Below are 72,089 nucleotides of genomic sequence, written 5' to 3'. Positions count from 1 at the left end.
TCTGTTTTTGTAGTTCAGATGAGACTTTTGTTTGCTTGACCCAGAACTCGTACATTTCAAACAAGAATTTAGTAGACTGCCCATCTATTTTTATTGTAAGTACCCCATGATCTATTATCCAACACCATGGGTCTCTGTGAGTCAGAGTATTTTTACTGCTGCTTTGAGTCTGCTGTCCATTATGGTATCCATGTCCATCTTGTCTTTTGTGACTAAGTGCAGCCATGTGGCTTCTGTCAACTCAGGATCCAATCATCTCCATTGTGCTTAAGGACTCCAGCTCAGTGATAGAATTTTTCACAGTACTATCTGACCTAAAGAGAAGGACAGCTACAGAGCTCTTCAGGAATTATGGAGCTAGTCTCACACATTTATTTCTCACTGTCCTGATAAATGGTGTGTTGTCTGAATATTCCTAGGGTGTTTGAGCAGGGCTTCCATAATAAATACACACCAACATTCCAATCTCTTTATGCCTTTAGATCCACTCATCTACATGATAGCAGGGAAATTTCGACAAACTCTTTAATTCCTTTCAAACCTCTTGAGATACAACACTGAATCCATAATCTCTGCTTAGTGTGCCCATATAAAAAATTTTGCCAGACACACTTTAAACTCCTTCTAACATTATCCCATACCCTTACTATCCATTTCCACACACATTCCCCTGATTTCTGTCTATATAACTTGTAAAACACATGCAATTCTTTTAGAGTATAGCATACATCCTCCTGGTTCAAAATTTGTGCCTCACCTTTCAGGACCTGTTGGGAGTTTAGTTTACTTATAGGCTTGGAAAAAATAGGAGTAGATGAGGTGGGACATAAAATAATTAGAAGTGTCTTTCAAGCCAATTGCCCCAGGGTATTCCTTTGCAGTTTATTCTGGTGAAACAGGATTAATCTCTCCAGACAGAGCAGAGAGGACTGTTTCTTAAGGGAAGGTAGTGACAGGGTTAGCAGACAATAAAGGGTGACCTCTTCACATGGAAACTGGATGGCAGACTCCTCATTACTGACTGTTGGTCTGAAGCTCTTTCTTCAGTTCAGACTAGAGGTGGGGCAACTGTATCTCTGAGAAGACCATCACAAATATATCTAGCAAAGACTCAGCAGAATCTAGGGTTTCATTTTCTCCATGGCTGTCATTTTCAACACACTGACTCCATCACAAACTTCAGGATCTCATTCCTTTCACTTTAACAAAAGACACTTTGTATGTTTGAGAATTTACTTTACATTGCAAATGTGCTACTTGCACAATGAGACTGCATCTGCTCTTCAAATATCAGAAGTCTGTGGCCACAGGAAATGAGATTTTCTTTCAGGGTACACATAGACACTTTTTATATCTTTGTTATGAAACTTGAGCTGCAAATTTGAAGCCTTCAGCTCATCCCTTCCTTTTATAAAGGTATCCAGCATAGCTAGGAAAAGCAGCCAATATTATTTATCATTTAACTTAAAAAATGTGTTAAGTTGTCAAAAATGCTGTTATGCAGAGACTTGTCTTACATAAGTATGCAACTGGTAGAATCAAATTTTGTGTATCTCTATTTATAACTCATGCCATAGACTGTTAGTGCCATCTTGATTATTGGAAGTAGAGTCATTAGTGCCCTTGTGTCTAATTGGAGCAGAAAAGTAATCTCATACACTTATTTTTAAGATTCTATTTCTCAAGAATCACTCCTGAAACCAAGGTTGTAGTAGTCAGTGTTCTGTAGGGAAACAACCAACAAGAGATATCCTTAAATATGAGGTTTTTTTTTAAAAAAGTTTCTCATGTAACTATGGGAATACATGAGTCCAAATTCTGTAGGGCAGGCCACAAGCTGGCAACTCCTATGATGGTCTTTGATTAATTCCCCATTAAAGGCTGACTGCATGAAGTGGAGAGAAAAATTCTCTTCTGTATTCTCCCTTAAAGCCATCAGCTGATTAGATGAAATGTCACTCATTGCAGAAGACTTTACACTTAGCTGACTGCAGATATAATCAGCCATAGATGCAATTAACCTGTTGATGATTTAAGTCTACAAAATGTCCTCAAAGAAGAAGTCAAGCCAGTGCTTGTTTGACCAGACAACTGGACACCATTATCTGGCTAAGTTGATGTATGAATCTAACCATCAAAACATATTAATGAGTCATTCAGTTATCCTCTGTTTTTAATGTCTAACATCATCCCATTGTTATCAGAGAAGATTCATTGTATTAAAGAAATTTTGTTATGTGTATTAAGACTTGTTTTGTGACCTAATATATCTGCTATTTTGGATTATGGCCCAGGTGCACTAGAGAAAAATGTGTATTCTGCTTTTGATGGGCAAAGTGGTCTAAATATATCTGTTAACACTCACTGTTTATAATATCATATTAATATCTCCTTCTTAATCTTCTCTGCAGATATTCTATCTGTTTTTGAGTGGAGCCCAATGAACTCTATGACTGTTATCATAGAGCCATATATTTCTCACTTAAAAACTGTCCATATATGTTTCATTATTGTGGGGCACTCTGCATAAAGATTTATAATACCTATGTCCTCTTGTGGAATTGGCCCCTTCATTAATATATAGTATATTACTTTGTCCAATTTAACAATACTGAACTTGAAGTCTAATTTGTCTGAAATTGCTTTATTTACCTCAGTGTTCTCTTGGTTACTATTTGCATGTTACATTTTTCCATTCTTTCACCTTTAACTTACTTGTGTCTTTGAAATTAATGTGAGTGTCTTGTAAACAACATATACTTGGCTCAGTTTTCTTAAGTATTCTACTAATCTCTGAATTTTGACTGGAGAGTTTAGTCCATTAACATTTATGATAGCTACTGATAATGCAGGACTTTCTTCCATTAGTTTTACTATTGACATGTTGTAAGTCTTATAACATATTGACAGTCAATTTTTCCATTAATGCCTACTCTCATATTTATTTGATTTTTTCAGTGTGCAATTTTGAGTCCCTTTCATTTCCTTCTGTATGTTTTTTTTTGTATATTTTGTTTTTGGTTACAATGGGGCTGAAATACAACATGCCAAATCTATAATAATCTGCCATGATTTAATACCAACTTAACAATAAAATACACAAACCTTGTTCTTATGCCGCACTATCCCCTATCATTTTCTTGTACTTGTTTCAAATAATTTATTTACATACTATATACCCTAAACCATAGATTTATAAAATAATACTAGGGCTTGTGATTACATGCAACATTACTTTTTCCATAAATCTAAATTCCTTTGTGCTGCTTTGATCCATTGTCTGGTGCCTTTTCCTTTTAGTCTGAAGAATTTTTTATAGCTGTTCTAATTTGCTAGCGGCTGGGATGAAATAAACCAGAAACAGGATGGCTTTAAAAAGGGAAATTTAATAAGTTTCTAGTTTACAGTTCTAAGGCTGAGGAAATGTCCCAATTAAAACAAGTCTATACACATGTCCAAACAAAGGCATCCATCCAGGGAAAGATACCTTGGTTCAAGAAGGTTGATGGAGTTCAGGGTTTCTCTCTCAAGTGAGAAGGCACACGGCAAACACAGTCGGGGATTCTCTCTCAACTGGAAGGACATATGGTGTCATCTTCTAGCTTTCTCTCCTGGCTTCTGGCTTCATGAAGATACCCAGGAAGTGTTTTCATTCTTCATCTCCAAAGGTTCATGGACTCTCTGCTTCATGGTGCTGCAGCGTTATCTGCTGTTTCTGAATCTCCTTCGTTCTCCAAAATGTTTCCTTTTTATAGGGCTCCAGAAACTTATTGAGACCCACCCAAATGGGTGGAGACATGTCATCACCTAATTCAGTTTAGCAACCATCCTTGATTAAATCACATATCCAGGGAGATGATCTGATTACAGTTTCAAACACACAGTATTGAATAGGGATTAGTCTGCTTTTATGAAATGGGATTTAGATTAAAACATGGCTTTCCTAGGGAACATGCATCCTTTCAAATAGCACAATAGCATTGCTTCAATGGGATATCTGGGGTTAGTGATTTCCCTCAGCTTTATTATTTGGTAATGTATTATTTCCCTCATTTTTAGTACAGACTTGCTAGACTTAAAATTTTCAGTTGAACTTGTTTTATTTCAGGACTTACATATTTCTTCACACTCCCTTCCAACCTCTATGGTTTCTAATGTAATATCAGCACTTAATTGCACAGGAACTGCAGTTTAAACAATGATTTACTTTTCTCTGCAGCATTTAGGGCTCTGTCCTTGTCTTTGCAGTCTACAGTTTGGAAATGTTTTTCCTGTGCATATTTCTATTTAAGTTTGTCTTTCATTGTGTTCATTGTGCTTTATGAATGAGTATTCATGTCTTTCCTTAAATCTGTGGAATTTTCTGCAATTATTTCTTTGAAGACTTTTCCTATCCCCTTTTTTCTTTCTTCTTCTAGGACACCCACTAGGCTTATACCGATATTCTTGAAGGTGTCTCATGTGACTCTTAGATTCATTTAAGTTTTTGTAGCCTTTCTTTTCTTTTCCCCCATCAGCCTGAGCCATTTCAAATGTCTTATATTAGAGTTCACTAATAATTTCTTTTGTGTATAAAACATCTATTATTCTTTGATGATTTCTGACTCTTCAATTTGTTCCTATGGATGAGTTTTAAATTGTTCTATCTTTTGTCTTGTAAACTTTATTGCACACTGTACAATTTAATTTTTATGTTTAATGATGGGATTTAATCCCTGGCTTTCTGGTGATTATATTTACATCACACTGCTTACATGAAGGATATATCCTTGAGTGTTGAGCTAACAAACACAAACAAACCAATACAAAAAACAGTTTTCATGCTTATTGAAAATTGGATCTTTATTGACTGAATCTTCATAATTTAGCTCTTCTATCAAGAATATCAACTTGATAGTGTTAGGACCTTTTTCTTTCTTTTTAGCCTGTATCTTATACTGGGCTTGAGTCCTGGATTGAGATATTACCCTTTTTGGTAATTGAAAAGCCTCTGTGAATTGACTTCCCCTCCTTCCTACAGTGTGCTCTATTGTATGGCATAAAGCCAGATTTCTCATCTTCCAGGCTGATTTGAATTGAATATATCTTACAATGCATTATTTCCTGCAAGCTGTTTCTGCCTACAAGGAACATCCTGTGGGAGTAGGACAGAGATGAGTATCCTGGGTCAGGTTTTCAAGCTCTGCTGCATAGATTGTAACTGACATCCATGCACCCCAGAAAGCACATAAGGGCTACTTTGTTCCCTCAGAAAAAGAGCCAGTGACCCAAAATGAGATCACAGAGAAGGACTGGGGAAGAGGAGAAATATTGTTACCAGATTTAAGTTGCATTTTCTCAATTCCACAATCATCCAGTTTCTGTAATCAGTTAACTATTTCATGGAGCTTTGAGAAAGGTGGCTTTCCCTGTTTTTTGGCTTGTATTCAAAATTATGTGTGTAGACACAACTCAGTAGGATCTTCCACTGTTATCTTGGTTGCCTGGAAGCAATCTTAATAATATTCAATGCAATAACTTATTTTAAGGATGAAAAATTTATACTTTGGAAAAATCACTAGAAATATGAGGTATATTTAAAAAAATCCAGTAAGATAATAAAATGTAATATTATATATTTGATTACCAATAAAGAAGCCAGGAGAAAAGATTCAGAATTTCAAAAATATATGGCATAAGTTGAAATATCACATCTATGATTATTTTCAGTAGAAGTGGATTAAACACCCAGAGCAAAAAGCACAGTAATTGACCCTGCTAAAATTATTATGTAACTATATGATGCTATAAGAAATAGGTGACTAGTAAAAGGATGCATAAATATTAACATATAAACATGATAGTGCAAAGTACTAGTACCAGAAAAAATAGAGGTCTATATTCCAGAGACACAAAGAACAGAATAAAATAACAATAAAGCCAGTGCTTCAGAAAATTACAAAAATCTTTACTGAGCTTCAAAAAACAAAACCAAATTTGACAAAATTCAATGAAATAGAGGGTTTTTTTGTTTTTCTTTTGTTTTCTTTTTCACATGGGCAGGCACCAGGAATTGAACCCCAGTCTCAAGCATGGCAGGCAAGAACTCTGCCTGCTGTGTCACCATGGACCATCCATGAATAATATTTTTAAGAATTAGTAACATTGAGTAATTTTAAGGGATAAAATTCTAATATTCTTTAAACATATGACAGGTTTTTTATTCTACTGTGTTTCTTTTAATAAAATAAAAAGCAAGTAAAATAAATGAAACAAATGGCACAAATATTGTTATGGCTGAATAAAATGCAACCACTGTCTAGGTGAAGTAGGTGAGGCTGCCAAAACTGACTGGAGAAATTCTGCTATGTTTTCCTGGTAATGCTCCAAACACATTCATTCAACAGCTGGTGCACACTCCTACACAGAAGTTAAAAATGTAAAATCAGACAACAAAAAACACATGAAATTCTGGGTTTTCTGAAGTTCTAATATAACATTCATAAAGTTGTATTCTAAATATTTAATAAAAGCCAATTTGTTACTATAAGTATAGTGTGATAAAAACTATGTGAATGCATAAGTATACCTATAAATAAGTATTATGACAAGGAAAATGAGTGAAAGAAAATATACCTGAATATTAACTTCTATGAATAGGTTTCAGTTTTTTCTTTTAACTTGCTGTGTTCTAATTTTTGTGTAGTGATCAATGTTTATTCCTATGATAGCACCACACGTGTAAATATAAAATGTTTCATTGTGAAAAATTTTATGTTCCATCTATTGTGGTTAACAGTCTGAATGTTTACTACAGAAAAAGTATTTCTCCAGAAATATCTTATTTCTTATAATTACTCTAGAAATATCAGTCATAAATTAGATTATCAGAAAGGAATATCAAAAAAATGCTATTCAACCTTGTATAACTTGAAGGGGATGGCAACACTGTTAAAAAACTAACAATGGATAAAAGTCCCTGAACTTTTATCCTTGGAATCATGCCAGACAAATTTCCTTGGAAATTAGTCCCACAGATGAGAAAATGTTTCATTATCACCAACCCTCAATATAAGAGCTGCTATGGGATATTGATGATGAATAGCCAGAGATAATCAACTCTGCTTATGTTCACAGTAGCTCTCTGTAATACATATAACACATAATTTACAGGAGAATTTTCTACTGGAATGGACGTGAAAAAACTTTTAGGTTGATTTCTCTTATCTCTTAACAAAATAAAAATGCATGAACAAAAATTAAATGAAAGTTATCTCCAAGCAAAAAAATATTATATAGCCAAAATTTCAGGCTATTTAACTGTTTCACTTATTTTATTTGTGAGAAAAACTCAAGGCTGACAAATTCCTAGATAGATAATACCACAATAATTTTCCAATATATTTTTCTGTTGATAAGGATTATTCCCAAAGTTACAGAGTTTTGGTTTTTCTAAAAAAATTGGAATTTATTTGAAGAATTTGAAAATATATTTATATATCATGTATGCCTTACCTAAATTTTGCTAGGATTTGTGGAAATAGAAATATAGAATTCATGGGGTCAGAGTCATCAAGCAATGGCCATATATTAAAATATAAATTTGGAAGAAGTTTGACTTTTAATAATAACTTAAACATATCTTCCCAAAATTAATAATTATGCATGGTATCAGTAAAATAGCATTAGATTTTAATTTCTGATCTGTCATTTGTATTTAAAAAATTAGCTACAAAATAATTTTAAGTGATGAATTAAAACTCTCTAAGATTGTTCATAATAAGTCTGACACCTTTTCTGTTTTTTTGGAATTAAATATAAATAGCAATATAGCATTTTGAGCATGATCTCTGGACTCAATTTTCATAGAATCACTGGTTGTAAATCTGGATAAGTTATTTAACTTTCTGTGACTTGTTTCTAATCTTAAAAATGTGTACAATAGTAATAACTATGCTGAAATCTTTTTATGTGAAAAACATCCTAATAAACAAAATATTTATAACAGTGTTAATTTTAATTATGTATGCAATATATGTTCATATTATATAATTTCAAAATGTTCATTTATAATAAGTTATATTTCAAGTCAAACTAAGAATTTTTTCAACCATATCTTGCAAATACTGTTAATTATGTATTTATAGGATTAATAAATGAATTTTTTTAAATGCCAGATCACTCCTACAAACTAAAATAGTTTTGAAGACACTCATGTCAAGTAACGTTTACTTTTCCAACATATTGCAAAGGTTGAACACTAAGGAAAACAGGAATAATACAAAGGTCCCTGGCTTTATCCTTTCGGGGTGACAGTCTCTGAAGAAGTCCAGTTCCTGATATACCTGCTTACTGTGATGTGAAATGCATGAATGATACTGATAACTCATCCGAATTTTTAGCTTTGTACCTCCATGTAATTTTTCCTCAGTCACCTATCATTCATAGACCTCAGCTACTCAAATGTTATCACTCCTAAAACCTTACAGAACTTAATAACTTCCAACAAATATATTTCATTCACTGGCTGCTTCACCCAGATGTCTGTTTTTGTCATTTTATGTTTCACTGAAGTTTCCCTTCTCTCTTCAGTGGCCTACAAATGTTATGTAGCTATCTGCAACCCTCTTCATCACCTGATTTTTCTGTCCAAGAGAGTCTGTGGTATGCTAAGACCAGCTCAGCATAAGGGGACAAAGAAGGCACCATGAATCTGAAAAATAAAGACAATCACACAGAAGAGTCTTAAGATGAGAACAGGGGACTTATGTCTCAAAGGACAAGAGCCTCAACCCTGAGTTCCTCATGGTATTTATTGAGAAGCTTCAAAACAGAAAGTAACTTTCAAGTTTGTTAGTAAGTTGTTTTTCACCCAAACTGCCATATCAACATTAATCTCAGGCATGCCATACAAAATTCAGAATGTTTCCTTCTGCAAACAATCATGTGCTCACCAGGAGAATGTTCCACCCAACAGGACCTGGTGTTCTGAGGTCTGCATCCTTACCTGCATTATGGAAACATTCTGACCTTTGGCCATTTTCACACAGTGGTACCCTCATCACTGGGCCATTCATGATGGGTTTTACTGAATAAATAATCAGTGCTGTGTACATGAACAGTTTGCATTTTTTGCAAATCCAATGTAATCTATCACTTTTTCTGTGACATAACCCCAGTTTTATCCCTTTCCTGCTCTGACACTTGTGACATTGAAATCATGAGTTTCATTTTTCACTAGTTTAAATATAGTGGTGTCTCCTATCACAAACTCTGTGTCCTTTGGGTCCAGTCTGACTATTATCTTGAAAATTAATTTGATTTCACAAAGGTACAAAGCCTCCTTCCTCTACCTGTGCCTCCTACCTCCTGGGAGTCACCATCTATTAAGGTACTGCAATTTTTACTTATTTAAAACCAAAGAAGTCTTACTCCTTGGGAAAGTATCAAATTTCTCTTGTGTTTTATACACTCATTTATAGTCTTAGGAACAAATGAGTGAAAAATGCTCTCATTAGAGTCATGCAGAAGAGAGAATGCACTAGGCAATTGGAATGCCAGTGATGCTATTACCCTCATCTTTTCTTTCATATTCAGGAATTGCCTTGGTCTCTTTCCAAATAAAGTTGCACCACTTAATTAGTTTGCATTTCTTTTTAGCCACCATCTACCCAACCACACATAATCTGGAACATTTTCAAGAACATGTTTCTTAGAAACCTACATAGCTATGGAATGCTATGAACTATGTTTAAAATGTATGGTTTCTATATATGTGTTTTATAGAGGAGGTAATGTGAACATAAATGTGGTGTTATTTTTCAAATTGTAAAATAGATCCCCCCGAACATGTTCAAAATTTGGAGAATTTTATTATAGAGACTACTTTTAGATTTCAATGCATTTATTTAGTATAGCAGAAATATAACACTGTTATGTGATGATTTGGAATGGGCAATCCAGGATTTGGGTTCTATATGTACCATCTTTTTCAGATTTTTAACCTTTAGTAAGTCATTGAAGATTTAAATCTAGTTTCCTCAATTATTGAAACATAGAGGTTCTAAAACCACAGTTATTGAAAAGATTAAATCAGAAGAAAAATGGAAAGTATTTAATACACTACTAATACATTTTGGCCATGATCATCAGAATATAAACATTATTGCCAAATTTTATATATATGATTGCTTTTGGTTCAAAAGTGTTCACTTGTATTTTATAAACACTTTTGGTTAAACTTATTCATAAACAGCTATAAAAGGAAAACAGAACTTCAATATCTGGTCTTAGAAGAAAATATATTATGATGGAATTAAGTTATAGAAATAAGTGTGTGTGGATATTGAAGAGAATTTGGAAAATATTTTGAATTACTGAAGGAAACAGAAATATCCTAATAATTTGTTATAGTTTTGTTCATATATGAACAATCTTATGTACATGCAAGTATATTTTACATATGTATTCAACATTATTGTCATTTTCTATTTCTATTTTCCATCTTTTGGTTTCCACTCATCATTATTAACATTGATAATTTATTTGTCATTTAAATTTAGGAGGTGAATGTTTTCTTAATCTATGAGTGAAATCATCAATCTCATCTTGCAATGCTTTAAGACCTGAAGTTTTGAAAATACACGAGATTAAATACTTGCATGCAATAATATCATCTGTATCTACCTGTAGACCATTTGAAAAATCTAACGTCCAATGATGTGTCAAGAAGCCTCAGTAATTGTGATTTCTTTGTTTAATTTCAGCCTGACTAATAAAATTATTTCCATTCTACTGATTTCCATATTTTTCATGTTCCTGAAACAGAGATATATTCTTAAATTCTTGGTTCATTTGTTTTAAAATTTTCAAAAGAGAAAAAAATAACACAAAAATTGCCAATGAGACCAAATTTGGGACATCCATAAATTTTTGTCAGATCAGTTACTAAACTTATCTTAAAAATTTCATCTGAATACTCTGGAATTTCAGTTGGAGTTCTCTCTGCTGCTTAATGTACATATAACAAATGATGAAATTTCCCACTTTCCAAATGTTTGGTTATTTTCTATTTAAACTTAAGCAATACTTCCTAAGTGCATATTTTTTTCATTCACATACTTTATATTCTTTCAATTTATATTATAGTTTTTCTTTGTAGAATTTAATTGATGTTTTTCTAAAGAATTTTTAAATGATTAAAATAAAGTTCAAACTCTGGTGTAAGACTAATCATTAATGACTATTTACCAGTTAATTGTTGTTCATTACCTTATACAAATAATTAAAATACACATCATTTTCCTCTATATCCTAACACAGATGCATTAGTCCTTAAAATTTTACCCTTGGAATCTTGTCAAGCAAGGTTGGAAATTGGCCCCAGAAATGACCAAATGTTGCAAAATCAGCAATCCTCAATACAAAAGTTGACTTGGAATTATTAGGATGAAAGACAAGGGATACTGTCCTCTGTTTTTGTAGCTCCCTAATTGTCAAACAATTTCCAACTGAAATTTCTATTTGACCAAGAGCTGAAACTAAACTTTTAGAGGGATTTCTTTTTACATCAAAAACAAATGAAAAGTGCACGCACAAGAAAATCAAACAAATGTTATCTTAATGGAAGAAAATATAACAAATTTCAGACTCTTTAAATGGTTTGCATATTTTATTTATGAGACAAACTTGAGCTTACTAAGTTTCTGGACAGATAAGCTGTAAGAAGTTTTTCACCAAATTTGGCTTATGGTAAGTAATCTCAAAGTTAAAGAGGTTTGGTTTATCTTGAAAAACGGGCATATTATTAGAATAATGTGCCTCTAATATACATATCATGAAATAAGGAATCAGAGTCATCAATCAATGTACATATATTTGAAATATCCTTTTTGTATGATATTTGATTAAATAATATGTTAATTTATCTTCTGTATACATCATAAAATGAGAAAAACAGCACAGATGACTAAGGAACTTATATAAAGTCACAATCAAGATTAAGTCCAGAGATTATGCTCATAACACTTTTCTCTTCCTTAAAATTAACTTCAGGAAAAAAAGTACTAGACATTTAACAAACAATGATAAAAAGGCATGCATTATTTACTGTTCCATTTTATCCAATTTTATTTAATACAAATGACAGATTATAAATTAAACCTTAGATGACTTACTGGTGTCTACTAATACTATAGATCTCTCATTACTATTAATTTTTAGAAGTGAGCCCTGAAGTTCACGAGGGAAAAAGTGAGTAAGGAAAGAAGCTATTGTCCAAATATGGAGACTGGGAACCCACCACTTCCATGGAAGTGGCCTGGCAAGTCCTTTTTCCTCTTCTTTAGTGGGAAGGTCAAGATTCCTAGGTGTGAACAATAGCCAGGGACCATGAAATCAGATGAAACATATATAATTAACCATCTACCAGTCCCCAACTAACCAGCAGGAAGTATTAGAACTGGTAGACATGGGAGCCAAATGTACCTTTATCTCAGGGAATGTAAACTAATTCCACAGGCCAGTACTGGCTATATATAGCTGTGGGAAGAAATCAATCCAGGCAAAGCATCACGGTCTAACTTTACAAATTGTGAGATTGCCCCTCCCAGATGTGTATGGTGTGTATATTTTCCCTATCCTGAAATAAATTTTAGGAATTGACCATTTACAGAGTGATATGTTGCAGAGCAGTATAAGGAAATTCCACCTGTGGTGTAGAGTTGTTTTAGGTCAGTAAGGACACAGGAATACAATACAACCCAGATGGACTGGACTTTATAGCAGGGATTTATTTAGTTACAAAATTACAGTGCATTAGAGGAAAAACAGCTAATTTTTATCTGGGTTTCTCTGTTACATGCAAAGGCACACAGCAACATCTACTGGTCCTCTCTCCTGGCTTTTGGATTCAAATAGCTTTCCCAAGGGAATGTCCTTTCTGCATCTCCATACATCTAGTTCTGAGCCAGCTCTGAGTTATGAACTGCATTGTTCTGGGTGGGGCTGATCTGCTGTATTGTACTGAGCTGTTTCTGTTTCTTGTGACCTCTTCTTTTGGAAGACTCCAGCTACTTAAACATCATTCCTTGTGAAAGTCACTCCTCTTATCCAACTGTGATGTAATCAACCACAGATGCATTTCCAATACTGATTATTTAAGTCCACAGAAACAGAACCACTGGGAACCATAACCTGGCCAAGCTGACATGTGAAACTATCATATGCCTACCCCACATCACCTTGGCAACTAAGCACATGACTTTAAACCATACTTAACCTCTAAAGAGAAAATGATAGCATTTTTTCACTTACAAATGATCATCTGTCCTGCATACATGCACTATATCTTTCAATATACAAGGCACTTTTGTTTCATTACAATATCATCAAACCTCTTCAGTAACAATACAAATACAATACCAACTCAAAAATACTACACAATATCATCATAGTCAGTCACAGACATCATCTGTTCCAAAGTAAAATCCTCCTCTGACTGTGGATCTGTGAATGTGGAGCAAGTTATCTGTTTTCAATATACAAAGAAGGAACAGCCATAGGATAAATGATTCCATGATCATAGGGAGAAATTGGAAGGAAAACAATAGTCACAAGATATAAACAGTTCTTAAAACTTGAAGGGAAACTCCATTAGATTTCACAATCTGAGAGATAATTACACTTGGGGTTTTAGAAAGTGGGAGTCATACCATTTTTAATAGCTTATGCAGTAGCACTGATATCTACAAACACTGGAATGAGGGTTGTAACATTGGGGATCATTGGGAAAACACATTTATTTTGACCATGGCCCTAGGTTTCTTGGCCTCATACCCTACCAACCATGATTCTTTCTCTAAGGTCATTCTTCCTGCAATCTGTTCCTTTTCAGTCTCTTTCAGTACAGGAAAGCAGTGTCTTTATTATATAAGTCTCACAAAAAATTGTTGACTTGGCATGAAACATATGGAGATCAAAACCATCAGGCAATGGGATCTTCCACTAATTCTTTCTGGATAACTCCATCTCAAATCCTAGCTTGACTTGTAATAGCTGACTGGTTCCATGTTTGCTTAAATCCTCACATGTGGCACTATTCTTAAGTGTCTCATTATCTAGAAGCCCAGAATTTTCCAGGTCATAAATTTCTAGTTTATTTATGTTAGAAATTTCCAAATTTTGCTGGAATACAAGGCCAAATTCCAAATTCTGATGGATTGCAATACAACAAAGATGTACTGACCTTTATAAAGGGAATTTATTTAGTTGCAAATTTACACTTCATCAGAGGGAAGGCAACTAACTTTCATCTGGGTTTCTCTGTCACATAGGAAGGCACACAGCAATATCTGCTCTCCATCTCTGCTGGCTTCTGGGCTGAAACAGCTCTACCTGAGGCAAATCCTTTCTGAATGACAAAATGTATGGGTCTGACTGACTCTAAGCTCTGAATTGCATTGTACTGGGCTGTGCTGAGCTCTGGTTTGCTATAATAAACTGTTTCCCTTTCTTCTGACCTGTTATTTTTTATGCCTTCTGCTAATTAAGTTAAACATCACTCATTGTTGAAGACACTCCCCTTAGTTAACTGCAGATGTAATGATCCATAGATGAATTTCACATGATGATGATTTAAGTCCACAGCAACAGAACAACTGGGAATCATCATCCGGCCAAGTTGACACCTGAACCTATTTCTCAAATAGTGATTAAATTAGTACTTAGAGGACAAACTAAATAATCCTATGTAACAGTATCCTGGCCTGGGAAGGTCAAAATCTACAAAACAATATAAATTTCTGTAAAGGTACCAAAAAGTGTTAGCCACTAACAAAGATTTGGAGCAGATGGGGATGATAATCCCCATCTATAGTCCTTTCAGTTATTCTGTATAGCCAGTATGAAAGCCTGATGGCATGTGCCATGTGACAGTTAATTTTTGGGAGTGAAACAAAGCAACACCACCATTACATGCTGCAATTCTGACTATCCCCATTTTATTACAAGAAATTAGTACCCAGTTGTGTCAATATCACTTTCTATTGGATCTTGTTAATGCTCTCTTTAGTTTCCTCCTGGAAAAATCAAGACAAGCTGCATTTGCCTTCTCTTGAGGAGGCTGAAAATGGAATTTGTAGGTTTTTCCCCAAGGATATGTATGTAGTTTGACCATCTACCATCATCTGGGGCAAAGGATTTGACTAAGGAGAAAAGTCCCACAAGTTGAAATCTAGTAAATTGATGATATCATGTTAACCAGTAACTCTCTTTCAGAATTAAAGAAGCCTCTTACTTTGATCATTGGGTATAAGCCATTTTAATCACAAGATACAAGGCCCTGACTGTTCTTTCAAGTTCCTGCATATTTTATGGTCAGGTGATAAAAAAAAACTATACCTTTTGCTGGAATTGATAAAGTACAATGTTTCCCCACAACACAAATGCAAAAATAATTAATGGCTTTCTTGTCATTGTGGGGGTATTGGAAGCCTTCTTTTCCTCACTGAGCCCAAATGTAAAAACTTTGTATAATTGTTTAGTAAAGGCCACCCCTGGGATGGGATATCTCCCAACAGACTGAACTATGGAAGTGGTGGAATGGCCCCATCAGAAGAGTGGAAACTAAGGCAATCAAACTCTGTGGCATCTGCCCCAGTAGTTTTGAGGTAGTTCATAAGTTTAACCTCAGTATTATTTTTGTATAACTTTATGAATTTATATGCATAACTTTATGTATTTGTGTTTATCATTCTATGACTATGTACACTCGTTAATGTATATAAATACAAGCTTTCTTGAAGGAGGTAAAACAAAATGTCTACTGCATCTGCCTATTCCTAGTCATGTATACAAAACCTGCCCCTATTCGTGTCTGCAAAACAGAATGTAAGCCATGCATGACCCATCTGAGACAAAAGAAATGAGCTATGTAACTCTCATGCTGCAAGTTCTGTACTCTTCCAGTGTTTACCACCTATTCCCATAGTAACTCTCACCTTGCCTACTAGTCTGTATAATCTGGAAACAAACAATACTAGGGGCTCAGATTTTGAATGGGAATCCTTTGAGTCTGCTGTGGTAATAAAAGTTTGCCTACTTCTCAGAGGTTCTGGTGCTTTCTTTCATGGTATGTGGAGTTTTCCCTACTTCATTTCTGGTGCATTGGTTGGGAAACTCTGCATTCCTTGTGTCCCCTCCCCATCTCCAAGAAGATCCAAACACGGAGTGATCTCAATCATCCCTGGGGCATTCCCAGAACCTTCTCTTCTGATTCAGGATAATCTGACTGGAATGGGCATCAGCTTCCCCAGAGTTGGGAGGGACCTCAGCAGCCCTGAGAACTGAACTGGAGCTCCACCCATAAGACTGCTAAGAAAGGCTATTCACCAATTGCTCACAGTTCAGGTATAGGGATTAACAGAACCTGGCTTTCAGGCCAAAGAGGAGGATGATAACCACTAAACCAGGCCAAATACCCTTGAGAGAAACCAAAGGAGAAACTCTGGGTAGTTAGATAAATTCTGGTTTTGGGAGGGAGTCATACATAACTCATCATGTTGTCAAGTATCTGGTGTGTGAAAGTGTGTAAACAAGTCATGGCATGGACCTGAGGCTTTGTGGCAAAATGTGTGTCCTGATCTGCATGTCCGTGGGATCTCATTTTGACTTGCACAGCAGTGATCTCAGTTGAATGAAAGAGTTCGTGAGTGTCTGGGTTGGGGGTTTAAACCAATATGCCTTATGCCAAGAGAACCCTAAATTCTCTATCATGGAAAGCCATTAGAGATGGATGAAGCAATTGTCATCTTCTTTATTTGTTTAATTTTTGTCTGGTGCCCCAGGAGGATCATTATGGGTGATATTGAAAGCAAAACCCCCGTAGCTCACCAAATTAAGAATTTTAGGAAAGAGTATACTGGAGACTAGGGAGTGAAGCTGAAGCCCCAGGAGCTGTGCAAATTTTGTCAATTGCACTGGCCCACTTTTGGAGTTGGATGGCCACCTGAGGGGTCGTTTGACCCCCAACTGATTCAAGCCATCTGGCAAGTCATAACTGGACACCCTGGACACCCTTACCAGTTTCTGTTATATTGATTCCTGGCTCCAAATTGTTCAAAATTCACCACCATGGCTAAAAGCTTTCATTGGAAGCTATGTGAAAATTTTGCTTTTTTGCATCAACCTAGACATTCTGCTCCCAGGAGTGGTTGCCACAAAGAAATTAGCCCAAGTTGCCACTAAACTTCTCACCCCAGAAGGCTGTCCACTGCCAACAGAAAAAAAACTGGCCAACTAGATAAAGGAAAAGAAAAGCTGCCATCACTGCCTCAGCTCCTGGCCCTGGCTGCCCATGACTGCATGTATGAGGGTGCAGCTGCCCAAGCCTTGGTGCCCTCCCTGCTGCCGACAGAGACTCTTTACCCCTGCCTTCCTAAGTCTTCAACCCTGGAAAAACTTTAAGTCCTCCCAGGTGCAGAGGAATATCCATTGCCTTTGCCTTGCTTAGCTCCAGACACCTGAACCCAACCACAAGTTCTGGCTTAGGTTTTGGAGGTATTGTCAGCTACCCCAATGCCCTCTACTGGGAACTCTGTCTTGTCAGGGACTCCAGCTAGTTCTCCATAGCCACCTCCCATCTGACTTGGTCTCAGTTGGTCCAAACTCCAGAGATTCCACAGGTCTTGAACCCTCAATATTGAGGTGGAAGGACCTGCAGCACAGCAGGGGATCTGCAACTGTCCCTGTGAAAACCAATAGGACCAATTTAGTACCATCCAGGCCAGTTGCAGGGAGGCCAACCAATGTTCATCTACCAGCCTTTCTCAACTTCTAACCTCATAAACTAGAAAAACCACACTCTCCCCTACACTGAGAAGCCTCAGGCTATGATTGACTTCCTCCAGTCAATTATACATACCCATTAGCCAATACGACAAGATTGCCATCAGCCCTGCATCATCCTCTTCAACACATAAGAACACAGAGGAATTTCACAAGCCGCCCTGAAGTAGTTAGAGGAAAATATTCCTGCAGTGATGAATGCATCCCAATATACTAAAAACTGCTTATCAGATGCTGACCTACAGTGGGACCCAAACACCAAGGCTGGCAGGAACAATTTGAATCACTACAAAGATGAGCACATTGAAGTCATGAAAAAGAGGGGCAGAAAAAGAATAGATATGTCAAAAACAAGTCCTGCAAAAGCCAGATGAAGCCCCTAGCCAGTTCCACGAGTGCGTCTTTGGAGCCTTCAGACTGTATATTCCTTTTGACCCTGAGGCACCAGAAAACCAGAAACTTGTTGACTTTGTATTTGTTGGGCAAGCCCAACCTGATATCCAGAGAAAGCTGGAGAAATTAGAATGGCTTCCTGGAATGACTATATCTTAACTCCTGAGGTAGCTGCAAAAATCTACATGAACCAGGACCAGGAGGCACAGAGAGAAGCAGACAACTGACTGAAGAAAATAACAGATCTGTTTGTTGTGGTGCTCACTCAGGGCACCAGGAAGCCCCCATTCACAAAACCCAGTATCCTCAAGTAACCAGGGTTGGGGGATAAAACACCCACTTATTGGACACCACATGTTGCTTCCTATGAAATGGAGCTTGAAGGATATTAAGGAATGATGAAAGAAAGAAAGAAAGAAAGAAGAAGAAGAAGAAGAAGAAAGGAAGAAAGAAAGAAAGAAAGAAAGAAAGAAAGAAAGAAAGAAAGAAAGAAAGAAAGAAAGAAAGAAAGAAAGAAAGAAAGAAAAACACAGATGGGCTCAGGGGGTCTGAAGCTTAAGTTTACATCAGACAATTTTATTCTCAACCAGATCCTGGTTATATACTGCAGGATGACAAAAGGTGTGCATGCATTTCCTGAGGGAACAAAGTTCTTATCTTTCAGTGTTCTTCCTTCGTACTTAAAATAACCATTTGGGGTAAACAAACATGCTCTTCCTCTTAGACTGTCTTACATAAATCAGATAACATAAAACAGCTTACTGCTGCCATCACCCTAATGCCATCTATTCCCAAGTAGTTCCACAGGTCTTATGTTAATCCTGTCTGCTACATTTTCCCCTTTTGATTTTATAAGGTGACTGTGCCTGTCTTAGGTTGCCCTTAGGCTCTGAAGGAAAGGTCTTACCCATCATTGGCTACCAGTCAAGCTCTCTGACTTTGATTTGGGAAAGAGCCAAGAGTTTTTGCAAGAATCACATGGTTAGTGCAGCTTTGCTTAGATTGGACTCATTATTACAGCTGTCATTAGAATCATTGGAATTATCACAGTGGCAGTGGTCAATGGAACTGCATTGTTAAGTTTGGGGCTATTTATACTTTTTCTCAAATAATCAAAGTCAGAAAGCTTGACTGGTAGTCAATGATGGGTAAGACCCTTCCTTCAGAGCCATTATTTGAGAAAAAGTATAAATAGCCCCAAACTTAACAATGCAGTTCCATTGACCACCGCCACTGTGATAATTCCAATGATTCTAATGACAGCTATAATAATGAGTTCAATTAGTCTCTTAGTCCTTTTAGATATTCTTTTGCCAAATAGATCAGGACTTCTTTCTGGAGAGGATTGCCAGGACCTTGACATCTGCACCAGCAGCCAAATACCTTTTCTTCTCTTTGTTGCTACAATCATCTCATTTTCCTGCAACATAAATGCTTGGAGACAATAGACAATAATCTCACAATTAAAATTTTGATTTCCTATCTGTATATAGTATTTATGGCTGCTATTTTAAAAGAAGTTATACTTACTAGAATTTGCCACAAGAATTGGTCCCAGTCCTAGGAAAATTCTCTATAAATTTCTCTGAATAATGTATATATCATCCCAAATTTTGGCAGAAATCATCTTCTCTGTAATAAACTCTGATTTAGCTTGCCTGCCCATATAATCTCAGTTGTCTTCAAGTTAGAGATGGGAGACCCCACAGGGGCTGCATCTCTTACAATTCCATAGGAATTATTAATTATGTTAACTGCTCAATCCATATGACATAACTGCCATCCATTCCAACTTTCTTTCACATCTAACAGGCAAATATAATTTGATTCCATAGAGTTATGAATATGGGTCTTTCTAAAAATGGAAAAGTTAAATTTGATACCATTTTTCTTTTTCAAGTAGCTTTGGAAGTCTTAAATCTACTGGAGCTGGGAATCCTAAACTAGTATTCAGATATTTTGGTAAAGTTGGATCTGCCCATGTTAGGGCCTGCAGCAAAGGTAGGTTAGGAATATAAACCCAATAAGTATGATTATGTTCCTGTCCTTCAGCAATTAAAGTTATATGTCCTATAATATACATTACTGATTTAGTTATTTTCATCTGGGTTGACATGTCTGGGTTTTATTCTGTTCGGGGGAATCCAAACTGAGTTTCCATCATCTGCAACGACAAGAGCAAATCCCCTACCCCACAAGTTTTCATGCCTGGTTTCCATAACATCTTTAACATCTTTCCAATAGATTGGCTACTGCTGCAGTTCTGTTTGGGTTGTATCATTTTTCTTTTCCAAATTACTAAACTGCTGTTCTGCAGGAGTCTGTGATGAATTATCATAAATGTTTAAAAAATTTAAAGTAAATGGTGGCTGTACGTATTTTCATAACATCATCCTCCTGATCTCCCCCTTTTTGTTTTATGAGCATAGACTTTAGCACCCAGTTTGTTCATTCAAAAATTCATTGCCCAGAAGGATTATGTGGATTTTTTTGTGATATGAATAATAGGAAAAGTAGTCTAAAATTTAAAAAATTACTTTCCTGTATCAGCAGTACCATTGTCCATTTTATTAGATAGAGGGCATCCCATAACAGCAAAAGCATTAAGTAAATGTGATCAAACATGGCAGAAACGTTCTCCATATTGTGCAGTAGCCCAGATGAAATGATAACAAGTGTCTATGATACTGCATTTTACCAAAATGTGAAATATGTGCAACATCCATTTGCCATAATTCATTTGCTTTTTGACCTCCAAGATTAACCTCCGATGCAAATGGAAGTGCATTTAAAGGTCCACAGGTTTGACAAGTCCTAAGAATGTCCTGAGCTTGCTGTTTAGATAAAGATGGAAATTTTTTACAGCCCTTTGCTATTGATATGAGTCAATTTGTGAAATGTTGTGGGATCCTCAATTACCCCCACAAAAGTATCTGCTTGCTGATTTTGTAATGACAAAGGACTGGGAAGATTAGTATGAGCCCTTTATATGCATGATAAAAAGAGGATTAATTCAATTTCTGACTAGTGTTTGTAAATGTAAAAACATTTAGGGTAATTCACCTCTTTCAAACAAAGAAGCTGTCTCAATGTGAGTAACTGGCAAACATATTCAAAATCAGAGACAATATTAAGAGATTGTGGAAAACTTTGCAATACTTGAATTACAGCTGCTAATTCAGTACACTGGGCTGAGGTATAAGGTGTTTTCTAACTTGTTTTCCCCTGGGGTGACATAGGCAGCCTGCCCATTAATATTACCATCAGTAAATATGGTAATGGCATATTTCCCTTCCTCCAGCAGGGAAGCCCAAACTATTTTAGGCAAAATCCATTGCATTCTTTTTTAAAAATTGTAAAAGTTTTGACATAGCAAATGATTATTAATTTGACCTTTAAAATCACTTAATGCTATTTGTGAAGAAGTATTGAAGATAAATATACTTTGAACCTCTTCCTTTGTGAGATCACACATTATGTGATTAAGATCATTTCCTCTTAATTGATAATATCTTTGGCAACTTTTGGCTATTTAAGAAATGATTTTTTGCTGATATGTATTTAAACATTTTTGTCCATTGTTTGGTAAAAAGATCCATTCTAAAACACCCTTTTACCAAAACAGGCCTGTGGGAGATTGCAAGGTAAAGAAAAAAAAAATCAACAGGCTTTTCTAGATCTATTTGGACAAGCTGTCCTTCTTGAATGTGTTGTTCAAGTAGTTGTAATTCTTGTTCAGCCACAGTTGTTAACTACCTTTTGCTTAATAAATCAGAATCTCCTTTAAAGTATTAAACAGGTTCTGTAACATATAATTAGGAATCCCTAAAGTGGCAGGTAGCAAAAATGAAAGCAGAGTGTTAATATTGATGTGTACCCATAATAAATGACCAGACTTTTTAAATGAATTTTTAAAAATGATTGAAAAGGAATGCAGGAATGTGGATTCTTTATAATTGGCTGTGCATGTTTTGTGATTTTAAATTTATTGCATGCAGTTTTTATGATATTTTTCCACAATAGTGGCCAAATTCCAATTTGCTTACATGACCAGGCCCAGTTGGGTCCTCTGGGAACTGCCTAGGGACTAAGAGGAGCTTCCTGGGGCCTAGATATCTTTATTAAAGTACACCTCCTTCTGGGAGGATAGCCAGTCCTCCCAGATAGAATGTGCACTTTAACTATTTCTTACCAAGGTCATGTGATAACAACATCAGTTACATGTAATGGCAACATCAGGTGAACAAAACAGACTCCACAAGTATATTTTTTCCTTGCACTCAGCCCTCAAATCTGATCTGCTTCCAATATAAGTCATGGATATTTTGGAATAAATTTAGTTTATACTTATGTAGTTTATATAAACACTGGACAAAGCATTGAAATATTTTGGTTTAAAAGAATCTAAGTATTTATATGATCTGAATATTATTTAGCCAGTAACAGATTCATTTACAGCAATATTCCTTAGATTAATAGATTAAGCCACATGGTTTGGGGCAAGAAAAGAAACCGTTTTTTGCCAGTATAATGATACCCAAGAGAAAATCAGTAGTTTTTATACAGACAACAACATGATAAAATTTAACATAAGTTATTTTGATAAAACATAGACTCTTTGCTTTTTACACTGATTATCTAGAAAAATTTTATATCTTTTGTTAGAACAGGCTAAGAGTCCAAGAAAATGTTATTTTAGACTCATTAAATCTTTTTTGATTTTGACCATAATTTCCATTTTTATGAACTCTTAACAATTATTATATTAGTTTAGGCTTTGTCCTATATTTTTCTCATTTAGTAAGCAGTTATTCATTTTAGGATAAAACTGTTCTGTTTTCCTACTAATAAAAATACATCTTTCACATTTTTCAAACTTAAATCATTATTTTGAACAAATATTTTACCACATATAATTACCATCAAAATAAAACTTGTTAGAATAATGTTAAATACTTAAAATACTTAGTTAATGTTTCAAATATGCATTAACTATCAATATATAGTTTTTAACAAGAATTTTTACTTTTAAAGTTCTTAAAATATATTTCCTTTTAAAATATGAATAGGAGCTAAACTCATGACCAGTTTTCAAATTGCTGTTTGTTGAGAATCTAAGTTAACAAAAGGAGATGGGATTACTATTCCCATTACTTGTCACAAGATTTTATTTGTAGCATAGGTATAATTTCAGTAGAATAATTATTTAGATTAAACCAAGGTAATTTAACAGAACACTTTGAGTCACAACTACAATCCTGAATTTCATACCCCTTAAGGGACCAATCTGTTATAATTCCATAGGAACCATTAATGAGTACTGACTTTTGTTCTGCATTGTTCCTATTGGATATTTTCTGACTCAGGTATATATGAATTTTTATAAAAAGTCAGCTCATTAAGAACAAGCTCAGAAATTAATTTTTCTTTATCTTGCTCTGCTAAAGGTATGGTAAAGAAGCAATTTTAAAAATCTATTATAATAATAGAGCAGTTTTTCAAAATTATATGGTGCAGGAAAGCCAAGTCGTAATGACTCCATAGGTTGAATTACAGTATTAACTTTTATTAAAATTAGTTAACATTCTCCATTTTTCTGATTTCTTTCTTATAATAAATACTGGAGAATTCCAAGGACTATGAGATTCTTCTATATGTCCCACTTTAAACTGTTCTTGAACTAACTGAGTCAGAGCTTCTAACTTTTCTATAGATAAGGGCCACTGCTCAACCCACAAAGGCTCATTTGTTTTCCAAGTTAAAGGTATGGATTGGAGTGTATGTCAGCAATGGGCCCAATTATATGTTTGGATAGCTGAGAAAAAGCACATACTGGAGTATGTTTAAGATTAGGTGTGTCATATCTGTTTCTTAATTGTTTCCCTACTTTTGCCCAAATTTGAGGATTAACTGCATTTTCTTCTGAAAACCATGGATAATAATCCTGTACATGACAAAGAAAATTTTCTAATTGAGATTGAGAAAATTTTTTGCCTCTAGTGGACAGCATAGATTTATAGATGTTCCTTTTTGTTGAACCTGAATATCTCATGTTTTACACCTAGCTGAAAATATCTCCAATTCACTACTTACCCTCTTGTAGCTCTTATTAGCTCTTTGTAGTATTTGTAGTGGAGTACCTGGAGCATCTCCTCACTTTATGCTTTAAGAGTTCCCCTATAAGATCCCTGTCTGGGCACCAATTGCAGATCAAGCAACGGTCTGAACAGAGTCAGAAGGGGGAGTGGGAGATTAAGAAAAAACACAACACAGAGTTTAAGAGAAAGCAGAGGCTAGGTGGTTCATTGCCTGACTAAACACAATAACCAAATAGAAACAGGGATATCTTCCCTGTTTTGTTATGCTTTGCAGCAAAGACTTCATAACTAATTTCCATTACTTAAGATTTAAAACATTATGGCCTTAGGGCTGAAGCCAATAGCAATGTTTTTGAATGAGATAAAATAAGCTTAATAATTCAGATGTTTTAACAGGAACCCCAGTAGCTTCTAACAATGTTTTCAACACACAGACACATATTCCTCCAGCTGCCTATTGTGATTACCCATTACCCTGATGACAGATGGGCTCAGGGGGTCTGAAGCTTAAGTTTACATCAGACAATTTTATTTTTAACTGGATCCTGGTTATATACTGCAGGATGACAAAAGGCGTGCATGCATTTCCTGAGGGAACAAAGTTCTTATCTTTCAGTGCTCTCCCTTCATACTTAAAATAACCATTTGGGGTAAACAAACATTCTCTTCCTCCTAGACTGTCTTACATAAATCAGATAACTTAAAGCAGCTTATTGCCTCCACCACCCTAATGCCATCTACTCCCAAGTAGTTCTGCAGGTCTTATGTTAATCCTGTCTGCTACAACCACATAGAGAACATAGGAGAATAACCCAACTGGGAAGAAGCCAATGTGCTTACTGTAAAGAAAAAGGATACTGGAAAGCAGAATGTGCCAGCAAAGGATGGGAAAGGGGAAGAAAATACCCCACTATCTATGAGGAGCTCATAGCTCCTGATTTTGAAGACTTAGCAGGAATTGATGACAATTTGGATTGAGACTCCTGAGAAATTTCTCATCAATTTCTTTACCTTCCTGACTGCCCGGGTACCCTACTAGGCCAAGATTTCCTGACAAAACTCCAGGCCCAAATATGTTTCAATGCAGAAGGAGAATGTTTCCTGACACCAAAGAACACAGAGGAAAAGATTATGGTGATGTTGACAGCCCCCCAGATGGAAGAGTGGTGCCTCTTTCTTGCCTAAGAAAACTGAAACTGGCATGACCATCCATGGATGCCAAGAGTTGATCCTTCTGTTTGAGCAGAAAAAAGATCACTGAGGCTAGCAAGGAATGCCCCTCTGGTCCTCATGGAACTTCATCAGGGAGTTGCCCCAGTGCATCTTAAACTTACCCTGTCCCCTAAGAAGCCCAGGTGGGAATTCAGGTATGCATCAACTGCCTACTTGTTCATGACATACTATGGGAATGCCAGTCCACATGGAACATTTCTCTGCTACTGGTACAAAAACCAGCGCCAATGATTACTGCAACATTTAAGACTTGTAGACTATCAACAAAGTAACTGTTACCTTACAGCACATAATGTCAAACCCATATACTGTCTTAAACCTAATTCCTTCAACAGTGTCATTTTCCCCCTGTCTTGAGCTGAAAAATGCTTTCTTCTGCATTCGCCTGGCATGGGCCAGTCAACCCATTTTTGCCTTTGAATGGGAATATCTATGCACTGGAAGAAAACAACTATTCACTTGGATGGATGTGCCTCAGGGGTTCATGAATTCACCACTGTATTCAGCCAAACCCTAGGAAAGAACTTTCAGGAATTCCCAGACAAAAAATATAATAGCATTTTGCTCCAAAAAGTGAATGATCTATTCTTAGCCAGTACAAACTCACAAGAACTGTGTAGAAGGTACAAAGCCACTCCTGACCCAACTAAATAAAAAAGACTACAAGGTCTTTAGGAAAAAGTGCTAGATTTGCAAGAAGCAGGTGAATTTTCTTGGATTTCAAGTCACCCAAGGCACTCAGCACCTGGGGTTTGAAAGAAAGCAAGTGGTTTGTCAGATTCCTACACCCACACCTCAAGGACAAATCTGCTATTTCCCAGGGAACACAGGATTCTGTCACATCTGGATCCCTAACTTTGCTGCAGATGTTAAGCTCCTATATGAGGATTCATGAAGAGTTGAAAATTCAACTCTGCTCTGGGGAGCTGAACAACAAAGAGGCTTTGAAATTCTAAAAAAAGAACTCACCAAAGCCCCAGCCTTGGGTGTCCAGGATATTGAGAAAATTTTTATCTTGTATGCTCATGAATGACCAGAAACAGCCATAGGGTTTCTCATTCAGAAGCTAGGTCTTTTGGATTGCAAAGTAGCTTACTTGTCAAAGCAGCTGGATTCAGTGGCCAAGGGAAGGTCTTACTGTCTGTGGGCAATAGCCTCTGCTTTCACTCTAACACACAATGCTGAAAAGTTAACCTTCAGCTAGCAACTAACTGTTTGTATTCCACACCAAATCAAGGCAGTTCTCCAGGAAAAGGGATATCATTGGCTTTCCACTTCTCAGCTGCTGAAACAAAAGGAAAGATAGAAAATAAAGACTGAGATGGTATAATCTAGGAATGCCTAGAGTGTATAATGATAGTGACTAAATGTACAGATTTAAAAAATATTTTTGCATGAGGAAGAACAAAGGAATGTCATTGCTGCAGGGTGTTGAAAAAAGATGGCAATTAATATTTAAAAATTTTAACTTATGTGTGAGACTAAAGCATAAATGTTTATTTGGTACAAAATTTATATTCTGACTAGTGCAGTTCCTAATATAACTTTTGTGGGCAGCTTAATTGGACACCATCAGTACATGGGACATTGAGTAGGGCATAAGATTTTGTAGGTTTGTCTAGAGTGATGTCCCCAATAAATCCCAGAGTGCTTTGAACAGTGAATAAAAAAGTATTTGCAAAGTCCCCTTCAGAGAATGGTGAGAAAAGGGGAAAATTCAACTTCCCCAAGTGGAGAATTCTTGATATTCTCACAAGCAGTGGGGACAACCAAAGCAATAAGCTGAGTCCCCAATTTTGGGTTTGTTCATTAGAAACTTAGCCCCACAAATGATAGGTCAAGCCTACTTAAAATTAGGCCTAAGAGTCACCCCCAAGAGAACCTCTTTTTTTGCTCAGATGTGGTCTGTCTCTCCAGCCAACACAACAGGCAAACTCATTTCCCTCCCCCTGTCTATGTGGGACATGACTCCCAGGGATGTGAACCTTCCTGGCAATGTGGGACAGATATACTAGAATGAGCTGGCACAAGGCACCAAGGGATTGAGAAAACCTTCTCAACCAAAAGGGGGAAGAGTAAAATGAGACAAAATAAAGTGTTGATGGTTGGGAAATTCCAAACAGAGTTGAGAGGTTATCTGGGAGGTTATTCTTAAAAATTAAATAAATTTCACCTTGTTAGTCAAGAAGTAATGGAGATGCTGGAGGGAACTCCCTGAAAATATAGAGCTGTGTTCCAGTAGCCATGTTTCTTGAAGATGATTATATAATGATATAACTTTTGCAATGTGACTGTGTGATTGTGAAAACCTTGTGTCTGATGCTCCTTTTATCTACCTTATCAACAGATGAGTAAAACATATGGCATAAAAATAAATAATAGGGGGAACAAATGCTAAAATAAATTTAGTAGACTGAAATGCTAGTGATCAATGAAATGGAGGGGTAAAGGGTGATATGTGTGAATTTTTTCTGTTGTCTTTTTATTTCTTTTTCTGAATTGATGCAAATGTTCTAAGAAATGATCATGATGATTAATATGTAAGTATGTGATGATATTTTGAATTACTGATTATATATGTAGAATGGAATAATGATATGTTAAGAATGTTTGTGTTTGTTGTTATGTATTTTTTAAATTAAAAATTAATAAAAAAATTGAATTAAAAAAAAGAAGTTTCAGTGAAGGGCAGGCCATGGTGATTCAGTGGCAGAGTTCTCTCTTGTCATGCCAGAGACCTGAGTTCAATTCCTGGTGCCTGCCCAGGCAAAAAAAAAGTTACAGGGAAAAAAGAGACCAAAAAAGAATCAAACAGACAGAAAAAGTGGTGCAGACAGAAAGAGTAATTTAAAGTGGAAAATAAGATGACATAGAGAAGGAGTGAGAAGAGAATGGGAAAACTGCACAGAGCATTCTATGGTGTTCATAAGGAGCACTGGAGGACTGTTATGATAACACAGCAAGGTGCATGTCCTGCCACAGCCCTGGTTGCACACTGTGTGTTATAATGAATAGAAAGCTGTTGAGGTACCCTCCTTGTCACCACTAGCCTCTTCCCCCACCCTAAAATGTTTTTGGAATGATATTTAAGCTCCAGGGGTTTGGAAAGCCCCAAAGAGATACATTGGTCTGTGGCAGAACAGCTTATTCTGAATTGCCTGCAGGGTGGTCAACAGCCTGTGTGTTAGGAACCACTCACCCTTCCTTCTTCTTAATTCCCCTAAAGCAAAGTACTCCTATAGAAAGTACTAAGTAGCATCAGTTGCTGTGCGCTATATCAATTGGAAAGCCCCTGAGGTACCCTCTTACAAGTAACACCAAGTACCCCCAGTTGTAGGACAGAGTATTGCAATCTCACTAATCTTACCATTTTAAAAATTGATGATACCCAGTGAGGAAAAGAAGTCCAGGTGCTCTTTGGAGTAAAGTGGCCCCCTAAAGCCATCACTAGCCCCACATTGTAAAAAAACAAACAAAAAAACAAAAATATAAACATGAACTCTTACAACAAAGAATAATTCCAGGTATTCCATTCCTTCTATGATGAAACACAAATTCAACCCACAGCCATTCCTTTAAGCACTCAAAATCTGTTCTGTGGGAAACAGGCCTTTTGACCTTCAGGCTAAACCTTGAGACACTGGAACACTGGGTCAAGTAGCTCTTGTACAACACCCAGGTGGCTTCCTACAAGGAAGCTTTGAAGGGTCAAAGGGCTGGGGGTTAGAATGTGTTATACTCTGAAGAAATTTTGCAGATGAACAACTTAGCTTAAAAGGTTTGGCATTTTCTTGTATTTTCATATTGACATAATTGTAATTAACATTAAAGATTAACTTGATGTTACTTCCTCTTGCCTTTTGAAGTAACCACTAATAAATAGCAGAACAAAACTAGCAAAGGGCTCTTGGTTCCAGAAGTTCAAGAGTCCCCTGTTCTTATTTTCAGAAATCTGTGTCTGTATTAATTCTCATGTCTCCCTGTGAGCAACACTGTGCCTTCAACTAGCAGACAGGTAACCTCCTCCCTAAGTATTTCCTCCTATTATGGCTGTGGAGGACCAAATATGAGGAACCAATGGTCATGGGAAGCAAAGTAATTAATGGCAACAGGAAAATTAAATGTAACTTCCTCTTGTCCCAGACCCTGCAAATGGAACCTAAAAACTTCCATAATTGGAAGAAAATGTATAGCTAGATGGGGATAGAAATTCCTGGTTCCAGTTGGGTACCTCATCTGTCTGGGGCAGCAGTATTATAATCAGAGTAAAAATGCCACGTTATTGTGGGGATCAGAAAAAAATCACATAGATCCTGATCTGTCACCACTAGCCTCTTCCCCCACCCTAAAATGTTTTTGGAATGATATTTCAGCTCCAGGGGTTTGGAAAGTCCCCAAAGAGATACATTGGTCTGTGGCAGAACAGCCTATTCTGAATTGCCTGCAGGGTGGTCAACAGCCTGTGTGTTAAGAACCATTCACCCTTCCTTCTTCTTAATTCCCCTAAAGCAAGGGGAACTACTAAGATATGCAGGCTATGAATCAGAAAATAACCCAGTCCAAAAGAGAGGCATGCAGATAGGGAAGTGGAAAGAAAACAAGTGGCCTTCTGAGCACATCATCCAGTATTATGGTCTGGCAACATGGGCAGGAGATTGGTGATGGGGAAATAGGATAGAAATTTACATGCTAAACTACATCATTTTACTTCAGGCAGTAGTAGAACTAATCACATATGAAACTTCCCATGCCTTAAATCTATCGGCACAGCAACAAATCAAATTCAGAACAGCCATCTATCAGAACCAATTGGTTCTTGATTACTTGCTAGCAAAGGAAGGTGGAGTGTGTGGAAAATTCAACATTTCTAACTGTTGCTTAGAGTTAGATGACCAAGGAAGAGTAATAGAAGAAATCAGCAGTCACATAAGAACCCTATCCCATGTTCCAGTTCGGACATGGAATCACTTGGACCCCAAAAACCTGTTCAGAGGGTGGTTCTCAACTTCTGGATGGTTCAAAATTCTAATCAGAAGTGTTTTAGTGCTGCTTAATATATGTCTTATCATCCCATGCCTCCTCCCTTGCTTACTAAAAAGCATAAGTCAAACTCTAGAAGCCTTAGTAAACAGAAAAACTGTCTGCCACTTACTTCATCTCAGAAACCTACATCCCTTGAATTAGTCCCCATGTTCTAGCTTGCTAGCTGCCAGAATACAACACACCAGAGATGGATTGGCTTTTAATAAAAGGGGATTTACTTCATTAGTTCTTCAGAGGAAAGGCAGCTAAATTTCATCTAAGGTTCTTTCTTATGTGGGAAGGCACAGGACAATCTCTGCTGGCCTTCTCTCCAGGCCTCTGGGTTCCAACAGCTTTCCCCATGGTGATTCCTTTCTGCATCTCCAAAGGCCCGGGCTGAGCTGAGAGTGCTGCGATGAGGTATGCTGAGCTGCTTGGGCTGTGCTACATTGCACTCTCTAGATTTAAGCACCAGCTAATTAAGTCAAACATCATTCATTGCAGCAGACACACCTCCTAGCTGACTGTAGATTTAATCAGCAACAGATGAGGTTCACATACCATTGGCTCATGTCCACAGCAACAGAACTAGGTGACTTCACCTGGTTAAGTTGACAACTGAATATAGCTACCACATCCCACAAGCAAAAGTATTACTACACCTATAAGAATAAAATATGAGCAATATCATCAAAGGGGGAATGAGGTAGTTCATAAGCTTAACCTCAGTGTTATTCCTGTATAACTTTATGAATTTACGTGTATCACTTTATGTTTTTGTATCACTCATTGAATTTGTGCACTCATTAATGTATGTAAATGAAAGCTTTCTTGAAGGAGGTAAAAAAAAATGTCTACTGTATCTGCATGCTCCTAGTGACATATGCAAAACCTGCTCCAAGTCACATCCACAAAACAGGATGTCTGCCACACATGGCCCATTGCAGACAAAAGAACAAGCTATGTACTTCCTCTACTCTAAGATCTGTACTTTTCCAGTGTTTACCACTTGTTCCCATAGTAACTCTCACCTTGCCTACTCACCTGTAAACTAATCTATACAATCTGTAAACAAAGGATATTCAGAACTCAGACTTTCAATAGGAGTCCTCTGAGTCTGCTGCAGCAATAAAAGTTTTTCCACTTCTCAGAGGCTCTGGTGCTTTCTTGCTGATGTATGGAGTTTTCCCTACTTTATTTCTAGCTGCTGATCACATGTTAGCAGCTAGTACACATCACTAGAGAGTGCCTTCATGTTGTCTGCTTCAATAACATTAGCTACACACCAGATGTGACACATTGACTGGTCACAAATCCCAGTGATCCAATGGCAACTGGATTACATTGATTCCCTTCCACTCTTGGAGGGGGTGAAGTATGATTTTACTGCCATGGACATGGATACAGGGCTTTTGCTACCTTTCCCTTTGGGAAAGTGAACCAATGCCCCACCATCTGGTGTTTGTAAATCTGGGCCTCTGTATGGCACACCTACACAGATAGTGATTTGGGTGCCCCTTTCACTGGAAAAATAGCCCAACCCTGGACAATGGAATAAGATATCATTAGCACATTCCATCTGCCCTACCATGCAACAAGTGTGGTTCTTACTGAAAGAATGAATAGTTTGTTAAAAGAACAGCAAAAAGTTGATAAGACATCCTTGCAGCAGTGGACTGAGGGTTCCATCGACTAAACCCACTTGAACACCATTATATTGGTTGCTGCACCTGCCCCTATGTTATGGTGACAGCTGGACCAATGCAGGTATCAAGAACACAAATCAAAAGGCCCACTGCCTTACAGTGAAAAGGGAAAATGATACTACTTTGTCTGTGCCTCAGAGCATAAAAAAGCAAACAAACAAACAAAAAACGGAAAATTAGGTCAGTTGGTCTTGGTTCTAGCCTATGAGCTGCGTTGGTTAGGAAACATAATTTGCTGTAGAATAGGAGTGACCCAAAGTATGGTAATAACACCTCAATTTATATAAAAAATGCCTGTTAAAATCTTTACCACCAATCTTGTGTATTCTATTCTTATAGGTATCTATGCATGACTCTGTGGATCCTTCTTATGCCCAAGTTAACAATTCACGTAATGGTAAAGGACTCTCAAGAGGACTTGCAAAGAGAGAATATCTGTATTTTAAACCTCCCCATTATGTTCTTCTGCCTGGTATCTTATTATCAACTAATGGAACTCTAGCATATACAGTATTATGTCAGCAAAAATTACCCTTCATTTCCCCCCAAACATATTTCTTTTTGCCCAAAGCACCCTAGCAAACACCTACCTACAATGGGCTTCAGTGGTAATGCATGCCCACAATTGAATGAAATACTGAGTTTGCAAGGACTTGTCATCTTCCATTGATACTAGGCTTCCTTGGGCTGCAACCTGTATGAGTCAGACTGTAGAATGCCCTTCTTGCCTGGCAGAGTTCAAACCAGAGGAAAATCTGGAAAAGAATCTTGTTTAAGACTGAAATTCAACTACTATCCTATGATGAGGCCAGGATTTGCATCCTCTCCCTTTTATGGGAACAGGTGAGCAAGTCTGACTTCTATTGGTGTATACTGTATATGATTGATTAGGGAGGCTGATGGTAGACTCTCTAACAGTAGACCATGTTGCTCCTGTCTGTATGAAACAACTTGAAGGGGTTCATGTTGTGGAGTATGTACCCACTGAATTGTGTAGCTTTACTTTTAAGTTACAAAACAGTAGTCTTTTGCACTAGAAAACTACCACCAACTGTCATAGGACATATCCATACCCTAAGGGATGACTATGGACCTGTAAGCAATATGGTTGGCCCTATTTACCATATAATTAGTCAGGATATTGTACATAGGGAAAGCCCTATGTTCCAACTATCTTATATGACTCTTTACCCCATACTCCTACTAATTGGGAAATGGTTGAGGCTGGATATAGGATAAAATGCACAACTCTACAGGGGGACCAAGTTCTGAAAAGCTGGTTAGCCAAACTTTCAGAGTCCCTTTGATGAAGATTCTTGCTCATTTCCTAACTCTACCTTTATCTTCTATCTAAAAAAAAGGAACTTTCATTTCCCAATATTCCTCAAAGTTTGCACCCAATAAGCAAAGCCTTGAGAAATGATTTCCTATTACCTCAGCACACATCTGCTTCTGAATATGTATTCTACTTTATTTACTTTTGTTCTAAGATGTGTTTACTTGAAAGGGCAGTAGGAGTGTAATTTTACTTTCCTTTAATCAAATTCTCTCTTTTCCCAGAAGGGATTATTTTCTTGTGAGTTCACCAATAGTAATCTCATGAAAACAAAGCAATCAAAGAGTTAATTCTTATATATGAATTTTAGAACCCATCCAATAATTTTCAGGACCTTAGTTTCTATTCAGTTATGCTAAAAGAACTCATATTATCTCATTGGAAGAAACATGTTTTTCACAGATTATAGTTTAAATCTATACAAAAAATTCCTCTTGAAAAAAAATAAATTTTCACGAACAAAACACTGAACATAATGTGGATATCATGCTGCTTTATGAAGAAATCAAGCCTTTTGAAACTGTAGTATCCTAAAATTTGCTTTCTTGATAATGTTCTTTTGAGCTGATTTTTCTGGACGAAGTCCTTCAAAAATATTTCTCAATATCCACCTCTTACAAAAATGAAAATTTTTATGACATTTCAGAATCATTTTATGACTTCTTCCATTAAAATTAGGCTTTCAAATTAATAAGGAAAAATTTTAGTCATGTTGTAACGTGGTTTATGAGTTTAGTTGATCCTTTTAGCCAAAACATAATTTCCTTAATAGAAAGAAAGAGATTTGCACTAGGCTAAAGGATGGACCCATTTTTGCTTATAAATATTTGATCAACAATTCCAACACAAATTAGACAAATTGTATCATTTAATTTGGATGAAAATTGCCCTATACCTTTTCTCTTAGTAAAGTAGAGCCAAAATGTTGAGAATACACAACACCCATGCTTTTCTATTCATCAGGGGAAATGGAAAATTGGTGTATTTCACTCTTGAGTTAATAACTTTACAACTCCCATATCAATTTTCTTTGTTCAAAAAAGAATTCTTTGAGTTCTGTTGTTTACACAGGACTTCTCTTTTTTGATTACTTAGCATAGTCATAATTTAATATTACTTAATATGAACGTTTTATTACTGTCTAGGTATATCACTGCACTTACACTATAGCTTACTTTAAAAGCAGAATATTTTTAGTCCACAAAATTGTATCCCCAAGCATGTTATTCTTGGAACATATGTTTTACATTGAGTATATATATATATATACACACATATTTATATGTATGTAAATTATTAGTGTGTTAACTATGAGTAATAGTTAATAGCTATAGTTAACATTTTTATGCAATTTACTTGCTGTTTTATGTAAACTAACTAAAAATCTCATAACAACTCCAAGAGGTGACTTCATTAACAGAAAATGTAAGGGCCTTATAAATAAAAGAAAAGACACAATGGATATAGATGATGTGGGGTTATTTACAAAGGTATATTATTAAAAGTAAATAATTATCAAAGAAATTGCTATAGGCAAACAAAACAAAGAATTCCAATAAATGTAGATTCTAGGCACATAGATTTCAGAGCAAAATTCAATCTAAATATGGAAATTTATGTGAATATTGTATATATGGATATATTATAGATAAAAATTTTATATTAATTCAGAATATAGAGTAAAATAGTGCACATTGCATTGATTAGAATAAATTAATTACAATGATGAACTAATGAGAGTTCATTAAAATTTTATTCCTAAAACAGAGTTTGAACTTTATTTTCATATTTCAAATCATTTAAGGAAATGAAGAAATTTAATTCCACAAATAAGTATTTAATGTAAATTAAAAGACAACAAATCACTTGAAGGGAAAAACATATCTAATAATATTCCTTTAATTTAAATGCAAATAAAAATATAGTAAAATGAAGAAAATTTCTTAAATATACATTCAATGTATATTTCTATATTTCTATATTTAATAGAAATTTAAAAACTGCAATTTTTTAAAAAACCTGCAATTCTGAATATCATAGAGGCAATTTTAAAGGGAAATATCAGCAGTGAACCTGATGAAACCTAAAGAGATGTAAAAATTTTGAATTCATTATCAATATTTGGAATTGCAAGTTTGCTTTATTTAAATTCTTAAAAAAATGAACCAAGTATTTAACTTACAATTTTATATGTTTTATTTTCTAATCATACTGGAATTACACAAAGAGATAGTAATAACTGAGGGTTGTTCAGGCTTCACAGAATGGTAGGGTTTTCAAAGATTAGTAGGTAGATACAGATGAGAGATAACCACATAAAAATATTTAAACTTTGGAATTTAAAAAACATCAGGTCTTAAAGCATTGCAAGTTGGAATTTTTTATTTGATTCATGCACCAAGAAAAATATTCATCTCTTAAATTTAATTGTCAAAAGAATAACCAAAGGATATATTGATGAGTGATAACAAAAGCTGAAAAATAGAAATTGAAAATGACAAATATATATATGCAATATGTGTGTATATATACGTGTGTGTGTGTGCTTACACACATCTATACACAAGATGAGTCTGGACATGAGTAAAACACTGAAAGATGGTTAAGTTATTTCTATCTTTTAATAACTTAAAATATTTTCCGAATTGTCTTCAGTGTTCATGTATATATTTTCTATAACTTAATCTTAGCACACTATTTTACTTTGTATTGAAATGATCCTTTTCCCTTTTTAGCTGCTTACGAATAAAATTGCCCCAAATTATTTGTAATATACCAGTGAAAAAATTCATAACAAAATGATTGCATATTCAAAATTTACAAGAATGTAACCTTTCTGATGATTGTCATCAGCATATATTAGTACTGCATTAAATACCTTGTATTCATTATTTTGTATAATTTATAAAATCACTCTATGAATTTAGAATTATTTACCTTGTACAATTGAGGAAACCAAATTTAAAGTTTCAGTGACTTACTAAGGACTATATAGAAAACAGCTGGATTTCTAGGATTTAAACACAAGCTTTTCAAGTTCAAAGCAGCAATTTTAAGACCATGCTATATGTCTTCACTAGAGAATAAATGGCATTACTTCTGAAGAGTTCTCTATTATAAAATTCTTTCCAATGGAATCATGCATGGGAATTTCTGTGATACAATTGTAAGGATATCACCATGGCCATTTTCAAGTTTTCATACATTAGTGGCTCTAAAAATGACATACTTAAATCACAGAATAAACACACATTTCATGGCTTTAATATGCTATGTGCATTTTTTAAAAACGTTTTTTGAGTATTCCAGATCATATTTGGTCAAATAAAAATGGAGCAACATAAATTCAAACTAAGTAAAGGATGATACTTTATTCAGAGAATAAACACTCAAATAAGAAAGAAAGAATAGTATTCAATATCACTATCATTTCAACTGTCTGGAGCCCTCTCTCTTCTGCATGACTCTACTGAGAGCATTTTTCACTTCTCTGTTCCTAAGACTATAAATGAGTGGATTCAGCATGGGGATCACCATAGTATAAAACACAGAGGCCACTTGATCCTTTCCCAAGGAGTAGGATTTCTTTGGTTTTAAGTAAATGAAGATACCAGTGCTGTAATAGACAGTGACTCCCAGGAGGTGGGAGGCACAAGTAGAGAAGGCTTTGTGTTTTCCTGAGGTGGAATTAATTTTCATGATAGTAGACAGAATGCAACTATAGGACACAGAGATTGTGATAAGAGACACCATTGCATTTAAACTACCAACCATGAATATTATGATTTCAGTGTCATGAGTGTCAGTGCAGGACAGGAATAAAATTGGGATTACATCACAGAAAAAGTGATATATAACATTAGATTTGCAGAAACGCAAATTGTTCATGGAAAGAACAATGACTAATGATTGAATAAAACCCAGCACATAAGACCCAGTGATGAGGGTGTGGCACAGTTTCCTGGAAATAACAACCTGGTAGTGAAGAGGATTGCAGATAGCCACATAGCGGTCATAGGCCATAGACGAGAGAAGGAAAATTTCAGTGATAGCCAGGAAGTAAAAGAAATACATCTGGGTGAAGCAATCTATAAATGAAATATACTTGTTGGAAGTCAGTAAATTCTCTAAGGTTTTAGGGGTGATGTCTGTTGAGTAAGCAAGGTCGAGGAATGACAGGTGACTGAGGAAAAAGTACATGGGAGTTTGAAGCTGGAGGTCCAGGTGAATTATCAGTATCATCCCTGCATTCCCCAGCACAGTAATCAGGTATATCAGGAGAAAGAGCATAAAAAGGACCTGCTGGATCTCTTCAGAGTCTGTCATTCCCTTAAGGATGAAGTCAAGCCCATTGGTGTTATTCCTACTTCCCATAGAATTCACTGCTGCAAGTCAAAAGTGATACTTTGCATGAATGACCTAAAAACAGTTTTCTTTATAGGAATGATATGGCATTTTTTTAAAAAAGTTGTGTCATCATTCTAGGCATTCATACAAAAGAGGTTTTTTTGCAAAATATATAAAAATTTTAGTTTGAAAGTATGAATTAAATTTAAATTAACATTTGGATATTATAGAATAGAAAATTACCTATATATATATTACTTATACAGAATGAACAAGAACTTAAAAATGTTACCTTTCATTAATCCATTTACCCAGATGTAAATATTAGAAATTTCCAATTTGAAACCAATTTTGCTATTGAACCCATTTATTACATGAGAAAAAGAGCATAGAAAGTTAAGGAACTTACTTACAGTCCCAATCATTAATTATTCTTGGTTCCATGATTCTACCTGGAATGGCTGAGCCCAGAAATCATGCTCATAACACTGTATTCCTGTATATATTTAATTTCACAAAACAAACAAGCAAAACTAAGTGTAAAATATTATAAAATAAACAATGATAGTTTTAATACATCACTTACTGTGCTTTTGTATCACAATATTTAGTAAAAATGACAGATCAGAAATTAAAACCTTAGGCATATTAATATCATAGACCTCACATTCTTATTAATTTTCTGAAGATATGTTTTTTAATAGATTATTGAATCAAATTTCCAAAAACTATATTTTCAATATATGTACATTGCTTGATGACTCTGATTACATCAATTCCATATTTCCATTTATTCAAATTCTGGCATGATTTTTGTAAGGCATACATGATGTGTATACATCTCTCAATATCCTTCAATCTTTCAAATAATACCCCATTTTTTTTAGATAAACTAAAATGCTCTAACTTTGAGATTAAACTTACCAGAAATCAAAGTGGGTAAAAAATTTCTTCCTGAAGTATCTATCTAGAAATCATGCAACCTCAAGTTTTTCTCACAAAAAATATGTAAAACATATAAGAATCTTGAAATTTCTGTGATAAAATATTTGTTTCTTCTGAGATAACTTATGTCTCATTTTCTATTGTATTTTTAGTTTTGAGTGAAATAAATCAACCTAAAATGGTTGTTTAGATTCTGATGAAATAGAAAGTTAAGCTGGAAATTATATCTCTCAAGTATACTGAGAATCTATTTTGAACTAAGTCAGAGGAGAGAAAACCTAGACTTTCGCCCTGATAATGCTCTGGCATCTCTTATAATGAAGATTGCTGAAAATGCAACTTAGTCATCTCGGGAATCAATTTCCAAAGATGAACGGTTGGCATAGTGCCAAGCATGTAAGTTCAGGGACCAATGCATCTATGTTAGATTTGAAATAGAGAGTTGCCTTTCCCTTAGATGCCACATAATTTAGAGCATCACTTTTTGGAACTCTTTCTGATGCTCTAATTTATGACTGGTTAAAAGACAAAGGTATTTTGAGAAATAATTAATCTGTGGTGGAAAGTCCAAAAAATTAACCACCATGGATGGAATACCACAATTTTAAAATGAAGATTTTTACACATAAATGTGTGAAAACATCATGGGAGTTAATGTGGCTCATTGTGCAAAAATTATAATGCAAACAAATTCGAAGAAAATTAAACTCATACATGAATGCTTAATCTTTGCATTTATTTTCTTCCAATTTCCTTTGTGCATATAGTATTTATTTATAATTTTTATTACACTATATTTTCAGTTTCATACTAATTTTATTATTAAATATTTATTATTCCAATTGACTTAGGTTATATTAGCTTTGGTAAAACCCAGTTTCACAAATTTTACATTGCCTGATGCATCATAAAAGCTTCCTAGGAGAGTGCACCAACTGATGAATGCTGTTTTTGAGGCTGACAAAAAAAGAGCTAGTAGAATATTGCCAGTCATACTTGGAAATGTCAACCAATTTATCAATACAGCAGATTTGCTCTTGTATTCACCCACAACAATGTTTGTGAAACTTTTCTTATTATTTACTGTATTGGCTTTTGCTATTTTAAAGGAAACATGAGAGAAGAAACTAAGAATTAGTGATGAGATGAGTAAATGTTTTTAAGTATGTGAATGGACAAAAATTTATTTCCTGTATGTACAACAAGTTGAAATGCATTCCTGTGTATCTTTCATCAATTAATAATAATGAAGTCAATTTCCATGCAGATTTAGAAGCAATTGCTAAAAGAAAAGCTATTCTTCTGCAGAATTTCAGGAGAGAATTTGATGGTATGGATCAAGTAATTACAAAATATTATATATTTAATGAAAAGTGCATAATTCTTCAATTCATCAAAAATTCAATAATGCTGAGAAAAGCTTATTTGAAGATTAAATGACCAGCATTTATTTATTTCACAATGGGCAACCCTGGGGTTTAAAGTTGTTCTAAGTCAGTGTCACCTCCATAGTCTGATTACTCTTTGAAAGTCATCTTGAAGGGGTTTTTCTTATTATTATTGAAATCAAGATTTTATAGTCATTAAGTGTGCTTTCAAATATTAAAAAGTAAGAGTAACAATAACTTAGAAAACTTTTTACAACTAATCTTTGCTGAATCTTAATTGCTGTGGCTCTAATATATCATTTGCAATTAAGAAAATAATTTTGTCAGATCAGGAGTAAGAAACAAAAGATCATGATTTATTTGACTTACACTTCAACAAAATTTTAACTTTTTCCCTGACAATTATTCAAGATCATTATTTTCTTTAAAATTCTATTTCTGCTTATAATCCTCTTAATTTTTACATGTTTTTGAAGCACTGTTAAGAATTTTGTACTTTTCTGAAAACTTGGCTTTATAGTTATTTATAACCTCCTTCACATCTCTGAATAGGGAGGTCTAACTTTTGTAATAGTAGTACTTTGCATGATTTCATTTATACACTTACATTTACAGATTTACATTTTAATATCTTTTTGCTCTTCATCTATTCCTTATATAGTTGGGCCTTACTTTTTAATATAGTCACTAACTAGGGCTTTAATTTGAATATTCAGGTCACATATATTTAAAATCATTATTCATTTGCTATTTTCATTTTATGTCATATGATTTTGAAATTCGATTCTTCTCTCAGCTTCTTTTTGGCTAATATAGTATTTAATATTCAGTTTTATTTCTTCTGTTGGATTTTCAATGACATTTCATTGCATTATACTGTTACTGTTTCTATAAGTGATAAAATTTGCATCCTTAAATTATTTTCATGCTCTTAGTTTTATGATTCTGCTACACAACCAAAATGGTAAATAAGACATTCTAGGGTCCTTTCACCCAAAGAATCTTTGAAAAACTACAATAAAAAGCCAAACCATCTTCCTCAAAATTCCAGAAAACACGTAAGTGACTACGATAACAGAGTGATTTTTAAATTAAAAAATGTAACTGAAACTGGTAGAACAAGCTGACCTCTTTACCAACCCTTCCCTGGCATGGTGTGGAATGGACCTGAGCACTCAGTGTGTGGTGCTGACTCTATTTTGTAGGGAGCAGTGTAACCCTATAGGCCTACTGGCAGACACATATGTATGTTAGTTCCAGTCTATCCAATGACAGCCTGAAAGTCTGCCCAAGAAGTTCATTTTTGTCTTGTTCTTCCTAGAACTTGCCCTGCAGGCATTAACAGGATACAGATAGTTAAATCCTCACATGAAACAATTCAAAGTGTCCTGGGATAAATGATCCCTGGCCTTAAGAGGTAAAATAAAGCACTTTGAAAGAAGGCAATCCTATTTCTTGAGGAGAGGGAAGATATTCCTATTCCAGTTAAAAGGGGAATTTCTAAGGCCTTATAACAAGCTCAGTAAAAGATAAAGATTTATAAATTATAAAGACCCACACTTTTGACTCAGGCTGTCCTACTTCACAGGAGAGTGAAACTCAGAAGAAGAGCATGAGCCAAGAGACAGAACCAATTGTCAAAGACAAGTATGCTTGATTTATTTGTTTATGTTAGTTCCTGACACTCAGTGATACATTTGTCATTTCACTAGTTGTATACAAATTTAAGAAACAGATAGCTCAGGGACTAAATTCCATATTTAAAATATTAAAATGTGCACTGTGAAAAAAATTTATAAGACAAAGGCAGAAGAAATTCTGCTCCATTCAAAGGAAGATAAAATATTAGAAATCATCAAAGAAAACCAAAGGCTGGATATACAGAAGAAACAGTGAAATCAAAGGTAGCCTAATTAAATGATTTGAGCTGAAGAGGAGAGAAGAAAAAGATGGAAAAAGTAAACAGAGCCTCAGAGACACATGGAACACCCTCAAGAATAACAACACAGTCACAAGGGTTCAAGAAGGGAAAAAAGGGAGGAATGAGCAAGAGAAATGTTCAAAGAAATAATGGCAGTAAATGCATCTAATTAAATGAAAGAGATGAAAGCACATTCAGGAAGCAACTATAAACAAGATAAACTAGAGATCATGCCCAGATAGTAGCAAAACCATGGGATACAAAAACAAAGAGTTCTGAAAGTCACAGGAAAAAAGCAACATGCTATGAAAAAAAAGCAACATGTCATGTAAAAGGCAGTCCCTATAAAGTTAATTGCTGATTTCTCAGCAAATTCCATGGAGGCCTGAAGACAATGGGGTGAGCTATGTAAGTGCCAAAAGAAAAGCAATTCATCACATCTTTTTATGTCCACAAAAGATGTTTTTAAAATCAGGGATTGGTTAGGACATTACCAAATAAACAAAACTGAAGGAGATGATCACTGCTGGACCAATTCTATAAGCAATACTAAAGGGAGTTCTTCACCTTGGAAGGAAAAGACAGTAGACAGTATATCAAAGCATCATTTAAATAAATAAAGATTTCTGGTAATGATAATTATATGGGTTGGTAACTATATGGGTTACCATTAGTAACCTCTGTATTATATTACATTTTTGAATTTTATTTGTACAGTTTCTAAAACACACATACTTAAAAATAGTTATAATTTTATAAGTTAGTGTTTTTAATGTGTTAGGATATAATTTTTTATCAAGTACAACATTACCATGAGGGGATAGTGGGGTATAGAAACAATGTTTGTATATGTTATTGAAGTTAAATTGGTATCGAATCAAATGAGATTGCATAGATTAAAGATGCCATATATGAACCTAATAGTAACCACTTAAAAAATCTGAAAATAAAGGGAACAAAATGCTACAATTCAAAGGATCAAATAGATATGAAAATAGACATTAATGGAGGAATTTAGGGTCAAAAATGTAAGACATATACATATTAAAAAAGGTAGAACAAAATTCTGTATTGCCAGTAACTACTTTAAATAGAAATGGACTAAATTCACCATCAAAACTCAAGAGGTTGGACAACGATTAAAGTACATAATTTTTATGGGAGACTCAACTTAAATTCAAACATATAAATTGGTTGAAAGCAAAAGGATGGAAAATATTCCATGTAAAAAATAATTAGAAGAGAGCTGGGATAGCCACATTAATATCAGGTAAAATAGTCTTCATTCACATCCAACACTATTAAAAGGGCAAATGAGTACACTATATACTGATGAAGTAGTCAACTCAATAGGAAGACATGACAGCTATAAGTAAATATGCATTGAAGCAGAAGAAAATCACTATAATGAAAGAAGCATAATGACTTTGTAAAGTTAAATAGATGGTTATATGATCTAATAATAAATTTTCATAAACAACATTTACGAATGAACTGAGTCCTTTCGATACATATACCAAATGTAGTGGCCCAACTCATTCCTTTGTTCACTCCTCAAGGATTCACACACAGCTAACACAGTTCTCAGAGATAAACTATAGCTAATAGTCATATTGTAGCAATGTCTTGCAGAGTTCATTCATCTGGGTTTCCATTGTAGAATAAATTATTCAACTTTGCAACTCTTGCTTCAAGGGAAAAATTCTCCTTTTAATATGTTGAATTCATTATTAATGATTGATTTAGTGACCTTAAAATCTCTATACATATCTCCAAATTGTTTCAAGAATTATCATGTGACTAGTGCTTCATTTATCAACACACACACACACACATTTGTTAACCAAGACTTTGTAGTTAGACCATTATGCATAGTCATTTGGATAGGAATTTCTGCTATTTTTAATTGATGACATACTTTACTTCTTAAACAGATCACTTGTCATGTAAACCCATACCAAAATAATATCTAATCAAAGTAAATGATTACAATTTTAAATATCATTGCACAATGACCCCACATTAGCAAAACAATTCAATGGCCCCATTAGAGCTTACACCTCACTGAAATGAATCAACTTTTCATTTGGGCTTATAATTACTTGAATTCATTCTACACTGCTTCCTACTTTATTCTCAGGATATCAGTGGTCATTTCTTGTATTCATTAAATTTAGGAGTACATCAGTCTTAATTTTTAATCTTTTAATGTTCTACTCTTAATTTGCTGAAAGCTGTAAGTCCAGAATATCTAGCTGCATTAAGAATCAATTAAATATGCTCACATGTTACTGTATGATGCATTTTCACACATCATTGGTATTGCATAAATTTCTGGCTCATATCAGTGGCCTCATTACTTACTTCCATATATCTATGTTATGAGTACTTGATCTGTTTAAATAACCTTCTAATACAGTGTGTCAGTGTTCAATCCAAACAAATAAAATTGTAATTCACCTCCAAATTTGAAGTCTGTAAGTGACCTATTAGTTTATGCTATGTCATTTTATGTTGCTATGAAATTTTTCCAATTGCATGAGTAACTGTATGTTAAAAGCCATACAGGTTTGTTTTAACTGTTACATGCATAGGTTATTTCTGGAGAAGTTTTTCTACACATAATTCTCAAGTGATCATCTTTCACATCCTTTCCCTCTGTTATATAGATCTGTTGGTTCAATGCTGGAATGACTATGGGGTAAATACAGCAGACACTTGTTCCTCAGGGATGGTGTCAATCTACATATTTAAGGTTTATTTGTTTAACTCATGTCATTTCCAAAATCATCAGGTCAACTGGTTAATTTGTCACTGAATTCTATTAACTCCTTTCATATTAAGTTACATTAAAACCCAAAAGGACCAGCTAAAAGAAGTTTCCATCTCACATCTGAACACTTGAAGTAGTATATCAGTGAACAGAGCATTGAAATAGAATATCAGAAATCTAGATCTTTTAGCAGTTGTGTAAAATGATTCACTACGATCAATTCACCTTTAAAATGAAGATATTACTAGTCATCTAAAAAGATCAAATAAATATTGAAGGACAAATTATATAGGTCATTTTGGAAAAATAAAAACACAAGAAATTATTTTTCATTCACTGTGTTACTTTTGTTTATGTATTATTGATTGTGGATTCAGTAAAGTAACAACTAAATAACTATGATCTAAGTCCTAAAGTATCTCCATAGTGAACATCAGTTAATATTTCTGGGAAAATGAAAAAAGTGTACATGGGAATAATATTTAGTATTAAGAGTAAAAGAGCAGGCAAAAATGAAAGTCAGAATAAAATAAAAATCTTCCCTGACAGTCCTACAGTTAAATAAATTGAGTCACTTCAAAGTTTCACTTACTATTCCTTGAATAGCACTGGTAGAATGAATTATGTACCCTCATTTAGAAATCTTCTTAATCTTAATTTGCATTCCTGTGAGTGTAAACCCTTTTGTAAATAGGACCTCTTGATTACATTATTCTCATTTAAGATGTGGCTGTAAGGCAAATAGTTTCTTTCTCTCATGCAAATCTTGCTTCATCCCTCCCCTTGTTTTCTGGGACCAATACAGAAAGCATTCCAAGGCCAAGCTTTAAGGAGTAAGGAAGTATTCACTTAATCAGAAGTTACCTGGAGGGCCTATAATGTTGTTGACACTTGACAATGGGACCCTGCAGGATTGAATTCTTTTGTAAAAAGCCCTGCTTATATACATAAAAATATGCAGTACACATTTGTGAGTATGATAAATCTGTGCTTCTGCACAGCTTGGTTCTGTGCCTTCTTTGTTCCCCTTCTACATAAACCTTATGGTCCAGCTGCGGCCCTGAACTCTATCTCCAGTATGTAAGCTTCCCTAAATAGGTAAGCTTCCCTACTGTGGTAGTTAGATTCAGGGACCTAGTTCTGTTGCTGTGGACATGAGCTAATGAGCAAAAGGTACGTGAACCTCATCTGTTGCTAATTACATCTGCAGTCAGTTAGGGGGCATGCCTGCTGCAAAGAATGATGTTTGATTTAATTGGCTGGTGCTTAAATGAGAGAGCACAACATAGCTCAGCCTAAGCAACTGGGCATTCCTCATCTCAGCACTCACAGCTCAGCCCAGGCCTTTGGAGATGCAGAAATAAGTCACCCTGGAGAAAGTTGTTGGAACCCAGGGACCTGGAGAGAAGGCTAGCAGAGACCATCTTGTGCCTTCCAACATAAGAAAGAACCTCAGTGGAAAGTTAGCTGCCTTTCCTCTGAAGAACTAACAAAATAAATCCATTTTTATTACAAGCCAATCCATTTCTGCTGTGTTGCATTCTGGCAGCTAGCAAACTAGAACAGATTTGGTACTGGAGAGTGAGGTGCTATTGTGATTTGCAAATACCAGATATGTTGGAAAGGTGTTTTGGATGGCTAAGGGGAAGATTTTGGAGGAACCATGAAGAGAATGATTGAGAAGTCCTGGAGTGCTTGAAGAGACTGTTGGTGTAAATGAAACCACTGCCAATCTTGGCAAAGGAGGACACAAAAGGGAAAAACTGGAGTTTGCAGAGTAAGAACCATGGAAGCTCGGGTCTGAAGCAAGAAACCTTGGCCAGGAGAGTGGACCCACCTGTATGTATGGAGAGGGTGAGTTTACCCTGAAGCACGAGGATCAGCCTCCCATCTTCTTGCAGTGGAAGAGTTGTGCAGCCTCAGGCATTGGAAAAGTTGTAGCGTGCTCCTTGGGGGACTGGGAGAGCCTGGCTGCCACCACATGGAGGGGTTAAGCGTGTGCCCCAGAAATGGCAGAGAGCCCAGGGGTGGCCCTGATGCCTGGAGAGAGTGGAGCCCACAGGTGGTCTCCTCAGTGTTCCCTGAGGTTGATTTGGAAAGAGGCAGGCAACTGCATAGGCCATCAGAAAGGGTGGGACTGCCACTTTCTAAAGCTGAAAGATGAATGACTTACAGACTTTGAAATCCAATGGTGTTTGCCTGGCAGGTTTTACATCTGTGTTCTTCCAATTTCTCCCTATGGAAATGAAAACCTATATCCTGTGAATATCCTCCTTTGCATACTGGCACCAGACAATTTGTTTTGAGATTCACAGGTCCACAGCCAGAAGAGAATTTTTTGCACCTTAATATCATTTAAGATGATGCATGTAGTTGCCAAGTTGACAAGGGGTGGACATGTGATAGTTAGATTCAGTTGTCAACTTGGCCAAGTGAAGGCACCTAGTTCTGTTGCTGTGGATATGAGCCAATAGTATGTGAACCTTATCTGTTGCTACTTACATTTGCAGTCATTTAGGAGGTGTGCCTGCTGCAAAGAATGGTGTTTGACTTAATTGGCTGGTGCTTAAATGAGAGAACACAACATAGCACAGCCTAAGCAGCTCAGCATTCCTCATCTCAGCACTCACAACTCAGCCCAGGCCTTTGGATGTGCAGAAAGAAGTCACCCTGGGGAAAGTTGTTGGAACCCAGGGGCCTGGGGAGAAGGCCAGCTGAGATTACCCTGAGCCTTCCCACATAAGAAAGAACCTCAGTGGAAAGTTAGCTGCCTTTCCTCTGAAGAACTAACAAAATAAATCCCCTTTTATTAAAAGCCAATCCATTTCTGGTATGTTGCATTCCAGCAGCTAGCAAACTAGAACACCTACATATGTGAGTTTCCCTAAATATGTGAGCTTCCCTAAATAAACATTTTTTTTATTATAGCAGAACACGTTGTCTTCCCAAGTTATTCTTTAGGTTCCTGAGTAAGAGTGGTAGCACCTGGGCCCTGAGTATGTTTTTTAGTCACAGCACAGCGACGCAAGAGAAGCAAGGTAAATCTTAATATTACTGGGGACTTGAGGAAGGGAAGTCACTGGAAATGAAGGTTGGAGAAGGCCACAGACAAAGAAGCCAGAAGGCAGCTAGAACAATAAAAGTGGAAGCAAGGAGAGAGAGAGAGAGAGACCTCTATCCATGGGAAGCTGATTGTTTGGAACTAAAGTGAATTCATGCAGCTCACAATTTGTTGCCACCATGAGACAAAAACACACCATGCACTGAAAGAGACATAGATATATTAGTACTGACAAATAAGAGAGAGTCTCTGGTTGAGACATTGCAGAGGGGTAGCACTCCACAGAAGGACAAGCTTAAAAGGGCAGTGTATGTATGATTTTAGACCATCTTTTCTTAAAACCATTGGTTCTTTGCATCTTTTGAAACTTCCTCCAGCAATAATTTTGAGTTTCAGTTCATGATGTGTGTAACTTTTCTTACATTTATTTTAAGTATTTTCTTATTGATGTTTGTGGTGGATTGAATTATGTACCCCATTTTAGACTTTTTAATTTTAATCATGTTCCTGTGGGTATAAATCTTTTGCAATAAGATTTCTTGAAGAAGTTGTTTTTAGTAAATATGCAGTCCAACAGAATGAGGACATGTCTTAATCCAGATTACTGGAGCCTTTATACAGAAGAAAGTCATGCATAGAAAGAAAAATAGTTAGAGAAGCCAGAGGCAGGAAGCCAATGGAATGGGAAATAAGAGGATATCACCACAGTATTGAAGGCAGTTTCACAAGCCTAGAAATCTAAAGGATTGCTGGAAGCCAGCACTAGAATGTTTTAAACTTTGGGAAGAAAGTATCACCTTGGTGATATCTTGAATTTACTCATCTCCAAACCCTAAAACCATGAACAGATAGATTCCCATTGTTCAAGCTAAGCATTGTGAAACTTATTCCTACTAAGTGTTGTTTCAGTACATTCCAGGAAATTTTTATATTATCATTTTACAATATTTTCTCATTTCCATCAGTCTTTCTTTATTGGATGATGAATCCTATGGATGTGTGTTATTTAACTTCCAAACATTTGTAGATATTCTAACATTTTTTATTTATTTCAAATAAAACTGTCTTGTGGTTAGAATACACATTATTTATTATTTCAATCATTTGAAGTAAGATAGTCTAGTTTTTCTTCCTCCATTTAGCCTTTGGAATAGCTCCACATACATTTAAAAAGAAGGTATTTTCTGCAGGTATTTACTATAGTGTTCTGTGGTGTATATATACATAGGGAGAGAGAGAGAAAGAGAGAGAGCCAAGGTAGATAATGTCGTTTGGAGTATTTTATATCATTACTGATAATTTGTTTACTTATTCTATCCAATACTAAGAAAGGGTATTAAATTTAATAGCTAAAATTGTAGCTATTTTTCATCCTTTAACTCTAAGGTGTAGCTCAATTTGGTAGCACATGGTTAGATGATATTTGTATAATATACCCCAAAAACAATATGTCAAATCATAAATGTTAGAGTCTCTAGATACTACATTTCCCATCTTGTTTGTAGAAAACAGCAGAGTATATAGGCAGACCAAACATTCTAATTTCTATAACACTCATTGCCTTCTGTCAGTACCAACCAATCACTTGCAATTATTTGATGATAATATAGCTGCCACCACTTCTCTTCACATGATCAAAACTAATTTGACTGATATGGAGACTGTCATCCTCCAAGTTCTAGAACAAGTTTCCAAGTTCTACAACATCTGCTTTAGATGTTGCTTTCCTGTTCTTGAGAAGTATTCTAAATGGAAATAACCCCCAATTTATGACCTGCTTTGGCACATGTTTCTTTGAAATTTTGAAATTCTTTTCTCAATTAAATTGCAACAATTCTCATTGCTTTTTCACGTCATTCTGAAGAATCAGCAGAGGCAAAACTCACAGTTGACAATTATGTCTCTAAGAATTATTTAGTATTTTTTCAAAATATGTACTCACATTTATATGAAATGCAACTAATTCCAAGCTTGATTAATTCAGCCAGAAAGTCATGCTGATCATGGGGAATACATCCTTCTCCATTTTGTTATCATAATTGGGACAGTTCTTGTGAACATACAGGGGTTACATCACTTTCCATATCCCAATTATTTATATGATTATACCTATTTCTTACATTTTCCTTTACTTGGATTTTCCATATTTAATGTCTAAAAGGAAAGCTCAAGGCTATATGTTTTGGTTTGCTAAAGCTGCCATAATGCAATATACTAATAATGGTTTCACTTTTTCAATGGGATTACATTAGGTTACAAATTTACATTTCTAAGGCCATTAAAATGTCCAAATTAAGTCTTCAATGCTAAGACACCTTCTCTGGGGAAACTCTGTTGGCATCTGGGTTTCCTTTGTATATCAGAAGGCACATGGTGATGTTCTCTGGTCCTTCTCTCCAAATTGTCCATAGATCCTTGCTTGTTTCTCCCAGGACATTTTTCTCTGTTTGCATTTTCTTTCTCTGATCTCTCTTCAAAATGTCTGTACCTTTTACCTTCTCATAAAGATCTTCATCAAGAGAATTAAGATTGACATTTAATGTGCTGGGTCAAATCGTCCTGGAAACAACCCAAGTTAAAGGTCACAGCTAACAATATTTCTGCCCCCACAAGAATAGATGAAAAGAAATTGGGCTTTTCTGAGGTATATAGCAGATTCAAACCAGAACACTCAATGCTCTGAGCCACACAGGACATGTTTTTTTCCCATGTGTAAAATGCATTCATTCCATCACAATATCAAAAAGTTTAAATCATTTCAGTTACAATAAATAAGTCCCAAATCTTATCAAAAGTTACAGGTATGGTTTGTCTAAAGGCAAAATTCTCCTCCAGCTGGACACCTGTGAAATTCAGACTAAGCTATCTGCTTCCAACATACAAAGGAATGGAAATCATAGGATTAGCATTTCCTTTGCCATACAGAGAAACTAGAAGGAAAACAGGAATCAAAGTTCCCAGTTTCAAAAACCTACAGGTCAAACTCCAATTGTTTTAAAAGGATGAAAGTCATCTACAGAGAGATATTTCATACTCAGAGCATGTGAGAGTGTCAGTACTACCCTCTTCAAGGGCTTACATAGTGGTTCTGTAATTTCTGAACACTGGGGTGAGGGTTTTAACATTTCCAAATGTTGGTGAGACCACCTTGTTCTTGGGTCCACCCTACTCAAACATCTCGGTGTCACCCAAACTCTGCCATCTCCAGGGCACATGCTCAACCCCATCATAACAGTAGGTGGTGAGCAGGCTTTCCCCAATCCCCAAGGAATGTGGTCATCTCTCTCAGAGGCCTGAGATATTAGCATTCTTCTTGAACTATATGGCAGCCACCACATTCCCCTTCATTTCCCAGGCATCTGAGAATACTGGGATGGTAATATTCTTCCTAAACAATGGGGTGGAATTCCCACCCTCTGCAAACTCCAGGGAAAACTCACCTTCTCTTCTACAGGGGTGGGCCCACTCCCTTGTCATGAGGTTTTTGGCCACAGACTTCAGTTCTATGGTTCTGCCTTTGTATTCATTTTTCAATTTGTCCCTTTGCTGTCCATGTTCATCAAGGCTGGCAGTGGTCTGGATATACAAGAATGAACAATATTTTTGAGAATAAGTACACAATTATGCTAATTTGAAGCTACTATGTACCCCAGAAAAGCCACATCCTTTTTCCTGATCCAATCTTGTGGGGTCAGCCATTTTTCTTTTAATCTTGATTCAATATTGCAGGATGGTGAATTTGGATTATTTCCATAGAAATGTGAACTTTGATTAGATGAAATTGCATCTGCCCATTCAAGGTGGGAATTGTTTAGTTTACTGGAGTGTTTAAAAGGGGACTATTTTGGAGAAGTCTCAGAGGCAACAGTGACAACAGAACCAAACAAGACTCACATATTTGGAGACACTGAAAGAAAATTCATTTTGATGTTGTTAAAAATGAGAAGCCAAAGACTCCATCAGACATCCTGGGCTTCCCAGATTACAGAGGTGTCCAGGACCAATCCATCCTTCTTGCACGAAGTTATCTTTCCCTAGAAGACTTAGTTGAATAGTTTTATAGCCTTAGGACAGTAATTTTGCAACTTAATAAATTCCCTTTTTAAAAGCCATCCTATTTCTGGTATATTGCATTCCAGCAGCTTTACCAAACCAGTACAGCAATATTTTAGTATCTTAAAAACAACAGCAGGAATAAAAGCATTTGATTATTCTAAAGGAGAATTTAAAATACTTTAAATTCTTAGACTGAGTTTCATAGGAAACTGCTTTTCCTCCATTAAAAAAATGAAGGATTGAGATTAATTTAATATTTGATAATAAAAGCAGAGTTAAATTCATGGTGAGGTAAAAGATTTGAGGAACGAGTAGGCTGGACTTCCAGGTCAAGACAGTGGCTTAACAATGTGTGCATTTTAGTTCGTCCTCCAGTACAACTACTAAATAACCAGAAACAGTACAGGATAGCTCCAGGGGCCACGTCAGTGACCAGACACACAGTGTACCCCATACTGGACCAGCTGTCCAGTATGTCTGCAAGACCCCCAGAACAGTGAGTTCCCCCAGCCATGGCTGCCGGTGTCCCTCCCCCACAGGCCACTTCCCAGAGAGGAAAGGAAAGAGATATTACCACCAGCAGGTACTGAGCACAATCAACACCAAATGTGGAATTAATTAACAAATTCTGACTACTAAAAATAGGCCCCCAGCTTAGGTGAAACTGGTCAAAGCAGAGGTTGCTAATTTTTGCCCCAGCACCAAGGGGGCAGGGCTGATGGAAAAAGGGGGGGGGGAGAAGGAAACAGAGGTTTCTGTGGCTGTTTCTACAAAGGCTTGACTGCCTTTGGATATAGCAGCAGGACTTCTCAGGCTGCAACTGCCCAAGGTAGAGGCAGAAGTGAGCTCCTTTGGGGGTTTGTCTGGAGCCTGTGCCTTCCCCAGGGGATTGGTGAAGGCCAACTCAGGTGGAATCCCTCACTCAAGGAAGTCAGACACCAGGGCTTGGTAATTTGAAGCCATTAAAACCAGCCTACCACCTCTCCTCTGTCTCCACCACACCTCCAGCAGGGAGAGTCTGCCAAAGTTAAAGGTACCAAATCATCTTATGCTGGTGGGACCTGCAGGCAGACAAGCACCACATATTGAGCAGGATAAGAAAAACAGAACCCAGAGATTTCACAGGAAAGTCTTTCAACCTGTTTGGTCTCACACTCAGGGAAAACTGATGCAGGTGACTCTTTCATCCTGATAGGAGGCCAGTTTGGTCTGGGAAAATATGGCTGGGCTCTATAATACCTAAGTGGACCCTCCTAAGGGAGGGGGGGAAAGCCACCATACAAGCAGGGCAAGAAACAAGAAAACAAAAATGGAAAAAGTCTCCTCTGTTAAACAAAACTTAAGCTAGAGGTCCACATAAAGCTGAACTGAATGTTAAAGAACAGATAGACAACAAATTCATCCAGAAAGAAAACCCTAAGTAAAAGAAGTGAAAGTGATCTCCAGAATAAAATAGTTAAGGTAATTAAATTCCTAGATGCCAGCAAAAAATAACAAATCACACTAGGAAAATTGAAGATATGGCCCAGTAAAAGGAACAAACCAAAAATTCAAATGACATAGAAGAGCTGAAACAATTAATTCAGAATATACTAACAGACATGGAAAACCTCATCAAAAACAAATCAATGAATTGAGGGAGGATATAAAGAAGGCAAGGAATGAGCAAAAAGAAGAAATTGAAAGTCTGAAAACACAAATCACAGAACTTATGGGAATGAAAGGCAAGGTAGAAGAGATGAAAAAAACAATGGAAACCTACAATGGTAGATTTCAAGAGACAGAACATAGGATTAGTGAACTAGAGAATGGAACATCTGAAATCCAGTAAGAAAAAGAAAATATAGGGAAAAAATGGAAAAATATGGGCAGGGACTCAGGGAATTGAAAGACAATATGAAGCACATGAATATACGTGTTGCAGGTATCCCAGAAGGAGAAGAGAAGGGAAAAGGAGGAGAAAAACTAATGGAGGAAATTATCACTGAAAATTTCCCAACTGTTATGAATGACTTAAGATTACAGATTCAAGAAGTGCCACATACTCAAAAGAGAATAGATCCAAATAGACATACTCCAAGATATTTACTAATCAGGATGTCAGAAGTCAAAGAGAAAGAAAGAATCTTGAAAGCAGCAAGAGAAAAGAAATCCATCACATACAAGGGAAGCTCAATAAGACTATGCACAGATCTCTCAGCAGAAACCATGGAGGCAAGAAGACAATGGGATGATGTGCTTAAATTATTAAAAGAGAAAAATTATCAACCAAGAATTCTATATCCAGAAAAATTGTCCTTCAAAAATGAGGGAGAAATTAAAACATTTTCAGACAAAAAAATCACTGAGAAAATTTGTGACCAAGAGACCAACTCTGCAAGAAATACTAAAGGGAGCACTAGAGACAGATATGAAGACAGAAGAGAGAGATGTGGAGAAGAGTGTAGAAAGGAAGACTATGAGTAAAGGTAAAAAGAAGGAAAATCAGATATGACGTATAAAATCCAGAAGCCAAAATAGTAAAAGAAAGTACTACCCATGCAGCAATAACACTGAATGTTAATGGATTAAACTCCCCAATCAAAAGACATAGTCTGGCCAAATGGATTGAAAAACAGGACCCGTCTATATGTTGTCTCTACTCAAAGGACATGAGAGTGAGGACACAAATGGACATTTACACACCAATGTTTATAGCAGCATTATTTACAATTACCAAGAGATGGAAGCAGCCAAAATGTCCATAAACCAACAGTTGGCTAAACAAACTGTGGCATTTACATAAGATGGAATATTATGTAGCTGTAAAACAGAATAAAGTTATGAAGTCTGTAACAACATGGATGGACTTTAAGGACATTATGATGAGTGTGATTAGCCAGAAACAAAAGGACAAATACTGTATGGTCTCACTGATACGAACTGACATTAGTGAATAAACTTGGAATATTTCATTGGTAACAGAGACCATCAGAAGATAGAAATAAGGTAAGATATTGGGTAATTTCAGTTGAAGGGATATGGATTGTGCAACAGGACTGAATGTAAAAACTCAGAAATGGGCAGCACAATATTATCTAACTAATACAATTATGTTAAAACACTGAATGGAGCTGATATGAGAATGATAGAGGAAGGAGGGCTGGGGCATAAATGAAATCACAAAGAAAGATAGATAACAAAGATTGAGATGGTATAATCTAGGAATGCCTAGAGTGTATAATGATAGTGACTAAAGGTACAAATTTAAAAAATGTTTTTGCATGAGGAAGAACAAAAGAATGTCATTACTGCAGTGTGCTGAAAATAGATGGTAATTAATATTTTAAAATTTCAACTTATGTGTGAGACTAAAGCAAAAAAATGTTTATTTGGTACAAATTTGTACTTTGACTAGTGCATCTCCTAATATAACTTAGGTAGATAGTTAGTTGAACACCTTAAGTACATGGAACTTTGGGTAGGACATGAGATTTTGTTGGTTTGTCCAGGTGATTCCCTGATGAATCCCAGAGTGATTCTATCAGTGAGTGGAAAAGTATTTGCGAAGTCCCCTCCAGGGAATGGTGAGAACGGGGGAAACCTCAACTTCCCCAAGATAATTCTTGATATTCTCACAAGCAGTGTGGGCATCCAAATCTATAGGCTGAGCCACCAGTCTTGAGTTTGTTCGTATGAAACTTAACCCCACAGGGGATAGGTCAAGCCTACTTAAAATTAGGCCTAAGAGTCACCCCCAAGAGAACCTCCTTTGTTGGTCAGATTTGGCCTCTATCTCCAGCCAACACAGCAAGCAAACTCACCACCCTCCCCCTGTCTACATGGGACATGACTCCCAGGGGTGTGAATCTTCTTGGCAATGTAGAACAGAAATCCCAGAGTGAGCTGAGACCCAGCATCAAGGGATTGAGAAAACCTTCTCGACCAAGAGGGGGAAGAGTGAAATGAGACAAAGTATCAGTGGCTGAGAGATTCCAAATAGAGTTGAGAGGTTATTTTGGAGGTTATTCTTATGCATTAAGTAGATATCACCTTGTTAACCAAGATGTAATGGAGAAGCTGGAGGGAAGTGCCTGAAAATGTAGAGCTGTGTTCCAGTAGCCATGTTCCTTGATGATGATTGTATAATAATATAGCTTTCACTATGTGACTGTGTGATTGTGAAAACCTTGTATCTGATGCTCCTTTTATCTACCTTGCAACAGATGAGTAGGACATATGGGATAAAAGTAAATAATAGGGGGAACAAATGTTAAAATAAATTTAGTTTGAAATGCTAGTGATCAATGAGAGGAAGGGTTAAGGAGTATGGTATGTAAAATTTTGTTCTTTCTTTTTCTGTCTTTGTTTTATTTTTCTATTGTCTTCTTATTTCTTTTCTTAATTGATGCAAATGCTCTGGGAAATTATCATGATGATGAATATCAACCATGTGATGATATTGTGAATTACTGATTATATATGTAGAATGGAATGAGTATATGTTAAGGATGTTTGTGTTTCTTTCATGTAATTTTTTTGATTAATAAAAACTTATAAAAAAGTAGAATGTAATAAATTACAAGTTTTACAGTTCTAAGGCAAAACCCAAATTAACATTATCTTATCTTTAGGACAGGAGTTCCTCTAAGTTTGCATGTGCCAATCTTAATGAAAACTGTTTCTCCTTTCTGATCTCTATGTTCTCTACTTGCTCTTTATTTGCATTCTCTTGCCCAACACTTTCTAATTTAGAATATGTTCATGTGATTCTTTTATTTCTGACTTGATGTGACCACTGCTTGCTGTCTTTTGGATATTCGAAGGGCAAGGTGGCCAGTAGGATTCCACTACCATTTGTGATTCAGTCGAGCCTGAGCCTTGGTCCCATGGGCCAGTCACTGGGGGAAAATAACAGTGATCAGAAAAATAGAGAATATTTCTTCTCCTCATTGCAGAAATATATCCCATTTAATATATCATACAAATTTAGAGTAGAAATAATGCAAATTGCATATATGCTTGAAATTTGAAATGTGAAATAAAGTAAATAAAAACTTTGTCATATTATGGCCTCATCCCCATTCCATGGCCCCCAGCAGTATAATAATTCTACTTGTATTCTGAATGTTAGATACTTACAAAGTAATTAGATAAGTTTAGAATTTTGCTGAGTAATTATATAAGGAAAAGGGTAAAATCTGCAAGAGATGTTGATTATGAGATTCTGACATTAAACAAAAAAGTAAATCTTCCTTCTTGTACCTTTTTCCTCCTGTAAATAGGAATGAATGCTTCTTAATAACCACTAAAAAGTCCAAAGTGTAATACTCAATAAGCTCCTTAAAGAATTAAACATTTCTAACCTAAACATGTTCATTCTCTCATTGGACCCTGGAAACCACTTTTTGGGATTGCTATCCAGCCTTTGTTTCCTTCATTAATATTGAATTTTGACCTTTTTCACAAATTATCACATACTCTAAAATCCACATTATCACTAGTTTGGACTTCCTGCATTTCCCAGAAAACTTTCACATTTTAGTAGTTATTACACCATTGTCTATCTTCTTAGAAAATTAAAAATTTTAATCAACTCCCTTTACTTTTTTATCCAAAGGTCATACGTTTTGAAATTCACTGGAAAAAAAGAGAATTTGAATTCTAGGAACCAAATTAGGTTTGAAAGAATGCATAATCCAGTAAACCAATACAAATTTTGTTCTGTATTGTAGTTTGCTAAGGATCACACAGTGTATTACATACTGAGGCTAATGTGCTAGTTTGAAAGGATGTACCTACCCTATAAAAGCCATGTTTTAATCAAAATCCCATGTCATAAAGATAGTATAATCCTTATTCAATACTGTTATGTTTGAAACCATAATTAGAATATTTCCCTGGAGACATGATTTAATCAAGAGTAGTTGTTAAAGTGGATTAGCTGGAGGCATGTCTCCAACCTAAATTTGGGTTGGTCTTGATTAGTTTCTGGAGTCCTATAAAAGAGGAAAAATTTTAGCAAAAGAAAGACATTCAGAGAGAGAAGAGCAGAACGACAGTCATGAGAAGCAGAGTCCACCAGCCAGTGACCTTTGGAGATGCCTCCCAGGGAGCTTCATGAAACAGGAAGCCAGGAGAAGAATCTAGCAGATGACACCATTCTCACCATGTGTCCTTCCAGATGAGAGAGGAACCTGACCATATCCACCAGGTGCCCTTCCAGATGAGAGAGAAACTCTGTGTTTGCCATGTGCCCTTCCACTTGAGAAAGAAATCCTGAACTCCATGACCTTCTTGAACCAAGGAATCTTTCCCTGGATGCCTTTGATGGGAAATTTCTATAGGCTTGTTTTAACTGGGACATTTTCTCAGCCTTAGAACTATAAACTAACAGCTTATTAAATTCCCTTTTAATAAAGCCATTTGATTCCTGGTATATTGCATTTTGGAAGCTAGCAAACTAGAACAGCTACTAAAGGTAAAAATTAGGGACTTTGTTTCTTTCTCTATAAAGCTTTTGAGCAGTGGTGAAGTCAGACATGCAAATCAACTATTGCAATGGAATGTACAGGGTATAAAGAAATATGATATGTTACTGAGCTCCAACATGTATACAAGGAAGTAGCATATAAACTGAGACTGAGAGTATTAAAACTAGCAGTCATAGAATCACTCTTTAATCTTTACATTTGAAAAACAGGTGCACAATATTTTCCAAGAAAATTATGTCGCATTTAACGTAGATTCAAATACTCAGTGCTTAAAGATCTTAATGTGTGGCATAAAATGGAAATGACAGAATTTGTATAATATGTCTTTATTTAAATTATTGGAGCTTTGTCTCTGAAAATTGTATGCTACTAATAATTTATAATTCAAGGAGTTTTTTGAGGGGTAAGCAGTGTAATTCATGTTAAATACTTGATTTAAATAGGCATTTATTCTATTGAACATTGTTATTTTGTTCATAACTGTAGTTATTGTATTCATCATTATTATTTTAACTTATATATATACTTTATTTTCCCTTGAACTTTGCTTATCTTTTATTTTTGTCTACAGTATACTTTTCTCAATATAGAGAGTATCTATTGTAGAGTATTCTTCTACAATAACTATGGTTATGGTATTTCTTGCATTATTCTACAAAAAAGGCATATTTGACCATGCTTAACAACCCTATTTTAACTTAACCTTACCTAAATCCCATTTCCTCAGAAGTTACCCCCTTTCATTAGTTTGCTAAAGCTGCTGGCATGCAATATACCAGAAATGGAACAGCGTTTATAAAGGGAATATTTTACATTACAACTTAACAGTTCTAAGGCTAGAAAAATGTCCAAATTCAGTCATCCAAGTAAAGATACCTCTACTGAAGAAAGGTTGATGTCTGACATATAAGAAACATGTGGCAAGTGTCTTCTGGCCCTTATTCCCAGTTTCATTACTTCTAGTTTCTGATACCGTGGTTTCCTCTGTAAGCATCTGTGTGCCTCCACTCAGCCCCTCTAAGACAAAATACTGGGTTCTGGCTTGCTTGTCATCTCGTGGGAAGGGGGATGGTGACATCTGTTCTGCTCTGCATCTTCTGCATCTCCAAACATCTGCAACTATGTCAATCTCCAAGCACTTCCAAATATCAGCATCAGAGGTTTCTCCAAAATGTTCCACCTTTTAAAGGACTCTAGTGAACTAATCAAGACCCAGTTTTAATGAGTTGAGTCACATCTGCAGTTAATCAAAAGGACACCAAATTTGGATGTGTCACATCTCCATAGAACTAGTCCAGTGAAAGTTTCCCACCCTAAACATTAGGTGTAGGCTCACAAGATTGATTTAGGGAAAGAACATGTCTTTTCTGGGGTACATAACAGCTTCAAACTATCACATTTCACCCTCTGGACTCAAAAAGACATGTTTTTTTCCATGTAAAAAATGTATTCTTTCCATCACAATATCACAAAGCCTTAAACCATTTCAATAACAGTACACAGTTAGGGTCAGTACATAATCTCATTGAAGTTATTTATAGACATTGTCTGTCTTTAGGCAAAAACTCTTCTCTGACCAAGGACCTTTGAACTTATAATAAGTTATCTGCTGCCAATATACAAATAAGGGACTGTAATAGGATAAATATTCCTATTTCTGAAAGGTAATATAGGAAGGAAAACAGGGGTCAAATGTTCCAAACTTCCTAAAATATGCAGGACAAACTCCATTAGATTTGAAAGTCTCAGAGTAACTTATCACCAAGACTTTAGAAAATGGACTATTTGGTTATTCATTTTTATTGGAGTGATAAATTGCCAGTGTCATACAGATTCATGGGATTGTAAGGAATGGTTTTGCTGGGTGCACCAAATAGGTGACAATCTTGTCACCTATTTTCTGTAAGGGCTTATATACTGGCCCTGTTGACTCAAAATATTGGGATGAGCATTGCAACGGGGGGCATATTGGGAAAACCATCTTTCTTCCAGTTCCAGCCTCTGCAAGTGTCAGGGTAGCACCCAGGTGGTCTATCTCTGGGGCAGACACTCAATGCCCTCCAAACAATGAGGTGATCGTCAGGCTCTCCTTTATCTCAGGGGAATGTGCTCCACCCTCTCTGAGGCCTGTGGTGACAAGCTCTTCCTAAGGATGAAGTAGAAGGCCCACCCTCTGCTTTCAGGGCAAATTCACCCTCTCTACATGTACAGGTGGATCCACTCTCCTGCCCGAGATTTCCTAGCTCTAGACCTTAGCTTCTGCAGTCTGGCCTCTGAAGCCATTTTTCCTTCTATTTGTCCTTTTCTTTTTCTCTTTTAGTCTGATCTGTTAGTGGTTCCATTTATAGAGATCCCATACCACTCCTGTCAATTTTCTATGCAGTATGCAGGGATCATAGCCATGAGGCAATAGGATTTTCCACAAATCCCTCTGGATAACTCCATTTCAATCCTGGCATGTCCTGTAATAGATGGCAAGTTCCATGTTTTATTAAATCTTCCTGTGGGGCACAATTCTCTGTGGTCTCCCTTTCTGGAAACCCAGACTATTCCAGGCCATAATTTTCTTATTTTTTTATAATCAAGAGTTCAGTTCTCAGCTTATCTCTTTCTTGTCAAAATTCACTATAAGCTGCAAGGAGAAATCATCTCATACTTTCCACAATTAATTTGGAACTCTCTTCAGCTAAGTACCTGACTGCATTGCTTTCAAATTCTACCTTCCATCCAACACCAGGAGACACTTTTCTCAAATTCTCTGTGAACAGACCGAGAGTGCTGTGCATGCTTCTTTGTAACTTGGGCCATAATAAGCCAGCATACCTAATGTTACTTGAAGTGTCAGTGCATATATGGGAATTGTTTGGTGCCTTTATCAAATCTCTATATGAGAAACATCCCTGGGACATGGGTTTGGAGCAAAACTTGTATAATCTGCTATTCATTACTTTTTTTAAGAAACAGCTTTTTGCCTGCTACTGGGACATAGTTGGGCCTAAATATTTAACCTCAGGCCACGTAATTACTATGAGATTCGACCTGCCCATAATGAAATGGTATTGTCTAATTCAAAGAGCCATTACATTAGGTGTGCACTGCAGCACTTCATCATAAAATGGAAGTGGTTTATATGGCATCAGTCTGTAACATCACCCAAAGGCATAAGTAGGTTACTTGAAGAAGTGCTTAAATACCCATGACCCTTATTCCTGTCACCATTTCTTTTCTCCCCCAACACATAGCTATGACTTTGGGGAGTTCCTAACAAGAGAATTTGGACATTGTTTAAAGATGAGTTTGTACAATATTCAAATATTTCTCAGAAGTGAACAGCAATGGCTCTATACTCCCTTTCTGGTATATTCCTGTACCAGAAGGAAAATCTGGTACAGAAAATCTGAAGGAAAATCCTGCCAGTCATAAGACCCTCAAACAGAATACTTGTTTTATCATTTTGATTGGAGGGATAAATTGCCACCGTCCATTTGTATACAGATTCATGGGATTGTAAGGAATGGTTTTGCTGGGTGGTCCAAGTTTGCAAGGAATATGTTTGGAAAATTGTTGACTAAGTGATTTGAGTGAGATGTATACTGATAGAACTTTCTGAATGGTTGAAAACAAGAAGATATTCACTCCCTATATGAATCCCAATAAGATGCTGTGTTTAGCAGAGGAGGGTTTTATAATCAAATAGATAGGGTGACCAGCTCTTTGAATAGCAGCAAGCCTCTCTTTCCACCCACTTCCGCTGTCACCTAATGGGGTCAGAAACAAAGGGAAAAAATTGGCAAGGGTGTAGATTATGTATGAGCTTAGCAACATACACTTCCACTCACTGTGGTTGATCTTGCTCCTGTTATTTCTGACTGCCCATCTGTAGCAGAAGAGACCAACACTGAATCTCTGATATGTCCATTCTCTAGTAACTGGTGGTGGGTTGATTACATTGGACCATTTTAATTATAGAAGAGGAAATGATTTTCATTTACTGCAACAGATACTAATTCTACACACTAATTTGTCATCTCTGTACACAGACTTCTGCCAAAAGTACCATCTGTGGGGCTATGCTATTAAGTTTCAAAATGAAAACTTTTCAGTTAGCTAAATGTCTCCCACATACATGGAGCCTTTCTCTCACTTGTGGGGTAGCTATAGATATGTGGGCAATATGGTGGCCCTATTTACCTTACATTTGGACAGAATTCTAATTGTACCTGGGGGCAGCCACATGTCCCTGCCACATTATATGAGTCTTTACCACACACTCCTAGCAATTGGAAGATGGTTAAATCTGGATATTGAGTGAAGCATAGCTCATTGTGTTTTTATCCTTCAGCTATTAAGTCCTTAAGTAGAGCTGCAATGGTCATAAAAGTCATATAACAGTTTTAGCTAATCATGCAGTTCATATATCTAATGAATTTAGGTTGCAAATATCATTGTTAAAGGAGGAGATCACCCAATTTTGGAATGCAGTTCTGCAAATGAGAATGGCTTTTGATATTTTGACTGTGTCACAAAAAGGGCATTTTAAAAATACGATATGCCTTTGTAAACCTAAAATGTTATGTAAATATTCCTGATCACACATAATATTCAAGAAGTTTAAAATCATACACAAGAACACATACAGGGTATTGATCAGTTATATGCCAACCTCATTTCTCTAGTTTAATTCTTCTCCTCAGCTTTGGTGGAATTTCTTTGTAGGATTATCTTTCCTATGTGTTGGGTTATTACTATCCTGTTGTCTTTTGTGTCATTGTTGTGGTATATGGATATGATACCTGTCCTATAGTCAAAATATTTCATTACATGATAGTGGATTGCAGTGGCCCAAGGCCCAGGTACCCTCTTAAATGATAATGAAACCCAAAGCATGTAACATCCTGCTTAATGAGGACAAAGAAAGAAAACAACCTCCCCAGAGGGGAAAGATGGTAATCATGGATTTTAAAGGATGAGAGCAAGATTGCACAGATTGTATCATTTTCTTCAACATTAATATTAGTAAAACATCAATACTTAAGACCCATTAATAATTATAATAAAGATCCTTTGTCCTAATAGGGCATGGAATGTCTTTGTTTTAAAATCATATTCATATTGCCCTTTGCACTCCTACACCTTTGTGGAGTATTACCTTTTATTGACACAAGAATTTCCTTCATTTTTAACTCTTAATATATCTACATCTGCTTCAATGCCTTTCATCTTTCTTGATCTTGTGGTGGCATTGACCCATGCTTTGCATGACCTCAGTTTGGCCTGAAACCAAGTATATTTAAAGAAAACACTTACAATGTAAAGATAAAAGTCTAAATAACTGAAATAAAATATGTGTAAGGCATTTCAGTAGACATTTCTCCAACGAAGATATGCAATTATTCAGTAAGATCATGAAAAATCATTTAATGTCATCATTCACTAGGGAAAGGCCAATAAAACCACAACAAATACTACACTATGTACACAAAGATGAGTATGTTAAGAAAGTAACATGTTAGGGAGGACATGGAGAATTTGATACCATCTTATATTGCTGGTGGCAATGTAAAATGGCAGAACAATCTTGTTCATTCTTCAAAATGTTAAACATGAAATTACCATATGACTCCACAATCCCATTCCTCAGAATACATCCAAAGATAAATTAAATCATTTGTCCACAAAAAAACTTCTATCCAATATATATAACACTATTTTAAAAAATAGATTTTATGTTTTGGAACAGTTGTAGATATATAGAAAAATTAAGAAGACAGTGCAAAGAATTCTCATATATTTTGTCCCCAGTTTCACCAATAGTTTATGCAATTAATGAACCACTATCAATACTTATTTTTAACTAAAATTAGTATTTATTCAGATTTCCTTAGTTTTACCTAACATCATTTTTCTTTTCCAGGATCCCATCCAGGATAACACATTAGGTTTCCTTGTCATGTCTCCTTAAGTGTTTGAATTACATATAAATAATGTTATAAATCCACAACTTCTCAATCAATCAATCAATCAGTTAATCAATCATATTTTACAAAAATGCTAACAAAAGAAAAATAATGTGTAACCCCAGCAGTGGTGTTAAGAATTTCAAACTTTAAAAATTTTGATATATAAGCAAATCCATGTAGTGATTATTCATTTCCTTTTGAGTCAGACTCATTGAAGCAATTATTCAAACATTAGTCCTGTAGATGTGGAATAATATTTTTTATGTAATATTCAAAGGTGTTTAATAAATCCTTAAGAAAATAGGATTTGTTGGATTTTCTCTCCATATGATTAAGATATCTATGACTATCTATCTATTTATCTATCTATCTATCTACTACCTAAGTCCAGTGTAGTACCTGGCTTTCTAGTATATTTTTTCATTGTTTATTTCTGTATCTTTTTTCATTATATGCCCATTTGCACTGGAACATAAGTCCAATCAAAAAGGTCAATGGGAAACTATGAACTGATTTAAGGGGCAAAAAACATGATCCCATTTTCATAGTAGGAAAAAAAAATCACCCATGGAATAAGAAAGAGAGCACTGATGAAATTGAGGAGGCACTGAAAAGGGGGTCTAATTTTAAAAGCATATCTTAGTTCATAAAAAAAATTGCATGAAGATGGAAAGAAATTTATGGAGTTAATTAGTGAGTTACTTAGATTCAGTTGTCAACTTGGCCAGGTGAGCATACCTAGTTCTGTTGCTGCGGACACAAGCCAATGGTACGTGAACCTCATCTGTTGCTAATTACATCTGCAGTCGGCTAGGAGGTGTGTATGCTGCAATTAGTGACATTTGACTTAATTGGCTGGTGCTTAAATGAGAGAACACAATGTAGCACAGCCTAAGCAGCTTGGCATTCCTCATCTCAGCACTAGCAGCTCAGCCCAGGCCTTTGGAGATGTAGAAAGAAGTCACCCTGGGGAAAGTTGTTGGAACCCAGGGACCTGGAGAGAAGACCAGCAGAGACCATCTTGTGCCTTCCATGTAATAAAGAACCTCAGTGGAAAGTTAGCTGCCTTTCCTCTGAAGAACCAACAAAATAAATCCCCTTTTATTAAAAGTCAATCCATCTCTGGTGTGTTGCATTCTGGCAGCTATCAAACTAGAACAATTAGCATTAAAAAATAGAGTCATCATGATATGGTGGCTGACTAGAAAAGATGTACAAAAAAATGGAGAATGATAATTCTGTCAATTATTTCAATGTGGTAAAATGCATATATGATAAAATTGAGAATTCAAAAGGAAAAATTGGGGACGTTATCTTTCAGCTATTCTAGTGACCACTACAGACACAAAAACTCCAGTACCACAATCCTGGTGCTAGTTGCTAACATCTCCCACCTGGATTATTCCAATAATGTCTCAATAAGTCTCCTTGCTTCTGCTCATATCCATGCTAAACTTTATTTCATTCTTTTTCCATATTACCTCTCTCTGATATCTTATTCAAGTGTACCTATGGAAGAAAAAGTGTTGTATCTGATTAAAGACTTAGAGAGATTATGTGATATGGGTGTAAATTACTGGGTCCCCAGGAAATCCTAGAATGAACAAGGCACCTGACTCCATAGTGCTACCTGAGTGTGCATCAGTGAACAAGACAAATGTCCTGTACTCAAGGAATTCACTAGAAGAAGAGAAAGCCAAATTCTGGAAAAACAACTTGAACTTAATACATGAAGGGTCAAAATAGAAGTTACATTGGAGGGCTGTGGAAGTACTGTCTTTGAAATATTTAACTCTGCCTGTGGGAATGCAGGGTCACTTTTCAAGAATATGGCATACTAGTTGACACTACAAGATGAACATGTGCTTGGCAGGCAAACATTGAGACCAATATCTAAGGTACATAAATTTCTATGTCCCTTGAATAGATGCACCATACTCATAGATTTAGGTGCTTATTAAATCTTTGATAGATAGCATAATGGCAAATGCATAACTTAATTTACATAAACTTGAAAACATTTTTTCATTTACATGAAAAGAATTCATGGTACCAGTAAAAATTCATTCTAATTTCTCTGTTCAATTAGTCCACTTCTTGATAGTATTATTCTCCTATCATCATCTTCTTCTTTTAAAAACTCTCAGATCAAGTAGAGAACATACTCTTTTCCAAACTCAGCCTTTTCTCCCTCTCTCTTACCTAAATACCTTTAAATGAAGATCACTTCTCTTCATGGAAAAAGCAGGGGCTCTTAACATATAAATAAACCAGTTGATGTATAAACTCTAGGTCATTTCAAAGTTATATACTTTGTATTAAGAAGTGGTATTTTAATCACTTCAAGTTTAGTGTGCTTAGATTTCATACATAGGTACAGTTTGATTCCATTTCTTATCCTACCTCTAAGAATGAATGTTCTATACAATCTTTCTCACTTAGAGAATTGCTCTACTCTCCAAAGGTGGAAAATATGGGGGGAAACACAAAAAGTAGTAGCCAGAAGGTTAGTGCTTCCATGAACATATTCTATAAAGAGAGAAGCTTCAATATAGCACTAATTCAATCAGTCTTAGTCTTAATTATGTTCTACATAACAACATGATGACATATTTTTAATTTAAAAGTGCAACATTGCATGGAGAGAAAATGGCCCCCCAAATTAATAAGGGGCTATTTTCTACCTAAAGAATCCAGACTGATTTAAAAGTGAGGGATGTGCTTCAGGGAAAAATAACAATGATTAGCTTTGCTACCTGAATAATTTAAATGCAAACATTTATATCTCTTAAGCCCATTTTCCTTATAGAAAAAGGAACATACTGTGATTTCTCCCCATATAAAAAGGTCTCTTACCCTCTCTGTTTTATTGTAGTTTATCTTCATTTAATCTCAAGAATCAAGGGCCATCATAGATAATACTTTATCCAATCAAAGTAATTGAGGAAGGAAACTTTCTGAACAAAAGAAAGTTTGCTTTCCTTTTGTGTCATAAGCAGATCTATAAATGGCTGTCATGGATTAAAAAAAGACAAAATCAGAAATTAGAGTGTTTTTTCCATAAATATTGTTACTGGTTTACATTTTCCCAGCATAAAGTACACTATATTAATTATCAACATTGTATTCCTGTCAAAATATTGCCCTGTATATTCTTCACTCTATACTGAGAAAAGGATACTGTAGCTCCCCCCAAAATCAGGAAAATTCGAAAGGAAAGAAAACATATATGTTAAAATAATAACGATAAGTACAATAACTATGGTTGTAATTATAATAACAATGCCCAAAAGAATAACTGCCTATTATAAATCAAGTATTTAACATGTGTTACACTACTTATTTCTCAAAAATCTACCTGTATTATAAATTATTAGTAGCACACAATTTTCAAAAAGACTGTGCTCCAATAATTTAAATAAAGACATATTACACTAACTCTGTGATTTCCACTTTAAGCTACACATTAAGATTAAACATTGGGCTAGTTTCGGGGGGCTTCTAAGACAAATACTACACATTTGGTTATCTTGAACAATGAGAATCTATTGGTTCATGGTTTTAGGATTTGGAGATGAGCAAATTTAAGATGTTGGCAAGGTGATACCTTCTTCCTGAAGTTTATAACATTCTAGTGCTGGCTTCCAGCAATCTTTTGGGTTTTCAGGCTTGTATAAATGCCTTCATTCATGTGGTGATATCCTCTTATTTCTCTTCCTGTTACATGGGCTCCTGCCTTCAGCTTCTCCCACTATTTTTCCTTTCTATGTATGAATTTCATCTGTATAAAGGACTCCTTTGTTTATGGATTAAGACATGTTCTTATCCAGTTGAATCACATCTCTACCAAAAATAACTTCTTCAAAAAATCTTATATACAAAGGGATTATACCAACAGGAATGTGATTAAATTTAAAAAGAATTCTAAAATGGGGTTCATATTTCACAACATAAATAAATACTTAAAAATAAATTTTAGGAAAGCTGTGCACATCATAAACAAGAACTCAAAACTATTTTAAAGGAATTTTTAAAGGATGTAAAGAACCAATGATTTTTTAAAAAGAAAAGATTATTTAAAATCATATACACATTGCCCTTGTAAGCTTGTCCCCCTGCACAGTGCTACCCCTCTGCAATACCACCACCAGAGACTCTCTCTCGTTTGTAAGCCCTAATAAATCTATGTCCACTTCAGTGCTTGGTGTGTTTTTCAGTCTCACGGTGGCAAAACTTGTGAGCTACATGAGTTCAGTTTGGGTCCAAACACTCAGCTTTCTATGGCATGGAGGTCTCTCTCTCTCTCTTTGCTTCTGCTCTTCTTATTCCAGCTGCCTTCTGGCTTCTTCCTCTGTGACCTTCTCCAACCTCTGTTTCCAGTGACTTCCCTTCTTCAGGTCCCCAGAAATATTAAGATCTACTCTGCTTCATTTGGGTCACTGTGCTGCTGCTGAAAAACAGCCTCAGGTACCAAGGTTCTACCACTCTTGTGCAGAAGCCCAAAGAATACCTTGGTAAGACAAGGTGCTCTCCCATAAACAAATAAATGTTTACTTAGGGAAGCTTATGTACTTATGGAAGCTCATATATTTAGGGAAGCTTACATACTGGAGATACAATCCAGGGCAGCAGCTGGACCACAAGATTTATATAAGAGGAGAACAAAGATGGGACAGAACCAAACTATGCAAAAACACAAATTTATCATATTCACAAATGTGTATTGGATCTTTTGATGTGTATGAGCAGGGGCTTTGAACAAAACAATTCCAACCTGTAAGGTCCCATTGCAGGGTTTCAAGAACATTATAGGCCCTGCATACCAGGTATCCTCTGATTAAGTGAATATTTCCTCACTCCTTAAAATTTGGCCAAGGCCCTTGGAATGCTTTCTTTACTGGCCACAGAAAACAAGATGATGGGTGAAGCCAGATTTGCATGAAAGAAAGAAACTATTTGCCTTACATCCACATCTTAAATGAAAATAATGTAGTCAAGAAGTCCTATTTACAAAAAGGTTTATACTCACAGGAATGCAAATTAAGATTAGGAATATTTCTAAATTGTAGCACATAATTCATTCTACCAGTGCTATTCAAGATGTAGACTCAAATTTTGAATTGGAGTCAATTTATTTAAATATAAGCCTGTCAAGGAATATTTTTATTTTATTCTAACTTTCATTTTTGCCTGCCTTTTTATTCTTAATATTAAGTCTTATGCCTATGTACATTTTTTTATTTTCCCAGAAATATTTAATTGATGTTCACTATGGGGATACTTTAGTTAAGATTTAAATCATAATTATTTAGTTGCTATTTAACTGACTCTGCAGTCAACAATACATAAACAAAAGTAATACACTGAATGAAAAATACTTTCTAGTGTTTCTTTTTTCCAAAATAACCTTTACCATTCCTACCATACTGTTTAGGGAACAGAAAAACATATTTCAAGAAGACAATATGCATCAAAAATATGCAACTATGTAGGTATTAAAAGATAATGGTAAGTATTTAAGGAAGAAATGAGAAAAAAATGAACTTTCATGCAAATTTTTTATACATGGGCAGGCACTGGGAATCAAACCCGGGTCCTCTGGCATGGCAGGCAAGCATTCTTGCCTGCTGAGCCACTGTGGCCCATCATGCAAATTTTTATTCAGTCTTAGTGTATCTTCCCAATAAACATCTTGATTAATTATGTTCAGCAAAACCCTAGAAGACTTAAGACAAGTGAGAAATTTTTTGAGGTTAATTCATAAAATGTCACTATACATGAAGCTCTGGCTATGAGGACCAAACCAATCCAGACATCCTTTATTTAAATTTTTTTAAGCATTAAATCTTACTAATCTAATTTGCCCTTCAATATTTATCCCATCTTCTCAGATGAGTAGTAATATCTTCATTTTACAAGTGAATTGATAGTAGTGTATCATTTTACAGAACTGCTGAAAGATCTAGATTTCTGATGTCCTATTTCAGTGCTCTGTCCACTGATATACTACCTCACATGTTCAGATGGGAGATGAAACTTCTTTTACCTGTTCATGTTGTGTTTTAATATGACTTAATATGAAAGGAGTTAATAGAATTCAGTGGTAAATTAACCAGTTGACCTGATGATTTTGGAAATGATGTGAGTTGAACAGGTAAACCTTAAGTATATGGACTGACACCATCCCTGAGGAACAAGTGGCTGCTATATTTTGTCCCATTGTCATTCCAGTGTTAAATCAATTGATCTATAGTTTGAGAGAAAGAACATGAAAAATTCTGCCCTGAGAAATATACATAGAAAAATATTTCCAGAAATAAGCTATGCATGTAAGAATTAAAACAAACCTTATGTCTTTTAATGTACAATTACTCCAGCAATTGGGAAAATTTCATAGTAACATAAAATATCATAACATAAATTAATAGGTCACTTACAGCCTACAAATTTGCAAGTTTTACTTGTTTGGATTGCACACTGACATGCTGTATTAGGAGGTTGTTTAGGCAGGTCAAGTACCCGTAATGTAGACATATGGAAATAATGAGGCAATTGGTATGAGCCAGAAATTTATGCAATTCCAATGATGTGTGAGCACACACCATACAGTAACCTGTGAAAATACTGAATTGATGCTTGATGAAGCTAGGTATTCTGGACTTGCAGCTTTTAGCAAATTAAGAGTAGAACATTAAAAGATTAAAAAATTAAGATTTATGTACTCCTAAATTTAATGAACATAAGAAATGGCCACTGATATCCCAAAAATCAGCCAGAAAGAAGTGTAGAACACAAGTAAGTATAAGCCTAAATGAAAAGTTGAGTCATTTCAGTGGAGTGCAAGCTCTAACGGGGCCATTGGAGTAGTTTTGCTAATGTGGGGTCATTGTGTAATGATAGTTAAAATTTTAATCATTTACTTTGATTAGATATTATTTTGATATGGGTTTACATGAAAAGTGTTCTGTTTAAGAAGTAAAGTATGTTGACAATTAAAAATAACAGAGATTCTTATCCAAATAGCTACAGTGTGATGCTCTAACTACAAAGTCTTGGTAAACAAATGTGAGTGTGTGTGTGTGTGTGTGTGTGTGTGTGTGTGTGTGTGTGTTGATAAATGAAGCACTAGCCACATGATAATTCTTGAAGCAATTTGAAGATAGGTATAGAGATTTTAAGGTCACTAAATCAATCATTAATAATGAATTCAACATATTAAAAGGAGAATTTATTCTTTGAAGCAAGAATTGCAGAGTTGAATAACTATTTTATAATGGAAATCCAGATGAATGAACTTTACAAGACACTGTTACAGTATAACTATTAGAAAGAGTTTATCTCTCAGAACTGTGCTAACTGCATGAATCCTTGAGGAGTTAACAAAAGAATGAGTTGGGCCACTACATTTGGTATATATATCCAATGGATTCAATCCATTCTTAAATGTTGTTTATGGAAGTTTATTGCTAAATCATAGAACCATCTATTTTAACTTTCAAAAGTTTTAATATTTCTTTCATTATAGTGGGTTTCTGCCATTTCAGTGCATATTTA

At 35.6% G+C, this 72,089-nt stretch overlaps 1 protein-coding gene across 1 annotated transcript; it reads right to left on the bottom strand.

Annotated features, from left to right (window-relative positions):
• Positions 1–37,037: 37,037 nt before the first annotated feature.
• Positions 37,038–37,985, bottom strand: LOC143666585 (olfactory receptor 8H3-like). The gene has a single exon (XM_077140245.1). It carries the CDS (start codon positions 37,983–37,985, stop codon positions 37,038–37,040), a length of 948 nt encoding a protein of 315 aa, XP_076996360.1.
• Between the last annotated feature and the right edge of the window lie 34,104 nt (positions 37,986–72,089).

This window comes from Tamandua tetradactyla, chromosome 23, assembly GCF_023851605.1.
Source record: "Tamandua tetradactyla isolate mTamTet1 chromosome 23, mTamTet1.pri, whole genome shotgun sequence".
NCBI lineage: Eukaryota > Metazoa > Chordata > Mammalia > Pilosa > Myrmecophagidae > Tamandua > Tamandua tetradactyla.
The sequence above is the reverse complement of the archived record's forward strand: the minus strand, read 5'-3'. Positions and strand labels throughout refer to the sequence as shown.

What these genes read in the sequence shown, in the direction of transcription:
- LOC143666585 (XM_077140245.1), bottom strand. Translation starts at nt 37,985, where the DNA reads ATGGGAAGTAGGAATAACACCAATGGGCTTGACTTCATCCTTAAGGGA.